The 72,089-nt window shown below is 44.5% G+C and overlaps 2 protein-coding genes across 2 annotated transcripts; both read right to left on the bottom strand.

Moving 5' to 3' along the window:
• Positions 1-26,173: 26,173 nt before the first annotated feature.
• On the bottom strand, positions 26,174-28,859 carry gbx2 (gastrulation brain homeobox 2). The gene is made up of 2 exons (XM_033024471.1): positions 28,087-28,859; positions 26,174-27,378 (listed from the first exon to the last, which is right to left on the bottom strand). The coding sequence occupies exons 1-2, from the start codon at positions 28,610-28,612 to the stop codon at positions 26,852-26,854; spliced, it is 1,053 nt and encodes a 350-aa protein (XP_032880362.1). The 5' UTR covers positions 28,613-28,859; the 3' UTR covers positions 26,174-26,851.
• A 9,090-nt stretch (positions 28,860-37,949) lies between these two features.
• asb18 (ankyrin repeat and SOCS box containing 18) lies at positions 37,950-61,294 on the bottom strand. Its single transcript, XM_033024465.1, has 7 exons — positions 61,286-61,294; positions 58,262-58,429; positions 53,291-53,450; positions 44,761-45,028; positions 41,687-42,191; positions 40,426-40,539; positions 37,950-38,636 (listed from the first exon to the last, which is right to left on the bottom strand). The coding sequence occupies exons 1-7, from the start codon at positions 61,292-61,294 to the stop codon at positions 38,451-38,453; spliced, it is 1,410 nt and encodes a 469-aa protein (XP_032880356.1). The 3' UTR covers positions 37,950-38,450.
• Positions 61,295-72,089: the final 10,795 nt, after the last annotated feature.

The following is a 72,089-nucleotide window of genomic DNA, read 5'->3' as shown; positions in this document are numbered from 1 at the left end:
CTAGGGTCATCGCATGCAAACATGCCCTTCAGCCCAACTGAGTATCAACTACCTATTTACACTAACCTCGTTATTTATTCTCTCCACATTCCCATCATCTATCCCCAGGTTCTACCACTCCCCAGGGGTGATCTGCCAATTAACTGACCAGAGGATCCAGAGTAAACCCACAGAGTCACAGGGAAAAAACATGCAAGCTCCACACAGTCAGCTGCCAGGTCAGGATTGACCTTGGAGGAAATGGCTCTACTAGCTGGGATGCCCCACATCAAAACATTTTCTTTAGAGTTACAGTGTGGAGACAGTCGTTCAGCCCACCGCACCAACCAGCAATCACACACTAGGGACAATTTACAGAAGCCAATTAACCTACAAACCTACACGTCTTTGGAGTGGGAGAAAACTCACACGGTCACAGGAAGGACATACAAACTCTGTACAGATGGCACCAGTAGTCAGGATAGGACCCAAGTTTCTGGCACTGTAAGTCAGTAACTCTACCGCTGCACCACTGGGCCGCCCTTAAAGTCTTGAATCAAATGCTCTACACCAAGAACAAGTCTAGAGTCAGTAAACAAGTTGCCCAGTAGGTGGTGAAAAATACCATGAAGTCCAAGAAAGTGGAGTCCAGAGCCTCAAGTGATTACCACAGGTTTCCTTACAGGCCGGCACAACTAAATGCAACTACATTCACAATTCAGTCAGCAGGAGTAGCAGTTCAGTGACTATTGCAAGAACATAGATGGTGCAAATGTTCCATCTAGAATGGCCTTTCCTCTGATCTTTCCTTCCAGCAGCGGGAACTGCCGATACCAGAAGGAGATTTGTGGAGAAGAGGATGAACTGAACAAAGAAGTGGAATCCTGAAAATACCTAAGAGTTTGGAATTGCTTCTGTTTTCCTTGGAGTGCAATCATCGTACCTGGACTGTGGCTGCATGCTAGGTATAGAATCAGGGTAGTCCCAAGCCCCACCTGCAATTGGTTTCAGATGGAGCAGGAGTGAGTGTATGCAACCGTTAGTCTCCATGCATCAAGGTTAATGAGAAGGAAACTTGCTTGAGTATTCAAAGTACTACAGTTATGTCATGAATAATGCATCTATGATGCAACCAAAATACCCATTTCTGAACTCAAGCTGAAATTTAAAAATTGGAGGTAAAAATGGGACCAAATGACCTGTTGCAACTCTTGCAGTCGTCTTTGATAGCATTCGCCAATCACGGCATCCATCTTGGAAAAGAGTACAGGCAGCAAACACATGGAAATACCAATAGAGTTTATGCTGTGGTTGATTTTATTGCCCCTGGTTCTTTGCAAAGTGCTAAGTGCTGTTGGTACATCTCTGGGTTTGTTGTGTGAGTCACTATTGGTCATCAATATTCCTGGACGTTTCAGTTCTTCCACCAAACAACCCCACAGACCAGACAAATTGGAGATTGACTCAAGACCTTAGTCTGAGCACAGTGCAAAAAATTATCAGCTGGCATTTGAGTCAAATCTTGACACAGGATGGGGCCATGGTGCAGCTGGTAGAACTGCTGCCTCACTGTGTCAGAGACCCGAGTCCTCAGGCGCTGACTGAGTGCAGTTTCCCCATTCTCCCTGTGCATGTCGGAATCCTCTGGTGCTCTGATTTCCAATTAGGAAACTGGTCCTTGAATGTATCTCGAGCCAGTTTGAAGTCTATTGAGAAGCTCACGATTTTTAACATTTTTATGACCCCTGATTTTTATTCTTCATTGATTTAATCCAAAACATTGACATTTTGTGATCATTATAGCAATCCTGGAATTCCCTTCCAATGGAACTCGTCATGGTCCACTTGAACACGGGGCTAGTGAGAACCCGAGTAAAAGCCATTCTCCATTTCAGTATGAGTGAGCAACTCGACACAGTCCAGGTAACAAACCTGGCAGTGAGACTCTTTTGTATGGGCTCCTCAGTAAGTCTGACCAGTATCTCACTATCCATACGTTCACAACTGAATCGCTTGAAGTATCACCTCTATCAAAAAATCAGCTTATTTCCAAGATGTAAGTTATATATATATCTATTTAACTGCCATACTACTATGAAAAGTGGTTTAAAAATAATACCATCAAAATGATCTGAAATAGGTGCCTGAGAAATATGTAAACAGGAAACGATATATTCCACATAAAGGAATAATTGTCATTTTAAATATCAATTTGGTGGATGACGATGCTGTGCATTTAATGCTCATGAAGAGTGTAATGATATATGTTTAGAATAATTACTGTTCTCATTAGATATTGAAGAAAGTGCGATTGTTTACTTCATATCTCCGGTCTCTGACACTAAATGAATATATGAAGAATTATGTGTCTGTGAAAGTTAGTAACAATTTCCATGAAATCCACGGGGCTCTAATTATAACTCATTGGGTAATTTTATTGTTAATCAGATTACCCTAAGGATGCTAATAGCAGACATGGAACCCTCGCCCTCCCGGAATCCTTATTATAACACGTCCCACTGGGATGGCACAATATCTTTCCTGAGACTTTTGTTCAGTGGGCAGCGCAGGTTTGCCGATAATCTGTAAATTAAGAGTTTCTTATCTAATCCGTTCCTCCCTGACCCGACCATGCATGCAGTTACATATGACAGGGCAATTGAACTCTTAGCTTTACAACACCCAGTCCTGGATTTAACTTTCGCTGGAACAAACTAAAGCCCAATCTATTGAAGAAAGCAGATATAAAGACTTGCATGTGAACAGCACTTGTGAACACGCTGAGGTTGTCACAACGCATTTGCAAATAATGAATGAATGACTGACTGACTCCCCGTGCACTCTGCGTGGTGGTCAAATAGTAGACAGCCAGTTCCACCGGCCGAAATGTGATTATAATGTGATGTTGTTTATTTTAGTGGTCATTAAGGAATAAAACTGGCCAAGCAGCAGGGATAACTATCGTGCTTTTCTTTGGGGTAAAGAGGTGGGATTTTCCTTTTGCATCTAGTCCGGAGTTGCATCTCAGGCCTCCAATGGCACGTCTAGTGCCAGAGCATTTCCTCGGTACTGGATGTCGGATGTGTTTTATCATGTATCTCTCCGGTTGTAGAGGGTGCTCTAGGTTCTTCAGTGCTCTGCAGTAACGCATTTTAAATCTTGGTTTGTTTGAAAAATCATGATAATAAAAGTTTAGAATGCAGCACAAATAAAGTTTACGTACTGTTGAAATATTCAGATCTGAAAAAATGAGATTACTGATCTGAATTAAGTGACCTCAAAGGATGGATACATTGCTGTTGGATTCAATCCTTGGAGCTAATGCCCCTGTCCCACTTAGGAAACCTGAACGGAAACCTCTGGAGACTTTGCGCCCCACCCAAGGTTTCTGTGCGGTTCCCGGAGGTTGCAGGTGGTTGCCGGAGATTGCAGGTAGTGGAAGCAGGTAGGGAGACTGACAAAAACCTCCGGGAACTCCGGGAACCGCACGGAAACCTTGGGTGGGGTACAAAGTCTCCAGAGGTTTCCGTTCTGGTTTCCTAAGTGGGACAGGAGCATAAAGCTTCCTCTCCCGATTGTCTTTCATTGACATGCGTTTACTTGAGTTGACCACCATTCTGTGGTGTGGTCTTGCCCTCTGGTCAACTGCCTCTTCGTAACAACAGTCTGCAACAAACGTCGGGGGGGGGGGGGGGGGGGGGGGGGAGAGAGAGAGAGAGAAAGAGAGGGGCCAATCCAGCGCTTCAAACTATAACCAGGTTAAAAGTGGTGTTTTCAAGGGAGGGCGGAGAATGATGTACGAGTGAGTAGTCCCTCAAGAGTTGCACACAGATCCTGCAAGCCATCTCCTCAGCCCGTGTTCCGACACTGCCCCTCTCATTATCATCAGATCTGCCGGAAGGCACTGTCTCATGGAGGAGTTAAAACTACTTAAGGAGTTTTGAGCAGCCTGTTCAGTCATCAGCAAAAATAGCGGAACTTTGTAACCACGATTAATAGGGCAAACATCCAAAGCTGTTGAAATCAGATAACACATTTGACAGCAAGCTACATAAGGCTGATCAAGTTTGTAGCTGTATCTTGGAGGAGGAGAGAAGTCAAAAGCCAGAGTTGAGGTTTCAGAGACTAGGACCTTGGCAAGTAGATAGATAGATAGATATAATTTAATTGCCACACAACCAAGGTCGGTGGTATTTGGGTTGCCAGCAGCGGTACAGTAATAAAGAACACAACCACAATAAAAAATTTACACAAACATCCACCACAGCATTCATCACTGTGGTGGAAGGCACAGAGCTTGGCCAGTCCTCCTCCATTTTCCCCCGTGGTCGGGACCACCACCCTCCACAGCCGTTGCTGCGGGCGTCCAGATGGTAAGGGACAAAGTCAAAGTCAAGGTGAGTCCAGGATCGGCTCTTCCCAACCAGAGACCGCGGCTTCAGGCTGGTGTAGGCCGCAGGCCGGCGGTCAAAGTTTTAAAGTACCTGCCGTGCCACAGCCGGAAGCACCGCAGACCGCAGGGCCGGCGGTCGAAGCTCCCCTCCAGGGGAGATGGTAAGTCCATGCCGCGCCCGCGGTAGAAGACGGCCGCGGGACGGCGGTGGAAGCTTCTTCTTCCCCCCGGGTCCTCCACGAGGGATCCCGGGCTGTAGACGCCGCACCAGCTGGAGTTCTGCAGACCGCGGCTTCAGGCTGCCGGCTGCCGGGCCAGCGAAACGGAGCGCTCCCCTCCAGCGAGGTCTCACCCGCTCCACGCCGAGAGTCCACGCTGCGCCCGCCGCTGAAGCTCCGGGCGCGTCTCCGGGAAAGTCCGCGCCGATCCTTGCTGTTAGGCCACGGGGGAGGCGACCTGAAAAAATCGCCTCTCCATGGAAGAGGCGGCCGAAACGGTTTCCCCCTTACCCCCCCACACCACCCCCCACACATAACACACAAAGAAACATTAAAAACAGACTTTTAAACATACTAAAAAAATTATAAAATTGGAAAAAAACGGACACGCTGCCGACAGGCTGCTGCCAGTGCAGCGCCCCCTCTCGCTGTAATGTCAGTGGTGGAGTAAGTGACAATTCACAAATACACTGTCCCTCCCCACCACCCCTCTTCCCGACTATCAATAACACAAGACCACAGCTCTGCAACATTGGCTCTGACAGTGGCAGCTTGGGTTAGACCAGACCTGTGCACTCAGTGATTGTTTCATGGCTTCATCACCACCCGCTAGACTCAGACCACAGCTGTGATGGGACAATGACCCAAGTGGTTGCAAACTCAGCAACACTCATGAGGCAGTCCATATTTAACTGGTAAAGCACCAAGAGATACAGATTGTAAGATACCAGAGGTGTCAATATTGATAATATAACTTGGTTTTAGTTGAATGAAGAAAGCATAAGGAGCCACGGTTCTTCAAAAAGTGTCAGAGACACATTCTGGTACAGTGTCTTTTGTCAACAGGTTACACAGGCCTGTGCGTGTATTTAGAGCCACTGTGCAATTCATTATCAGTTCATTTCACAAAGTGACAGAGGCGTAATGACAGGATTACATCAATTACAAGCAGACACACTCCAGGAGTTGTTAACGTCCCCTCCGTTGGCTGAAAGGGACAATATCCACTTTGCCAGGCTTCTAAATCACGTACCATTGGGTTTTACGTATCTCAACCTCCTGATAATGTTTCAGACATTTCGAGTAGTCAGAGCCATCCTTTGTAATTAAAATTAAAGATGATGCCTTACAATGAAGTGGATCATCAGAAGCCGTTTCCCCTGCTTAAGGATATAAGATCACTGGCAAAATAATCAGTGGGAAAAGGATCAGGATGTTTTCCTTATTAAGGCATGTTTTTTTTTAATTGATTCATTTTGTGGGCTTCTTTGATTCTTTCCTGGCACAACTGTCTGTTGGTAGTAAATTAAAATAGGCGAATGTGTCAGATCTCAGTTTCAATAACAAATTGCAACAACATTAGGTATAGCAATAAATAACATCTGGATGCTCCAGATGGCACATTGCTGCCCGTACTTTCAATGCCCGCTTCCCCTCTTTAGCCACCCAGTTACATCACTGCTAAACCTATTCTACCACCTATCCACAAATAGATGTGATTGGTGATTGATCAGTGGTCTATTTGCAAGATATTGTTTTGATGGCTGTAATCTTGTCCAAAATATCTGTTTGATCTCAATGTTTTATTTTCAACGAACAGGCTGATAGTGAGAAAAAAATTTAAAAATATGCATGTTTAAGTAAGTCTTCAGGATATATTCAGTGTATAAATAAATAATTCTCTAGTTATAATCAGACCATTGTTTGCTTTGGAAATCAGTCCAGTTGAAGCAGATTCAATAGTAACTTACAGCAGGGACAAGGATGTAATTTTCCCTGCAACTGCAGGAGATGCAACACCTGTTCCTATACCTCCCCCCTCGACTCCGTAGAAGGACAGTCTTTTCAGCCTCCTCCATTGTCAGTGAGGCCCAGCGCAAATTGGAGGAACTGCGCCTCATATTTTGTTTGGGCAGTTTATAACCCAGCGGTATGAGCATTGACTTCTCTAACTTCAAGTAACCCTTACTTTTCCTCTCTCTCCATCCCTCCCCCTTCCCAGTTCTCCGACCTATCTTACTGTATCCGACTACATTTTATCTCTGTTTTTCTTTGTTATTACTTTCTCCCAGCTAACAATGAGCAATTCTACATTTTCCTTCATCTCCATTCCCTTTGTCATATTTTCACACCTTATGCTTCCTTATCTATGTATCTCCCTCTCCCCTGACATTAGTCTGAAGAAGGGTCTCGACCAGAAACGTCACCCATTCCTTCTCTCCAGAGATGCAGCCTGTCCTGCTGTTACTCCAGCATTTTGGGTCTGTCTTCGGTTATTGATATACATGAGACTTTGTGGGAAAGAGCAGCAGAAACAAGGTGGTGCGGCTGGTAGTGCCGCTGCCACACAGCTCCAGGTTCCTGACAGGAGCTTGTTTTTTCCCCCGTGAACACATGGGTTTCCCCAGGGTGCTCTGTTTTCCTCCCGTATGTCAAAGATGTGTGTGCCGAAAGACCGCTGTAAATTACTCCTGGTGGAGTTTAATGTTATAATAGAGCGATTGTCCCTACTTTATTTTTCTTTCTTTTCTAGGGTCTACTTTCTTACTTTACTTCCTTCTCTAACTTCTTTTCTAAGGGGCTTTATTTTCCCAACACTCTCTTGCACTTCACGACTCTTGCGCACTTTCTTTACTTTCCTTACTTCTATCTTTTTCTTAAAGCTCAAAAAAATGAAGCGGTACAAAAAATGTATTAAGATATATGTGTTGTGTATTATTGTAATTTACCGTATTTCTAATTTTAAAAAAAATTAAAAATAAATAAATTACTCCTGGTGCTTGGGTGGGTGATAGAATCTGGGAGCTGGGGTGGGTGAAATTGATGGTAATTTTGGGAGTATAAAATAGGATTAGCCTAAGTGCATGCTTAATGGTTAGCATTAACAAATTGGGCTGAAGGGCCTGTTTCCATCCTGTATAATTCTAATTTGGGAAGCTGTCATAGAGACCCAATGCCTGATTCCAACAAGATCAACAGAATTCCCATTCTACAAACTAGAGGCTTCTATGCTGTTTATCTTCCTGAAGTGCATCATTACAAAACACTGACTGTCAACAACAATGTATTATTTTTGATACATTTTTCCATTAATTTAGCAAGGGACACAAGGATTGGGACTTTCATCATATTAGAACTTGCAGCACAGAAATAATTTAGGTTGCAATGAATTTCTTCTCACCCTACCTTGTTGCACACTATCAGTGTGCCCTTCTACTTCTTTCATCTATCTCTCTGTCCCTCTCTATCTCTATCTCTATCTCTATCTCTATCTCTATCTCTCTCCATCTCTCAACCTCTCCACCTCTCCCCCTCCCCTCACCCCCCTCACCCCCCCTCTCTGCCCCTCCCTCTCTCCCTCCCTCTTTTTTCTTGTTTGTTTGCCGGTTTGTATGTACCTATATTTGCACAAACAATGGTACATGATAGCGCTACAATTTTTGCACCACCTTACTCACCATTGTCATGTGATCTAAATTAAACAAGTTTCGTTCAGATTGATGGTATATGTTACTTTATTGATGTTTAAAACTAAAAAAAACCCGTTAAAACTTGGCCTGCCCGTCAGCAGTGTTCCACCCCACAATGACATCACAACGGGATCTCATTTACATAAACTGCCCGTCAGCTGTGTTCCACCCCACAATAACATCACAATGGGATCTCATTTACATAAACTGCCCGTCAGCTGTGTTCCACCCCACAATGACATCGCAATAGGATCTCATTTACATAAACTGCCCGTCAGCAGTGTTCCACCCCACAATGACATCACAGTGAGATCTCAAAACGCAGTTTCAAAATACACAGCAGCTTCCACCTCACAATGACGTCAAGGGGGGGGGGGGGTAGGGAGGGGAGAGGAGTTATGGAGGGAGGGAGGGAGTAACTGAGGGTAGGGCAAAGGAGAAGGAGGGGGAGGTAAGGGAGGGGAGGAGGAGAGGGCAAAGAAGAGGGAGGGTGAAGAGGAGGGGGAGGAAGTGCTGGGGATGAGGGAATGGAAAAGGATAAGGGTAGGAAGAGGGATGGCGAGGCACACTTGGGGAGGGTTGCCATGACACACGTCACAACAGGGATCTCTGGGATCACAACGGCAACCCGCCAGCCGCGCCTACACAGTTGGGGGTTATGGGTGAGTGGTGGAATAATGCGTTGGGGGACCAGCCCTCCCATGTGACAGGGACCAACGGGTCCCACTTGGTCTAGTAATTTTATAAATCACTCTTCGGTCATCCTTCAGACTTCTATATTCCAGTGAGAATAAACCCAGCCTATCCCAATCGTCCCTTATTTTCTGGACAATGCCACTGATCACAGATGTCCATTAAGTGAATAAGGAAGAAACTTCAATTTCTATCCTATTTCTCAGATGTCCCAAACCACTTTTCAGCTAGTAAATTGATTTTGAAGTGTGCCAACTGTTGTTGTTCAAGGAAACACAGCAACCAGCTTGCCCCACAGGATCCTACAATCAACAATACAGATGCTACCGACTAACGTAAGGGTTATGTCCCGTGGACCCTTGTGTGAGTTAGACCCTACGTAAGTCAGAAATGAAAGTGCCACTGCATACACGTAAATTTACTATTCGTACTGTCTATTACCAGTGGGAGACCATGTCGGAGCTGTGATGTGGAGACCATGTGGGAGCATCCAGGTGAACAGCTGACTAGCTTGCGGAAACTGCCACATGTGCAATAGCTCACTGCAACCATGATTACTGAAATGCATAACTAAAATAAAGCAGCGGTCTTAAAGAATTGCTTACGTAAGTGCAAGTTTACTTACCACATAAGCCAGGGAGTGCCTGTTCGAAAATAGCTAGATCATTTGCTTCTTATTGTTATTCTTAAATCCAGATGAAGTGTTCCAACCCAAAAATTCAGATGTCCATATCCCTCCACAGATGCTGTTTGACCCACCGAATCTCTCCCGCAGTTTGTTTTTTGCTCCATATTCCAGCATCTGCAATCCCTTGATTCCATGCTCCTTGTTGATATTGCTTGAGAGATACATATTGGTTAGGATAGCAGGACCAACTACCCTCCCTTCTCCAAACTAATGTTGTGGGATGTGTAGGCAATACAGTGATGGAGCTAGTAGAACTGCAATTTCGCCAGTCCAGTGAGCCAAATTTAATCCTGATTTCAGGCACTGTCCGTGTGGACTCTACACATTCTCCCTGTGACTGTGTGTGTTACCTCTGGGTTCCCTGGTTTCCTCCCAACTCCCAAAGACATAAGTAAGTTAACTGGCTACTGCCAATTGTGTATCCCTCTTGTGTTGGAATCTGTGAGGGATTGGATGGCAGCACAATAGTGAGTGCAGACTTAGTGCACCATGAAACCTTTTCTATTTTATTTGACTGATTCTATTTTCCACATCCTTCTGTGACATTGGCACAGTTTAACATATAATTTGCAATATTTAAACCTCTGATAACTCAGAATTCCCTCATGTACAGTAGTATATGAATAAATTACATCCTCAAATCTCTGAATTGGAACTTGAAACAGCAACTTTTTAATACATAGATGAAAGTGCAATGCCGTGAACATTTCTGTATTCATTTTGCACACCTAAGATATATTTAAGAGAACTCGTGCATCCGCTCACCTGCCTCAACAGACTGCTGGAAAACCTCAACAAACCCATAATTGACTATCCTCATTCCATTCTGAGAGTTCACTGCAAATGTAGAAACAGAAGAATAACATGGCAGTCACACTGCACATTAGACTTTGATGTTTTCATCAAAATGACTATTAAGTTCACAGATGCCTTTAATCAAAGACAATCGTGTCTCTTTGGCTTTGACACAATTGACCAAAACATATTTCTCTCCTCCAAAGTCAATGTGGGTGCAACTGTACTTGCTTGGTTGCATGCTTAAGCTCCAATTGTAACTATATGTGAGGACACCCTGGAATTTTGTTTTGTCACAACTTATGAACAAACCTTCAGTTTTCCAGGCCCCAACCACTGGAATTCCTTCCCTAAATCTCTCCCCATCTCCCCTGCTTTCTCATCTCCTTTAAGGTGTTTCCAAAAGCTAGAACTATGGCCAAACTTTTGGTTCCCTCTCCTCTATAACTCTGTATTAATTAGTATTTGATTTACGCTTCTGTGGAATGTCCTTGAATGTTTGCATTAAAATTGCTTTCCAGCCAATGGAGAAAACCATGGGAATTCAGCAGATAAATTTTAAAAAATGCGCAGGCATTCATAATGGGAATATGAGCTGAAAAGAAATAAGGCTGGTATTCGGGGCAACTGTTGCAATTATTGATCAATGCTTATTGTGTGCAAGGCCTATAAGTAACATATGAGACTTTGAATTGAATCTTGCCATCTACCATGCATGTAGTATTGCACACTATTAAGAAAGGACCAAAGAAGAGGCATTGAATCAAAACCATTGTTTTTTTTTTTTTTAAAGGCACTCTACGACAGTATTAGAACATTTATTTGAGAATATAATAGTTCAGGAAATAGAGCAAGCTTATCTTGAGTACACAAGTTAGTTGAAGATTGAATGTTTAAGAAGGAACTGCAGATGCTGGAAAATCGAAGGTACACAAAAATGCTGGAGAAACTCAGCAGGTGCAGCAGCATCTATGGAGCGAAGGAGATAGGCAACGTTTTGTGCCGAAACCCTTCTTCAGACTGAAGATTCAGTTGAAGATTGAATATCCCAAGACCTTCAGTGAAGAGGCTTGTAGTCTCTACTTTGTGCAGGTCTAATTTACTATAATAAAGTTGGTACACATGTTCCACGTGTATAGTCTTGACATTAACATATTATAGTCTTGATATGTGTTTTATTTCCCTTCTGAAATTCTGTTTCATTTAAGTTTACCTGCAGCTACGCTGCCTGCTACAAATGTGTCCCCAAAGATTTGTCCTGAGTGGTTCTAACCATATTTCCCACTCACCAACACACAAAATCAACACTAAGTTATTGCAGATCTTCTGACAACAACTTTCTCAACAAAGCCATCCGAAACACTACACAACACAAGGTCATCCAGGTATAAGTGATGTTAGATGACAGGACCAGGCAGTGCTGAAAATTGCCAAAAGCAATGCTGAAAATTCCACTTCTCAGAAGAATCTGACAATGCTTTTCTAAAGTTGTTCTTGGTTTCTTATTGCAGGATAAGCTGTATTTATAAAAGGTAATTTATTGGTGATTTAATGTTGAGTTCGTATTGTTCTTTTATCTTTCTAACCAGTTTTCATTGCAAGCTTGGTGGGAAATTGCTACCAGATTTTTACTGGTGATTTAATTAAGCGTTAGTATTGGGTTTTATTGGTGATTTAACAATGGACAAATTAATGATTAAGTTATATCAATTTTCTTTGAGTTGTGAATTGTTGCTGTTTTTAAAAGAGTTTATGGTGGGTAGTTCTATTGGTGTTTTGTTGGTTAAATTGATCTGAATTATTTAGCATTTGTTTTTGATGTTTCCACTTTTTTGGGTGATTTCCTATTCAGTTGGTATCTGATTTATTGAAAGTTTGTGGCATGATGGTATTGGGGATATTATTGGTTTGGGGTTGACATAGAATTGGTTTAATAATAATACATTTCACTTGAGTAGCTTACATCCCAATGTTATGAATATTAAATCCCCCAAATTAAGTAACCCCCTTTCTTTCCCCTTCTCCCAACATGCGCACCCATCTCCCCCACCACTCCAGACACCCGCCTCCTTTTCCCTCTGTATGCTCCTCTCTATCCCCTATATTTTCTCTTTTCCCCTTAATAGAAGAAACATAGAAACATAGAAAATAGGTGCAGGAGTAGGCCATTCGGCCCTTCGAGCCTGCACCGCTATTCAATATGTTCATGACTGATCATCCAACTCAGTATCCTGTACCTGCCTTCTCTCCATACCCTCTGATCCCTTTAGCCACAAGGGCCACATCTAACTCCCTCTTAAATATAGCCAATGAACTGGCCTCAATTACTTTCTGTGGCAGAGAATTCCAGAGATTCACCACTCTCTGTGTGAAAAATGTTTTCCTCATCTCGGTCCTAAAAGATTTCCCCCTTATCCTTAAACTGTGACCCACTTAATCATTCAGGACTGTCTGTTCTTCAAAACATCAATTCTTGGGCTGAAGGGCCTATTTCTATGCTGTATGACTCGATGACTTTATGACTCTATAACAAAGATTCTTTGATATGAAGCCCAGAAAGGAAAGGTGAAAACTGCTGAATCTAATTAAGGACTTTTAAAATGGAAATAATTATTGTGTTCTGGAAAACATACATCCAATTTGCACACTAGTTTGAGAAAACAGCAAAGGTATTAGGTCCAGATCCGTATTGAATATTAGGTGCTATAGGGAGGTTGCACGGCCCGTGACCCGTACTGTTGCTACGCTACGCCAACTGGAGGACACGCGATGAGCTGCAGGTAAGCACTGCCATTGTTTCCAGCGTCGCGGACCCGTTAAAACCCACCGAAATGGTCAATTTTTGCTCTGTAAATAATTATGGAATTCGGGATAAGCGTGAGAGACATTTATCCTACTTCAGAATTCCAAAAGTGAGGAGAAATGACAGTAGATAGAAGCGAGAGCTGAAGGGACAACAACAGCCAAAGTGCTTGGCGAACATTGGCCATTTGCTCACTGCATTTCAGATAGATAGATAGATAGATAGATAGATAGATAGATAGATAGATAGATAGATAGATAGATAGATAGATAGATAGATAGATAGATAGATAGATAGATAGATAGATAGATAGATAGATAGATAGATAGATAGATAGATAGATAGATAGATAGATAGATAGATAGATAGATAGATAGATAGATAGATAGATAGATAGATAGATAGATCCTTTATTGTCATTTGAACGAAATTATGTTGCCTGCAGTCATACACAGAATCAATAATAACAAAACATACAATAAACACAAATTAAACATCCACCACAGTGAGTTCACCAAGCACATCCTCACTGTGATGGAGGCAACGTCTTAGTCTCCGTCTCTTCCCTCCTTGTTCTCCCTCTGCGCTGAGGCGATCGATCCAGGCCGAAGCTGCCGCTCTCCAGTCCAGCGGACCTCCGTGGTGATGTCGTCGCCGCCGAAAGCCGAAACGCCATCTCCGCTCCGAGACGGCCCGCCACAGCATCAGCTCCGGGCAGCCGCCCCCGCTCCAGGCCGCGGGGCACTAAGGCATTATTTGTGTTTTTTCTTGATTCCTTTGGCATCTAAAAAGTTTCAGAAGTGATAAATCTGGATGTAAATATTTTTAATCGCCCATGGTTCTCAAGTGGGTTTTCGCATACAAAAAGAAATCGCCTCTGAAGCAAAATTTATCATTAAATAAATGGGACCCTTATTCAGACTCAAGAAGGGTCTCGACCCAAAACGTTCCCCATTCCTTCTCTCTGGAGATCCTGCCTGTCCCGCTGAGTTACTCCAGCATGTTGTGTCTATCTGCACGTATCACTTACCAGCTCTTGCCCCTTACCTCTTCCTAACAGCTACCTCTCTTTGTCTGTCTAAAGGATTCCGGCCCCAAATGTCGCCTATACACCTCCCACCCCCACCTCATAGATGCTACCTGACCCGCTTAGTTCTTCCAGCACCTTGTTTTGCTCGCGATTCCACTCGCTTGTATCTCTTCGTTTAGCAGAGAATGGGATTTCTCTCTCGCCCCTCTCTTCCTCTCCCTCTCTGTTCTCTCCCACTTCTTCCCCCTCCTTTTCTTCCCCTCGCCCCCGCCCTGGAAACCTTCAATATTCAAGAACGGGGTTGAGGGTAGCAAAGGAATAGTTCAGGAAACCCGGGGTGCATCACTAATATCCTTATTGAATAACGGAATAGGGTTCCTGCGTTAATGTTGCATCTCCAACCGCCATCACATGTATCTGCAACAAGTGCTCCACAACGGGAGATATCTGACATGAAAGGGTGAAGGGCAGAGATGGGACCGAGCCAGCTTTGCTCTCCAACAGTTTGCGGGGAGAACTTTTCCAGAGGTCCTCCAGGCAATTACAATACTGATGCGGCTGGTAACATTTACTGGGGCAATTCCGCTGCAGACTTCCTGAACTTCATACCCTTATAAGCGTCACGCCGAGGCCCCCTGATCCGATTCATTGAAGCGCAATGTTTGAATCAACAATAAAGCGATGGGTTTTTAAAGTGAGTCTGCAGATCGGGCGTGGAACATCATGCAAATTGATCGCAGCTATTAATGGGGATCAGTTTGGTGTAATCCCGCTTTATCCATTGTAATTCAGGCAACGGTTCGCATACTCGCAGCCGCAAACTAGAGAAGGGGAGGGGGTGGGGGGAGCTTAAACAAGTGGCGGTCACATCACAAAGGCGGGTTTGTCAGTGAGACAAAGGCGGCTGCATTGCATCAAGTGTCCTAAAGCCGATTAGGGTGATCCATGGCCAATGCACTACCGGGAGGGGCGGGTGCGAGGAGCAAAGGAGAGAGAGATCAGTCCTGACACCGGCCGGTAGCCCTGGGCGTGCTGTGTGTTTTGCATTAGATTAGAAGTCGGTCACTTCCAAAGTGATAGAGCGGCTCCGCGGTCCAACCGAGAGGCTGTACTGAGGGGGCGCTTCATAACTACATCTCATTTTGTTGTGGGAACATTCCGGAAATTAGACCGATATGCACAGACTCGAGAAGCGGTGAAGAGCCGGTGCGAATGATGTGTTGAGGCCCTGGACCCATCATCTCAGCACCCACTGCAAACCATCTATCCATCTCCATCACAGCTGTGCGATCAGCCAGCGCCTACTTCTGTTGACACAAGACATAGAAACATAGGAAAGGGTGCATGAGTAGGCCATTCGGCCCTACGAGACAGCATCGCCATTCAATATGATCATGGCTGATCATCCAAAATCAGTACCCCGTTCCTGCTTTTTTCGTTAGCCCCAATAGCTAAATCTAACCCTCTCTTGAAAACATTAACATTAGATACACGTGTTTAGGAAGGAACTTCAGATTCTGGAAAATCGAAGGTACACAAAAATGCTGGAGAAACTCAGCGGGTGCAGCAGCATCTATGGAGCGAAGGAAATGGGCAACGTTTCGGGCCGAATTAGATACATGGTCTCCCGAGTAAAACTGCTGCTGGAGTTAACTCAGCGACATTTCGGTTCAGGACAGTCGCAACAAGAAACGTCGTCTGTCGCTTCCCTCCACAGATGCTGCCCTCTTCTTCTTCTTCCGTATGGCGTGCGCAGCCTAAAGTTGTAGGTCAACTTGTTCTATTTCATCTTTTGTTTGTGCACGTCGGGTTGATTGCATTAGTCGAAACAGTGTGGACTACGTGAAGGTTGCAATCTTCCACCTCAGATGCTGCCTGACCTGCTGAGTTACTTGTCATCTACATCTGCTGGTGTGCTACAGTGACTTTAGTGTAGCTGACCATGTACACGATTAGCAGCCAGTGTGGTCACGCTTTGTGGTCAGACCCGTAACAGTGTCCATCAATAACGTTATATATACCTGTAAAGAAATGGCCACTTGCCGAAGTTTTCATGGGCGACGTGATGTGCAACTGTAACGCCGTGCACCTACAACTACTCGCGTACACAAACACCGGTCAGTGTGTTGATTATTGTACAGATGTAACAAACAGTGTACATTTGCATCAGTCAAGGCCCACCTGTGCCCATCGATGCCCGCCTCTACCAGTCAGTGCCCACCTGTTATATTGCACCAGTGCCAATCAGTGTCCACCTATACTGATCAGAGCACACCTGTACAGTCAGGATCCATCCGGATCGCTCAGAGTCCACCCCATCAGCTATGGTACACCTGCCCTACTCACTGCCTACCTATACCAGCCATGTCTACTTGTGCCAGTCAGGGTCCATCTGTTCCAGTCAGGGTCCATCTGTACTAGTTAGGGTACACCGGTTCCAATAGATGTCCAGCTGTACCATTCAGGGTCTACCTGTACTGGTTAGGTACTAGTCAGGGTGTACTTGTTTCAGGCAGTGTGCAGAAGGAACTGCAGATGCTGGTTTACACCGAAGATAGACACAACTCAGTGGGACAGGCAACATCTCTGGAGAGAAGGAATAAGTCTTGAAGAAGGGTCTCGACCCGAAACCACATCCATTCTTTCTCTCCAGAGATGCTGCTTGTCCCGCTGAGTTGCTCCATCATTTTGTGTCTATCTTCGGTGTAAACCAGCATATACAGTTCCTTCTGCACACTGCCTGAAACAAGTACACCCTGACTAGTACCTAACCAGTACAGGTAGACCCTGAATGGTACAGCATTTGTGTTTATTTCCAGTCAGTCTGCATTCATATCAACGTACACTTAAAATAATTTACAACAAAGTGCACGTCTGTCTGAATGTACCATTGAGTGCCAAGGGACGTCCATACCTGCCGATGTATATCTAAACAGTATCTATAACAGTAAATCGCGTTTGTAACAATTTATGCTCATCAATAATAATTGTTGCACACACGTTACTGTCTATCATAACATTGTTCATTCACAACTGTGCATCGGTAACGCTCAGCGTCTAATAAGTGTCAAAGTATATTCGTAACACTTAGTATGAGGCAGATTCAGAGTGATCATTAACTGCGCATCAGCTGTAGTCAGTGAAACACTGGGTACAATTCAATAATAATTTCAACATATTGGTAGCAGTGTACATCTGTGACTGCCAATCTCGACAACTCTGCGCATCTGCAGCAGTCGATATGTGTTACAGTTAAAATACATCTGTGGTGATTACAATCACAGTGAGCCAGTGATCATCTGCACTCGTACTCTCAATCTTTAACAATTAGGAAAGACACAGCACGTGTTGGAGGAAGACAAAAAAATGCTGGAGAAACTCAGAGAAGGAATTGGCGACGTTTCGGGTTGAGACCCTCCAGCATTTTTTGTCTACCTTCGATTTTCCAGCATCTGCAGTTCTTTCTTAAACTTGTTGGAGGATCTTAGCGGGCCAGGCAGCATCTGTGAAGGGAAATAGACAGATGAGGGGATTTTTCTTCAGACAATTTTTCTTCAGGGGGGGGGAGGGTGGAATAAAGAGGGCGGGACAATGCCGGCAAGTCATAGATGGATACAGGTAAGGGGGTGAATGGCAGATGGGTAGAGTAAATGACAAAGGTGAGAGTTGAAAAGGAGACAAAAATGTGTCCGATAAGGAAAGAGGAGTTAAACGTGAAGCCAGAGGGAGGGATAGGGATGGAATGGGAAAGAGAGGGATTAAAGGGAAACGTGGGAAGGGGATGGGAGATGGGAGAAGGGGGAAGAAGCAGGATGACTCGGGTGGTGGGATATAGTTTGGGAATTGTGTGCCCACCAAGGTGGGGTTGGGGATGTGGGGGTAGGCGGGAGGCAAAGGAAGGATTACTTTAAGCGAATTCAATATTCTGGTGAGGGTGGGTCAAAGCCTGGCAAGGATACGTGTGAAGGGGTCGACGCGATTGGGAAATGGTGCACGCCTCATCAGAAAGGCTGCTGGCATATTTGAATGGAAGTGAGAGAGGAGTTGTAGAAACAGGAGTTACACCTCGTGCAGTTGCAGGAGAAAGTACTTGGGGAGGGGTCAGGTCAGGTGGGAAGAGGCGAGCGAACCAAGGAGTTTCGGAGGGAACGGTTTCTAGCGGATGTGGAAAGTGTGGATACTTCCATCCAGGTGAGACAGAGGTTCGCGTCTTCTCAGACCACGTCTTCTGCAAAGATCCTAGCTCCGCTATAGGATCTTTGGTCTTCTGCATTCGGTGCTCCTGATCTGGCCGCTTTTACTGGCTCGGGCGAGACCAAGCATGGGCGAGGCGGCCGTTTCACAAGACACTTGTTCTGTCCACCAAGACCTGCTGGATCTCTCGGTTGCGAAACATTTTAGCTCCTCTCCCCATTCCCACACTGACCCTTCTGCCCTTGGCTTCCTGCATTGCCATAGTGAGGCATCACGAGAGTAGAACAGCTGACCTCGATCAATTCCCATTCCCAGGCACGCCCATCACTTATCCGCGAGTCCCTGATTTTTCATATAAATCCCACCCCAACTGCATTTGTCTCCCTACACTTATGTCGCCCCCCTCCCCCCCTCCCCCGGCTATTCACTCTTCCTGTTCTTTCCCAGTCTGACACCTTGTTGTCTCCTTTTCACCGTTGACGTTTGTCATTTACTACCATCATGTGCCCATCTCCCCTCTCCTTCACCTGTATCCACCTATCACTCGCAAGGCTTTGTCCCCTCTTTCCTCTCCAGCTCCCCCACGTCCCCACCACCACCACCGCCACCATCCCCAGCAGTTTGAAGAAGGGTGCCGACCCGAACTGCCCATTCCCTCCACTGGTGATACAACACCCGCTGAGTTCCTCCAGCGGTTTTATGTTTTGCTCAGCATTTGCAGTTCCATGTGTCTCTCGGACCGGCCACTGCACAAGTGAAAGAGTCACTCATTGTCCGTAATAGAGGATATCTGCCACAGGCGGTGTGAGTGCTGTAACATGCAGAAATAGTCACTGGCATCCTGCGTCAGTCACCGGCACAGCCCATCTCTATTTGTTCCCCCACCCCCAGGATCTTTAGTCTCCCCGCCTGCATCAGCACAACCCTGCATTTCCGTAGGTTGCATACAGCACGCAAACCGGCCACTCGGCCCCACTAATCCATGCTTGTGGTCATGTTCCACCGCCTTCTCTCCATCTCACCCCACCAGCATTTTCCTACAGTTCTGAATATTCCCATTTAAGTCGTTCTGTCCTTTCCACCTCGATTACTTCTCGTGTCAGTCAGCTCTATATTCTCAACACTCCCGGGGAAAGCTGATAATTTCCTGTTGCCACATTCCAGCCGAATGCCCAGACCAGAACTGACTTGGGTCTTCATGGCGAGGGCGACAGCTCTATGTCAAGCCCTTTAGCGATGCCTCATAGTGTTCAGCGTGTTCGATAAGTCGCTCTACTAATGTTTATCGTTATGTTTCGTACACTCTGTATCTACACCCTAAAATGTATCTGCACACAAAGTCCTGGGTTCTTGAGCAAGAGTCTCGGCCAGTTCCTCATGAGAGCTCACCTCCCAGTATATAGCGGTCCTTGTGAATTGTGGCGAATACCTTTATAGACCTGTAACGAGAGCTTTGGACTATTGATCCAGACACATGAGTTCAAATCTTACCAGGGCAGCTGGATAATTCAAATTAGAGCGATGATTTTAAAAAAAATATATAGAAATGCTAGAATCAACAAATACAGTCAAGAAACGACCAGATTGTTGTACCACCTGGTTCAATAATCTCCCGAGGGGAAAGGAAACCTTCCATCCTTACTGGGCCAATATGACTTCATACCGAGCGATTCTGTTGACTCTTAATTGCTCCTCAGTTCGAGGGATGGTCTGCGTATGCCGGACACATCCGGGAACGAACAAACTAAAATAATCTGTAATTTGCACTTTCAGTGGCTCCACCTTACCTTTGATAATAAGGATACATTTCTAAGTGTGGTCTGAACATAACTTCCTTTGGAAACAACTCACAATGTTCATTTTGTTTTATGTGGCTTTATTAACGCTTGTCGTTCTATTTCGTGCCTTGCGTACCTGTACTCTAAGATGTATTTGCTCACCGGCATCATTAAATTCTTGGTATTAAAGCTACACACGACTCTACTTTTATTACGAAAATGTAGTATTTCAGGATGATCACTGAGATGAACGTACAGTGCCCTCCATAATGTTTGGGACATAGACCCATCATTTATTTATTTGCCTCTGTACTCCACAGTTTGAGATTTGTAATATAAAAAATCACATGTGGTTAAAGTGCACATTGTCAAATTTTATTAAAGGCCATTTTTATACATTTTGGTTTCACCATGTAGAAATTACAGCAGTGTTTATATATAGTCCCCCCATTTCAGGGCACCATAACATTTGGGACACATGGTTTCACAGGCGTTTGTAATTGCTCAGGTGTGTTTAATTGCCTCCTTAATGCAGGTATAAGAGAGCTCTCAGCACCTAGTCTTTCCTCCAGTCTTTCCATCACCTTTGGAAACTTTTATTGCTGTTTATCGACATGAGGACCAAAGTTGTGCCAATGAAAGTCAAAGAAGCCATTATGAGACTGAGAAACAAGAATAAAACTGTTAGAGATATCAGCCAAAACCTTATGCTTATCAAAATCAACTGTTAGGAACATCATTAAAAAGAAAGTGAGCGCTAGTGAGCTTATTAATCACAAAGGGACTGGCAGGCCAAGGAAGACCTCCACAGCTGATGACAGAAGAAATCTCTCTATAATAAAGAACAATCCCCAAACACCTGTCTGACAGATCAGAAACACTCTTCAGGAGTCAGGTGTGGATTTGTCAATGACCACTGTCCACAGAAGACTTCATGAACAGAAATACAGAGGCTACACTGCAAGATGACCAGGTTACAGTTTGCCAAGAAGTACTTAAAAGAGCAACCACAGTTCTGGAAAAAGGTCTTATGGACAGATGAGATGAAGATTAACTATCAGAGTGATGGCAAGAGCAAAGTATGGAGGAGAAAAGGAACTGCCCAAGATTCAAAGCATACCACCTCAGTTGTGAAACATGGTGGTGGGGGTGTTATGGCCTGGGCATGTATGGCTGCTGAAGGGCTCACTTATCTTCATTGATGATACAACTGCTGATGGTAATAGCATAATGAATTCCGAAGTGTATAGACACATCCTATCTGCTCAAGTTCAAAAACATGCCTCAAAACTCAATGGCCGGCAGTTCATTCTACAGCAAGACAATGATCCCAAACATACTGCTAAAGCAACAAAGGAGTTTTTCAAAGCTAAAAAATGGTCAATTATTGAGTGGCCAAATCAATCACCTGATCTGAATCCAATTGAGCATGCCTTTTATATGCTGAAGAGAAAACTGAATGGGACTAGCCCCCAAAACAAGATGCTGCAATGCAGGCCTGGCAGAGCATCACCAGAGAAGACACCCAGCAACTGGTGATGTCCATGAATCGCAGACTCCAAGCAGTCATTGTATGCAAAGGATCTGAAACAAAATACTAAACATGACCACTTTCATTTACATGACGTTGCTGTGTACCAAACATTATGGTGCCTTGAAATGTGGGGACTATGTATAAACACTGCTGTAATTTCTACATGGTGAAACCAACATGTATAAAAATGGCCTTTATTAAAATCTGACAACGTGCACTTTAACCACATGGTTTTTTTTCTATTACAAATCTCAAATTGTGGAGTACAGAGGCAAATAAATAAACGATGGGTCTTCGTCCCAAACATTATGGAGGGCACTGTAGCCGTCTGCAACGATTTATATCCGAACGCCTCATGCCCTGCTCTTCAGCCGTTTGAATAGGTAGTAATTTCAAATTAAATGATTTCAAAGAATTGCATTTAGTTTTGAACAGAGCAAAAATAAAAAAATGTTAATATGCGCCCCATCCGTGCAGCTGCCAATATTGGACGGGTGATATTCAGTTCAGGCGCGGTGCCCTTTGCTATAGACACCAATATATTAACCAGCAGTTAACTGATGTGTTTACACTTCGGGTATAAAAGGAATTATAACTCCACTCAATGAGCTTGTCAGCCTACCTAATAATAAGGCCCGGTACCAAGAGAGTTTTACAAATGGTCTATTTATCTCACCTCTGCCTCTGTGGCCTTATCTGCTCTGGTATTACGCGTCTTTGACTATGTTGAAATAAATACTTTTCGATATCGAGCGTAAATGCAAACCGTTTTGTTATCTCCAAATTGTTCCCTAGATACCTCGAACATTACGGTTTGGCAGACGCCAAGTTTACAAATTGACAATGTCTTCTGGCTAAGCAAATCTTTTAAAAACTAGCGATTACCCGGTGTGAGGGATCGGTGAGAAATTCCGCACTTAAATGAGCACTTTTGTTCATTTTGCTACAAGGGCTGTGAACAGTGAGCGGGTTCTGTAGTTCAACGTCTGTAAAGTTAGCTTGTCAGAGGATAACATTGTTCAGGATTGGTTTCAAGTCCCTCTCGGTTAAGTCTCGATATACAGAAAGACAGCTTCAGTTTTATGAGCATCCGAGGGTAGTGCAGTCATTTAGTGCACAGTGCAGGCGCGAAAAGCAGATCTCCATTATTATCCTTCTAATGGGTTTTTATTAGGTTCTATCTCTCTTCATTTTAGCAGCGGATATCACCCGCACATATATTAAAACTCCATTGCAACGCACCCGGCTTATGCAAAGTCAGAGCTAGACATCTTCTATTAACCCCTGGCCATATTGCATGGGCATTTTCAATTAACTCTAGAGATTTGTTAATGAACGGAGATCAAACTGTACATGATATCCAATTATTAAGACCGTGTTGTATTTTGAGAAAGTTATATTTTGTAAAAATATTAAACAACTCTTTCCTTAGTCCATTGTGTAATATTATCAACTGGAGAACTTGGACATTTCTTCGCAATGTTTAATGTCTGTAATCACCTTTTCTCCGTGATATTTGCCGATTTAACGCCGCAGCGATTACAGGCGGTATGTTACAGTGTGTATATTGCAAGAGGAGAGAGCGTCGCCTGGTTAATTGGAGAATGAATATCCCTCAAGTTAGTTTCCGCTCCTTCTGCCATTGACAATTTTGGAAATGCAGGGTCAACTTGCCTGTTGGGGGAGGGGGAGGGGGAGAGACAGAAAGAGGAGAGACAAAGTTTCCACACAGTATATTCCTGGCGTTATCAAACCAGGGAACGCAACACAAACATCACGGCATGCTCGATAAAATGACGCCACTTCCAAATATTGGATAAAATACTTCTCGGCAGTTGTGATGTGAATAGAATTGCTTTCCTTTGAAGGGTGTGCTGTTTGCTGGCAGCGTTGAGTTCCCCACTGACATCAAGCATTCTTGGGCATTGTCATGCGGTTTAACCACACTCTATTTCTTCTCTTTATATTCAGAGAAGGGACGCATTTTTCTCTTTAGATTATGCAAATCGTTTGACTTTTACATTTTAAGTCTTTGTTAGCATCCCTCTCAACACAAACGGGAGCAATTTTAAATATTAAATAACAAGGGAGTTTGGGAGCTCGCTTTCGACCATTGCAAGCACTCCATGCCATTTCGCAAATGAAGGTTATATGATTTGAATGAAGTATGAATTTGCAGTCCCCAACTTACGGTTGCAGATGGATGTTCTATACCATATTCAATTTCTAATTATTGCTTCCTCCGGTTAACGAGGCAATTGCAATATAAATGAAGATTAATAAACCCTTAAACTGATCAATGAATCTGTGTTCGGATGCTAACGCATATTATGGAAAGTAAGTATTGATTTACCCCCAAAATGTCAGAGAAGCCGAATGTATTCTGTTAAGATGCGGACAGAACAGGCGTTGAATTTGTTCGCCTATTAATTATGTATTATATATTAATCTATACCCCATCAGAATAGTTCAGTTACCAGGTACATTATCATGTTGTCATATTGTTCTGCACTGTCTCTGACTTTAACACGAAAGAAAAACGATCCTCGCCGTCCTTTGCCCGATTTCTTCGATGTGAATGTGCAAGTTATTCAAGGGGGAGGTGAAATATTCAGCTCGGAGCTCTGCTCATTTGAAAAAGCATCGCGGGCCAGTAACTATTAGGACGAGCTATTCTTTAGACTCCCCATCAAAATTAATCATTGGGACTTAATTTTAAGCGCAGACAAGTTGCTGTTAATTTAGTGCAGCGTGTATGAGATGTAATGAAAAGCGAGGTGCTAGCCATCTCTCCTGGGACCCATTAATCATTGAGCTGCGACGTTCGGGGTTGATTACAATTTGCAAAAAAATTCATTAAAAGCCATGGCGATTGACAATTTTTATCTCTCCCTGCGATCTGACTCATTAGGCAGCCAAATTAAAGCGCTGATGATGGCAATGGTGACAGCGATCAAATGCCCAGTTGTTTATCTTGTACTCGCTACATCCTGTCGTGTATCGTTTATTTGAGGTCAGGGTCAGCCACAATACAACACTGTCACAGTCGCCACTAACATTTTGGAGGGAGGTGGCGTTGGGGGTGGGGTGTAGAGGCGACTTTGTTTTTTTTTGGTGGTGTGTGTGCGCAGGGGGGAGAGGGGGGGGGGGGGGGGATGGAATTAGATGATATGTGGCCAGGGTAAATTATCTGTCATCAATCGTTTTGACCTTCTGCAAGGGATGGTTTGGTTACAGGGAGGGGGAGGGGGGGGGGGGGGGGGGGGGGGGGGGGGGCATCGGGAACACCGGCGGATCCTTGCCAAGAGATCGCTGGAGGTTTTTGTGGGTCCTATTATAGGATCGATTTGTAAATGATATTTTATCTCTGGAAAACAAAAAGTGAGCAGGATCAACTTCCCAAGGGAATATTTACATCAGCGCAGTTCCAACACTTGGCTAATGTCCCCCCCCCCCCCTCATTCGCAAGCTCTTGTGAACTGAACTCGTTGTAAAGTGCCAACCTTAAATTGCATTGTAAATCAGCATAATGTGGCTTCCTGTGTAGAAATTGCTCGGACAGAGCAGTTTAGTTCGAACTACCGTTATAATTCCTTTAGCCAAATCGCCGGCAGTCTGAACTCAGTGACTATGCGCCCACGTTATTCTGAAATACCCATTCATTGTACACAAGTGTGGCTTTATGTTAATGACGGAATTATTATAACTGCCCCTCATTTCCGCCGAATTTTATTTTAACGCTGTACGAAATGTTCATCTGATAAATCGTTTCGAGTTTAGTTTGGGGATTAAATCGATTGACATTCCGCAGAGATTCATTCCATATTGATATATCCTTGAGTGTGTTAAAAGTATGTTAGTTCTTATCTTATTTACTCCATCTCTGGAAGCCAGGCGTTGTCGGAGGAGTTGTAAGTGCCCGCAGAATAGGTTTTGGGTCTGAAGAAGGGTCTCGACCCGAAACGTCTCCCATTCCTTCTCTCCAGAGATGCTGCCTGTCCCTTTGAGTTATTGCAGCTTTTTGTGTCTCTCTTCGGTTTAAACCAGCATCTGCAGTTCCTTCTTACAGGTTTAGGGTCTACTTGTATATTAATTATGGATTATATATTAATTGATATTAACATTAAAATAGTCCAGTTGACTATTGTATTTTCAAGAGTAGTCAATTATTTGTACCTTTGCAAAGTTTACATTGTAAACTTAAACCTACGTGATTTAAGTTCTTGACGAGGTTGTGCTTGAAAAAGGTGTGTTTTTTTTATACAAACTGGTGCGGGTTGTTATTGGGCAAAGGCTCTGCGGCTAATTTACACCCGTATCAGATCGATTTGGTCACCAGCACGTCAACAAACCGTGAATCCGGTGAAACTTTGTGTTGTCGAGAGATCAGTAAAGTCATCTCTGGCGAGTCGCAGTGTTCACATTTGTTGTTCTTTTTTAGCTTCACAAATTCAGATCAAATTAGTATCTTACAAGAATTCCCAGGTAACCACCTCACCCTCCGTTTCGCAAACCCCCCCCACCCCCCCCTAACCAAATATACCAACAATTTTGTTCTAGTACGCAACATTTAGCAGAAACTGCAAGCGGCGACTGCGTTATTTGTGTAACCGACGCTCGGTTTTATTCACAAGGCATTTTATGAATGTTTTTGGATAATTTTCATAATTTATAAGAAATATGCTACGTATTTTCCAAAAAGAAAATGTAAAATAAATTAACACCATTATTTTTATATAAGCCATACTTCGTTTTTTCTCCCCCTTCCCCTTTAAAAAGGAACCGCAATTTGAAAAGTGAATTACGCCGAGAAAATATATTAAAAAAACGAAATCTATCACAATGACAGTGTCCGCGTGTACGTTCAAAAAATGGACATTAAATAGCAATACTTTACGGAATTTACCTTGTGGGATACGATGAAACAATGCAAAGTGGTCAAAACACCAATGTCAGATGTTTTAAATGTAACCCTCAGTATCGCGTTCCTTTTCTCTCCAGGAATGTAGAAGTTCGCGCAATTCCCAGTGGATATGTTTTGGTCCACAAAACAGTCAAACACTGTACAGGGCTGATGCATTTTCTCTCAGTTTTTATATACAAACAAAGTATAATTATTCATTTATAATAAATAGGGGTCTGTCCGTTGCAAGTCTCGGCTTTTCGTTCTGGAAGTTAGTCTTTGTGTAAGAGTGTGTGTGTGTGTAAGTGTATGTGTAAGTGTGTGTGCGCGCGCTCTCTCTGCCCCTAATCTTGCCGCGTTGGAAAGTTTTGCCTCACGGCCTGGGTTGCTCCAATTGTTGGTGCTGGCTTCTGATCGCGAATCTACTGACGTGCACTGGGATTGGCACCACGATTTTGGGATTCCTGGACGGCTCTCCAGATTTGGAGTTAGCGTTGCCCGCCTTCACCCGTTTCCATTTGGCCCTTCTGTTCTGAAACCAGATTTTGACTTGTACTTCGCTAAGTTTGAGGGCATGGGCTATCTGGGATCTCTCGGTCAGCGACAGGTATTTCTTGCAGTGAAATTCCTTCTCCAGTTCCAGCAGTTGTTCGCTGGTGAAAGCTGTTCTCCTCCTTCTGTTTTTGCCCGTCGCTGTACTGGTTGCGGTGGTTTTGTGGTGGAGATTCTCCTCCAGGCCCGCGCCGGTATCCTCTCCCTTGTGAGTGGCCTGCGATGTGATGTTATCATCAGAACTGTAATCGAGGTCACTGTCCATGGAAAAACTCTCATCTTTGCTTTTGGGATCTTCGTCTACATGCGACTCCACTTTGTCGTGTCCTCTGTTAGTCGTGACAGCACCTGGGCGAGAAAGAGAGGGAGGGCGGAAAACACAACAGAACTTGAAATTTCAAACTAATCAATAATACACGCGCCTAATTAGATGGCAACTAATTATTTAAACTTAATTTTTCTAAAGTTCAGAAAACTCTGTTTTGTTATTCGTCATTTTCACTTACCCGTTTGCTTTTTGTTTAAATGGAGGGCTATTTGCGACTACATTTTAAACATTTTATTGAAATTAATTAAAGACAAACTAATGAAATGGTTCAAAATAATTGCGTGAATTTTCAGAGATCGGCCCAATTCAAACACGCACATCCGAAATCCGCGCTTCATATGTTAATAAACACGGCCTCAACTACAGCGAGGCAAGATGAAAGATTTACAAAGGCTATTGATCCCTTACATCCATTTAATTTTGCGAATACCTCTTGAGACAGCGTGTCCGCTCTCTTTCAATTGTAAACTTGTGTTAGTGCGCATAACAATGTGTAACTTTTTTCAAAGATCGCTCTGTTTTAATGGTGAAACGCAAGACATGAGAACGCTGTCGGCACGTTTTGTAATGCGCAGGATTGAACTTAAAATAAGTGGAACTCTCCGAACGCGCAAAGACTTTCCACCCCTGCTGTTTTTGTTAATACGTGTCGACTGTAAACAATTTTGTGCATTTTAACCTGCTCATTGGCACTGACAGTATTGTTTTTGAAGGAATAATTCTCTTACCAATAACTGCGTGCACCGCTTCAGAGACTGGAAAAGACAGAGTCGGGGCGTCTTTGCACAGGAATGCCTTGGTCTCTTCGCCCTCCTGTTGGACCCCGCCTTCAGTCTTGTCCAGAGTCACCAGAGCCTGCATGAACTTCCTGGCCGGCTCCCGGTTGGGGGAAGGCGGGAAGCTTCGGCTGCCTTCGCCGGTGCCCGGCAAAGTGGCCATGAGGGCAGTGACGGCCATCCCTTGGCCGAGGCTGGTGCAGAAGCCGTTGGAGAGAGAGCCGGCCAGGTTGCTCACTTGGTGGTGGTGGTGGTGAGGGTTGGGCACGGCGTGGAGGTTATGCTGCATTGACGGCTGTGGAAGGGCCGGCGGAGGCAGGACAACCGGCCGGTAGGGCATAAACATAGGGTAGCCGGTGTAGACGAAGTGACCAGGACTGGGTTGTGGACTGGTGCCTATCAGGGAGTCTATGCTGAAGGCGGTCCCGCTTCCCAGTGGTCGCTGCATCACAGTCAATGGGCTAAAGTCGGCGCACATACAAGCGAAGGGTGGCCAGAAGGGTGGACAGGAGAACAGGCAAGGTTTGAGCAAGTCCAAGGTGCAAGGCTCAAGTCAGTTGCCCGATGGTACGAGGCTCCGCTTTCCCCTGGATATCATCGCTCTCCGGGATCCGGGGGCTCCTTCGAAATCCGAGTGTGACACAGGCTGTGGTTGGGGGGTTTTCGCAGCCAGGGTTCACATCCATCAAGCTTCAAATTACGCTCGGCTTTTTCTCATTCACATTTCCCTGAAACTTGCAACCTTCCCTCCGTCACGTGGCGCGGCCGCACCCCTGCCGATTGGCCGAGGCTGCACGGGGAGTGAGTGCTCCAGGCCCCGCCCACAGCAGCATCCCCGGCCGCTGCATTTATTGTGACATTTACCCCCCCCCCCCCCCACACACACACACACACACACTCTCCTGTGAATGTCTCTGTACAGCTAACGAAAACCCACGCCTTTAGCCAGCAGATGCAAACACGCAATTGTACAGAAAACTCGAATTTAATGCAACAACAGACCCGGTGATAAGTGCACCGAATGAGGCCAATCAGCCCATCTTCGCATGCCAGCTCTTTGAAACATCTTTCCACTTAAACCTCGTTTGCCCTTCTTCCCCAGGGGATGTTTCCTGAGTCGGCATTCAATTGCAAGTTGCTTACGTGTCCGAAATAAGGGTTAGCTGATCTGTGACATTATTTTTTTTATAGGATCTTGCCCTCTTCCCAACAATTTAGTGCCCCCACCTACATCAAAAGTCTGCTTACCCACCATACCACTTCCAGGTCCCTCAGATCGGCCGACTTTGGGTTACTGAACATCCCGCGGTCTAGGCATAAGCTCAGGGGCGACCGCGCCTTTGCGGTTGCAGCTCCTAGACTGTGGAACAGCATCCCTCTTCCCATCAGAACTGCCCCCTCCATCGACTCCTTTAAGTCGAGACTTAAAACTCATCTCAAGCCTTTCTTGACGCCCTTTGAGGGAGGGTTATATGTATGTATTTATGTATGTACTTAATCTATGAACCAATGTTGTATAACGTTAGTACCTCCACCAATGTAAAGCACTTTGGTCAACGAGAGTTGTTTTTTAAATGTGTTATAGAAATAAAAGTGACTTGACTTGACTTGACTTGATTTCAGAATATGCCAGGTGAAAATTCTAAACAATGCTACAGGAAAGCGACAGGGTGATTTAAACACAGTCTCGAAGCAAACTTCCACGCAATCTTTGTGATAAAATTGTTGGCAGCATGCTCTTCCTGAAGATATACCTAAGTTGTGGAAGAAGTTACAGGCTTGTGAGAGGGGAAGCCGAAGAGCATCTTGGGAATTGGAGTTCTAATGTGAACGCATTTTGGCCTTCAGAGCGCTTTACAACTAACTCCTAGATGCCCCGTGATGGAGCTACCAACGGCCCAAGCAATAGCGCCAGATTGTTCCAAATAGGGATTGATACATTTCTTTATGTACTAATCTAATTGCTTCAGCAAAAAAAAAAACCTTAATTCATTATGTATACATATGTCCCCCAGAAACAAGTCATAAAAACTAATTAAAACACAGCAACTAGAGATTTGCATTAGTTAAGTGGACAATTATCGTAAATTGCCAAGAAAGGGAAAGATCGATCCTGAGCAATTCCGCCTGTGCGTTGAATAGTTTTGAATCCTTTGGACATTGCTGTGGCACTAAATTCCCACCTGGGTCTGGGACACGTGAAGAATAGATATTTCAATCCCTCATGTGTCGGGAGGAATTGCAGATGCTGGTTTACACCGAAGCTAGACACAAAATGCTGGTGTAACTCAACGGGACAGGCAGCATCTCAGGAGGAAAGGAATATGTGACGTTTCGGATCGAGACCCTTCTTCAGGCTGAGAATCAGAGGATATAGAAGCTGGGGCATGAAAAAGGTATATTAATAAATGCTAATTTTTGGCTTGTACCGGGTACATGTCAATAAATCCAAGGCTCCTCACTGTCAGCTTCCGAGAGATGCATTTCATTCAATCTCTGAAACCACGCGGAGTGCGACACAAAGGTACTCAGCTGCTGAAGCCGGCTTGTGCATTTATCACAGGTTAAACCCAGTCCTGGGGATTGGGAGAGAGGTAGTCTCCTGCCTTATTGCGGCTATTTATAACCTGTCCGTAGCGATCTTCATTGCATTATCGCGGCTTTGGTGGCAGCCGTTTACGAAGGAATAGATGTATTGGGATGATTTTACTTAGGGGAGAGAAGAATTGGTCGTCTCCGGGAACATTGGGATTACAAAGAGCTTTACAAAGAGCTTGTTGCGTCTGTAGTAGAGGCATCGGACACACTAATTCTCACTTAGGTCTGAGTTAAACTTGTATTCATTGAGTTTGAAACTGAAAGATAGAAAGAGCTCCACGTGGTTCTAAATCAGCCGCTGACCAACTCTGAGAACAGTGTCCAGCAATTATGTAAACGAGTTATTCACAACATGATGGCGTTAAATCAATCTGGGCTGCTCTGTACAATGTGGATCTCTCGAGGCTCCCAGAGTTAGAAGATGTTTATTCCTGGATTAAGAAGACACACGCAAAACAAAACACACTACCCCAGAGAATGAATGCCCGTTGTCATTTAGCTTTACGCAATCAAATTCCGATTACAGAGATGTAACACATGGCAAATAGAAGGATATACGACTTCTCAGAACCTCTGTGGGGGAAAAAACACGAATGCAGAGAATAAATAAGAAAACGTGAACGATGAAAATAAGGCAGCGTTGATAAAAGCACGAGTGGTGTAGGTCAAGATGAGAATAAAAATCCGGGAAAAAATCGGAGAGGAGAAAGAACAATTAAGGGCGATGACTAAAAAGAGATTGATGGAAGAACGGCGAGAACGGGCTGTCGGGGACAGGAAGGGAGGGGGAAGGAGGAAGGCAGATTCTAACACAAGAGAGCAAGTGTACTTTAGCTATTGGTGCATTTGGCGGTAAGTCAGTTGTCAGTTCGGGCTCTCAGATCCTTCCAGCGTGAAATTCGCTGTTATTACATTCCCCGAAATGCTGGACAAAATCAGGACATTTCAGAAAACACATTTGTCCCGTCACTTGATTATTGAATTGATTCAGTCCTCCACTTTAACAAGTTCCACAGAGCCAGGAGCCCATTGTGAATTGTGATAAAGAAAGTAAACATTTGGCTGCAAACTGGGGCCCGGGTGAAATGCCAGACTAATTCGAAAACGCACATCAGTATAACTGCGAAAAGTCTTTGCAAACAGTGGATGGTCGCAAACTGAAATATGGCACATTTACGTGGGATCGTTTAAAAATGAGCCGGAGTCTCACAATGGATACAAACTAAATGTCTTTCACCCAATCTCTCTTGGGACAGCTCCCTCAGTCCCGGCCGGTGATCCAGCGGGTGTGATCGAGGCACAAGGCCGCTAATGACGGAGGTGGAGTCTCTCGGTAATTCAGATCACGGACTGATCAGGCAGAAATGGGAAAACGAGTCTGTCAACGTGTGGGATTCAGGGGTTTGACAGTATACTTATGGCCTCTCATTATTTTGTCACTAACTATTCTTACAAGTGCGCTAGCGTGTAAAAAAAACGGCAACGCAGCTTTTTTTCTCGCCCCCTCACCAGACGATGGGAATTGTTTCATCTGCGATCAGGCATTTTCTTTATTCATTGCCTTTGGATGAATGTTTTGTCTTTCTTGCTTTTGTGCGCATTAGTCGCGACTGCAGCGCGGAGGGAGCGTGTCCCTTTGTAGATTGTTCCATTTTTAGTGACTTCCGAATGGTTTGAATGAATTGGGCAACCATGTATCTTACTCGCTTATACACAGAAGTCACATTTTTCTGTTTTGTTTAAGAGACCGGTCGGGCCATCTTTGTGGTGCTTCTTTAAAACTTCTTCTCGGCCTGAAAAACCTTCCTCTCCAAATATGTAAACCAGTGGCCTTTTGAAAGCTATCACTGACTTTGCCTCCAACGTAGACAGAGGAAGTGATTTATATGATACTTTTATCCAATGACTTTAAATGATCGAATTAATAATTCTGAATTTACCCCACACTCCTCCCTTCAAAACGTATCGCGTTTACCAGAAATAAAGGAACCGATTATCGACGGAAGTTGGAGGCGAACGCGTGGAAAATTGCGGAAGGGCAATTGACCCCTTTAATAAACGGACAATTGTAGTTTGGGACACGGGGCGCTTGTGGCATTATTTAGGGAAGGGGAGGGGGAGAGGTGGCGCCTCAAAGGTGAAAATGATTGGGGGGGAAATCAAAACAGGAAATGTCCCCGAGGGGTTAGGGTGAGCCTTGGCGAGATCAAATATCGAGCTCATCTCCGCTCGGAGAGCCGCGATCACCCCGCCATTCTCTCCTTTCCTCAGGGTGGACGAGGGGGATGATATTGAAATTTCCCTCCGTGATCTCTGAATGACCATCCAAACCTGTCTCTGTAAATAAAAACCTCGGGCGGTTGTTGAAATCGTGGCCATACGCTTCTTTTTATGAAGTAAAATTACGAAGGAAACTTAGGTGTGTGTTTTGGAGATATCTTGCGAAGTGACCCATTCGCCTGTTTCAGGTCAATTAGAAAACGCAACAGTCGAACTAATTAGCGATCTCTGCCGATTGGGAGGAAGAAGTCATTAAATTGATTATTCCAAATCAAGTAGACTCTGATTTAACTGAGAAATTGGTGCGATTACATAACCAGCAAACCATAAAATAGGGAGAGGGAGAGCGAGAAGAGAGAAAAATAAATGCTTTTTTTCCTGTGACGTTTTTATTCTCTACTTCGAACAATCGTCCAACTTTAAGCGAGATCGCCTGACAAACACAGCACTATAAAAGTTGCCGTTATCGGAAAGTGGGATGGCTCAGTTTGTCTCCCGGCAGTCTGGCGTTTCATGTATCCATTGAAACCTTTAATCTAAGTTTGAAATTGTGGGTTGTCTTTATCTCATTTGTACAGTTCATTGTTTGCAAAGATCAGAGCTATGCTAATGCTACAAACAGCTGCGTAGGGACAATTGCCAGGTGAAATGGGGGCATGCCGAGAATCTGGAGCCAGTAGCGTGTTCAGCTCCATTCACAACAAGACATTCAGAACGCCTCAGAAAGCGATGCATTGCACACTTGTTGAAACGATCTATTTATCTATTTTACAAGCCTGTTCTCGATGTAATCGGCTTTGGTCCACAATCTGATTTTTTAATATAATCATGTCCACATTCAGAACACCCCCAGCTTAACCGGAGACCCTACCCTTAATTGATTTAATGACATAATGAGTATAAGCAAAAGGCATGCGTTGATTGTATTGCATTATTTGTATATATATTTAGGAATAACGCATATTTATGAAATAATAAGTAAAATTCCCTTAACATTCATCGGTGTTTGAAAGGTCAAAGCGAATGTTAAATGATTCTCCTACAATGATATCGAGTAACATTAAATTCTATCAAAGTATTGAGAACTCTTAACAAAGGGCTAATATGTTACATTCAGATTGTTCCTGCTTAAATCACAACTCCGATGTTTTTACCGGTTTTTAAGTGAGTGTCGTGCCTGAGGACAGATGTTATGAACAGATGTGCCGTCTGCACACACCGAGTTACAGATGTTTTCTTCTTAGTGAGGAGCCTTTTCCGTGGGATTAATGCACCCATCCATTTACCAGTGATACATGTAATAAAGCATAAAATAGTCCCCGCCAGCATTATAAAGGAAAATATATATTTACATTTAAAAATAAAACTTATAAAGAAAATCCTAAGGCTATTGTTGACATGTAACGAAGTTGGTCGGGACGGTGCCGCTGCTGTGAATTCAACACATCTGCAAGAACCGGGCCGAGCCCTGATCAAACAAATTCCACCCGACCCCCTGTAATCAGGGAATTGCAAAGCAATTACATCTGTTATGATCCGAAAGGGTCCCGCGTAAACATGTCCCGCATTCAGGTATAAAGAGGGGGGAATGGAACGAGGAATAAAACCCATGTCAATCGATCAAACATCCCATAAAATACATGCAGTTTGGAAACATTAGTGCTTCCACTAATTGTTCACTTCTCCACCGAGCATAGGGCCTTTTCCCAGTACGCTCGAACCCTGCCACTGATCGCCGATGTTTGATGATATGCAATGTTCAGCAAATGTATTTCATTTTCAGTGTCAATATTTCCGGATTAGCCTTTATCATAAATCGATGGAGTGGATTGGGTGAGGGGGGAGGGGGGGGGGGGGGGGGGAGGTAGTGTTTAAAAACACGTGGAGCCCTGGCTGAAAGAAGTTACAAGCAGCTTCAAACACACTCTCCCATAAAGTGACTGCACCGTGAACAAACTACCCGCCTGTTCTCCCGCAACTCCTGCGATTCCTCCACTGTTGTCATCTGTCACCCCGCATCTGGGGTGAAAGCAAGTCACCCTCTATCCTGATGGACCGACAATCATCCTGGGATATTGAACCCCAACACCGCCGTCTCCAAGTGTCTAATAACCAACTGCACTCGTCTTTGCACAATAGCGTGAACCCCAACAGGGGTGAGGACTCCGCCTGCCTTACAACTGGCTTCTTCATTTTATACAAAACACTATAATTGTCAAGATGCTTTCTTTATTAAAATATCTCCCATCAACGGAACACGGTAGCAGTTCGCTGTGAGGCTACGAACCAGGGGTGTAACAATCCTCCAACTCCTAGTGAGAATGGGAGTGGTGGAGAGGACTGCGAGTCGGCAATAACAGGGACCTGTAGCTGAGGACCGAAGGAACACGTTGGAAATAAGGCAGAAGGCGTTATATGTGAGGAGTGGGCGAGAACGGAAATTGCTGTGGCTGTTCTCCAGAGTTGGAGAACGTGAAAACGATAAAAGTGTGGTTTTGGCGGGCGAAGGGTAGGGTCTGAAGGATTTTTCCCATTTATGATAATCCGGTTCCCAAACGGCAGCTCCGAAATGTGTGCAGATCAGGTTAAAGATTTCACCTTCACAAGGGCAAAGAATGAACACACATCATGGGCTCCTGGCCTTTGTTTTAACAGCTAAATGACATATTGCTCATGATTTGGACGGGCTCATGATTGCTCGTTATCTGCCGGACTGTTCGTGCATCATTGACCGGGAACGCCGGTCCACGCTTATAATGATGCCCCACCCACTCCCCGTCTCCCCACTGCCTCCCATCTCCCATCACCAAAGGCCATTGTCCCATTAGTTACCGATGCGTGCAGTGTTGTAACTGCTTCACCCGCCGCCGTCACACTCCACATCGTCGATTTATATCACATGCGAATTAATTCAAGTTTTCAGCAGAATATAGTACAAACTCCCAAGTTGAGCATTACCTTTTTAAAAGCTGTGGCACAATCAGGCTGAGACATTTTAAATGCAGTGTTATTCAATTACATTTGACGGATTGAAACACATAGACTCGATATATTACCATGAAATGAGTCATGGGTCATTTAAAAAGTGAATTTAATCGCACAGTCATTAGACAAATAGTATACCAGACACTATGAAATTGTAAATCATTACCCCAAACGCATCAATATAGGAACTGTAGTCTTAATGATTTATGATAACATTATAAAATGTTCAAGGAGAATATGCTTTTTTTCTCATCAAAATTTCTCTCTCAAAATATTTGTAATTTGCTGCATTCCGTGAAATACGAAAATGTTATATTAATGCTAATGCATTTTAAATTAACAACGTGTTTTGCCCCTTGCTTGGTATGTTAAATGTTATTAACAGGACGAGATTGTGATGACAAAAGAGATTTTTAAAAAATATATAAAACAGCCCATCGATTCGTATCATTAGCAAATCCATGTACCAATTAAACATGTTTCTTGTTAATGTTTTGTTTTTTGACGGTCTGGTTTTTTTTTTAGGCTTGTTTTGGGGAGTGCGGTTACGCTCTTTACCAGAAGTGTCTGCGTGAAATCGAGGGGAAAAGTAAGGGCAAGTCGTAAAAGTGATGGCAAAGCAAATACGGAGAGATGCAAGGAGGACTTCTTCTCGAGCCACGCATTCAGCGGACAGCAAATGCGGGTGTCATTTCAGACGTGAAAACAAGGGAAGCCGATGGAAATTTAGCAAAACGATCGTATGCTTGTCATGGGCCTTAAAGCAGAATACATTACAATTGTCAGGAGACAACCAGGTAGTGTGATGTCGGTTTCACGACTGCCCTCATCCCCTGTGTATATGCGAGCCAAGTTTGTTGTACCCGTGCTTGACATATACAAACCGGCGATGCAAGCAGCAACTTGGACTTCTCGTTGCTGCATTCTCTTTGCAGTAACGTTCTGTCATTAATGTTTGAATTCCATTGAAGTGAAATAGCATTGGTAATTTCTGGTTGTGAGACACACAACAACCTCTGAATCTTTCAATATGCACATCTCACTGGAAGCACTTTCGTTCCATCTGTTCCCAAGCAGTACAGTCTGCATGTGTGGTACAGACATAGGTTGAATTTGAATTTGATTTGAATTTGATTCCTTTATTGTCATTCAGACCTTTCGTTACGTTGCCTGCAGTCATACACAGTAACAATAAATAACAAAACATACAATAAACACAAATTAACATCCACCACAGTGAGTTCACCAAGCACCTCCTCACTGTGATGGAGGCAAAAGTCTTAGTCTCTGTCTCTGGTAGCATGTACAGTGACAATCTCTGCCATGCTCCAAGGAATCTGGTCAGATCATTGCACTGTGACAAGAATGAAAGCACTCTCCATTTCTTGCAGAAAGGTAACAAAGGTGTTTTTTTTTTAATGCTGTGGATTACTCTGGCGCTGTTGGGCGAGTCCCACTGACGGTGGAGCTCTCCCTCAGGATACCTGCCAATGGTCATGGTCATCGGGCATTGAGTATTAATCCTGTGGCACTATCGCCCCCTGCCGAACGCTCAGCACCGAGGCAACTGAACGAGCAACACGATGGCAATTGGGAAGAGAGCAATCCCTCATGTTCAGGGCAACGATGAAAGCATCAGCGGAACTCAGAAACAAGGAGGCAACATATGATTCGTCCAAAACACGTTAAAATCTTACGGTATTTGCAATCACACAATACAATGTTCCACATTTCTAGAGATGTGTAGTTCGATCTTTGGAAGTCCTTGGCGTCAGTGCAGTGTGGAAACAGGCCCTTCGGCCCAACGTGCCCACACCGGCCAACATGTCCCAGCTACACTAGTCGCACCTGCCTGCGCTTGGTCCATATCCCTCCAAACCTGTCCTATCCATGTACCTGTCTAACTGTTTCTTAAACGTTGTGGTGGTCCCAGCCTCAACTACCTCCTCTGGAAAAGTACACGCTTAGAAATTACTTTTAATACTGATGTCTTGATTGATCATAACGCACATGCGTGATTACAGAAAGATGCGCATATTGCATACAATCCATTCACTACTTAGATTCCCATCTACTTCACTGTTGTTTAACGCAGTTCAATCATGTTTGTTAAAGTGACACAAAGCTAGCCCCTTTCCGGCAAGTGAGCAGAGCGAACATCCTATGCCAGATACGAGGCAGAACTTAGGAGATACCTCTCACACACACATATTTGTCCCAAAGTTTAATTTCTGAATTCAGCCACTGGAGGAAATAATTGCTTTCCATCAACACTTTTCCTATTATCACTGGACACTCTTATATATGAGCACCCCATAATCTTCAAGGTCCAGACACCGCAAGTCTTATCTGATGAAATAATTGTACAGGGTTGCAGATTCCACAAGGTCTTTAAACTTCATGCAATATTTGTTTTTCAGGGAATGGGAAGATGAGAGAATGTGAGCAAGGGATTAATATATCACACCTTCTGGCTCCAGGAGTAGGTATCCATGCAGACATTTTGGGATCGATAGCCGGGAAATGAGAGTGGAGCATTGGTTTCCAAACAGCTTCCGGACAGCAGAGCGGCACAGGTGTTGCAAGGAGCGTGGAGCAGAAGTTAAAGCAAAGAGGGACTCGTAGAATGGCCGATGCATCTAGGGGACAGAGGAAAGTTCATGCTTAGTTTTATAGATCAGCATACACTGTAAGAATGTCTTGATCCATCAGTTTCTTGCAAACCAGACTTAGCTACAGTTCAGATTGTGATGTTAGAATTCAATAACCAAAAGGCCAACAAAAAGGCAATGCTTCTCGGACTGGAGCCTGTGACTAGTGGTGTGCCACAGGATTCTGTGCTGAGCCCATTACCAGTTTGTCACCAATGATTTGGATGAGGAAATACAGGGCAAGATTAGCAAGTTTGCTGATGATACAAAAGTTAGTGGTTTTGCAGACAGTGAAGATGGTTGTGAACGATTGCAGCAGGATCTGGATTGATTGGCCAGGTGGGCAGAGGAATGGTTGATGGAATTTAATACAGAGAAGTGTGAGGTGGTGCATTTTAGGATGTTGAACACGGGCAGGATCTATACAGTAAATGGTAGGCCTCTAGGTAGTGTTGGAGAGCAGATGGATCTAGGAGTACAAGATCATGGTTCCTTGAAGGTCGAGTCACAGGTAGATAAGGTGGTCAAAAAGGCTTTCATCAGTTAGAGTATTGAGTATAGAAGTTGGGAGGTCATGTTGCAGTTGTGTAAGACGTTGGTGAGACCGCATTTAGAATATTGTGTTCAGTTCTGGGCACAATGTTATAGGAAAGATATTGTCAAGCTTGAAAGGGTTCAGAAAAGATTTATGAGGATGTTGCCAGGACTAGAGGGTGTAGGTTAAGTAGGCTGGGTCTCTATTCCATGGAGCGTAGGAGGATGAAGGGAGATCTTATAGTGTACAAAATCATGACAGGAATTGATCAGGTAGATGCACAGAGTCTTTTACCCAGAGTTGGGGAATCAAGGACCAGAGGGCATACAGTAGGTTCAAGGTGAAGGGGAAAAGATTTAATGGAAATCCGAGGGGTAACTTTTTCACACAGAGGGTGGTGGATGTATAGAACCAGCTGCCAGAGGTGGTAGTTGAGGCTGGGACTATCCCATTGTTTAAGAAAAAGTTGGACAGGTACATGGGTAGGACAGGTTTGGAGGGTTATGGACCAAGCACAGGCAAGTGGGACTAGGATAGCTGAGACATTGTTGGCCGGTGTGGGCGAGTTGGGCTGAAGGGCCTGTTTCCACACTGTATCACTCTATGACTCTAAATGACTCACTGCAACAGGGTTCTTGTCAATTGCAAGAATCCATGAAAGTGGCAGCACACTGGTGCTTACTTTTATCAGTTGTGGTATGAAGTATAAGAGTGTTATAACTATTAAAGATATTCCAAAGAGACCTGACAAAGACCCATAACAGTACAAAGGGCTTGATATGAGGTTAAACATAGAGATGTTTCCACTTGTAAAGTAATCGGAAACTAATGGTTTTAACTATAAGGTACTCCCTAATTAATCCATTACTGTAATCAGTAGAAACCTCTTTACCCTGACAGTGATGAGATGCAAGATTGATGTTCACAAACACTGGCTGAAGCGAATTGTCTCAATAGATTTAAGGGAAAATTGGGTGGATATATAAAGTTCAAATGAAGTTGGGTGATATAAAGTGTGTGTGTGTGTGTGTGTGTGTGTGTGAGTGTGAGGGCTAGTTTATAACATAAACTGCCTTAACTAAAGTTGAGAGAGCCATTTGGTGTAGTATATTCTAAGTAATGTTATGGATTAACATTGCTTTGTACGTGTACAATTCTTGTAGACTCTTGACTCAAACATAAAGAGATGATTTCCCTGTTTTGCACTGAAATGTTCTGTGCTTTTTTACCAGGACTGTATACCTGAAATATTTCGTCAGGTATAGCTTCTATCCACTCCTCTGTGACCTGAATGTGTTGATAGGAGTTAAACAAGACTTCGACGGTCTTGGGAGAAGCAGCACAACATTTCAACACCTGGAAATGAAACAATCTCTTGTGATAATTAACCAACGAGCTCAGATGCTGTTCTTCAAACCTCTGTTGACGTGTGCGACTACAAGGGTTGCATTTTGCCAGGGAGGTATCTCTTTCTTCCTTCCACACGGATATGGTTCCCATGGGCACCATTCATAATTCATTTCCTTGTGGAAGGAGGCAGAGGATTGATCAACTCTTTGACCATGGTATGTGGTTCTGCTGTGCCTGCTGTTGTCCTCACGGACCCTTGGCAGACTTTGAGCCAGATGGCTGGTGGTTCAGATTCATTATTTGGTCATGTGCCTTGCAAACAGTGGAATCAAGAAAACTCCTATATCCAGCTCTCCTACTCTTTGGAAATCCCAACATTTTTGCATCTGGCTCACTGTTCATCTTTCTAATTTGCTCGGCTCCCGTTCCCCTTCATTCCCTTTCCACTCACCATGTCCCCATTCTCCCTCTAAATTTACCAGGACCCCTTTCTCTGTGCTCCCTTTAAATTTACTGGGTTCAATTGAAGATTTATTACAAGCCCATGCAATGTCCAATTACATTAAGAATTACATCTAATAGTCTAGTAAACCAGCCAGTGATTATCGGAATTATGGTGCATTGGAAATTTTGCAGTCAGGCCCTCTATACCTCTTTTGTCACCTGTCTGGCTATATAATCTGTTTGCCAGTTTCCCCAGTGACCACCTTGAGATGTTTTATCACATTAATGGTTATGTGAGTTGTTGAGAAGTTGCTAGTTAAGGGGATGTTGGTTTAGAATGTTCTTTGCCTATCGGTGGGCTGCACAGAAGCCACTGCCCCAGAGTTCGGGTTCGATCCTAACTTTGTGGCGCTTACACATTCCCTGTGTGAATAGAGTGGGTTTCCTCTGGGTGCGGGTTTGTCCCACACCGCAAGATGTTCCAGCAGGTATCTGGGATGCTACGAATTGCTGTGGGGGTGGTAAAAACTGGGGGGAGTTGATAAGAATGTGGGAAGAATGGGATTAATGTAGCATTTATGTAAATGGGTGGTTGCTGCTTGGCATGGGTACATGGGCTGAAGAGATTGTTTCCGAGCTGAATCACTCTAAGACTCTATATCTCAGAGTAGATACAATTCTGCCTCTGGCGCACTGGCATTAATGTTACCTTCAGAAAGGCCGCTGGCCACACCCTGTGGGATCCGTGATTGAGTAAGGCTTGTACGGTGCAATGGGGATCAAGCTCTTCCTTAAAAGGCGCAGTCTGTATTGCATTGGCTAAGGGTGAGGACCCGTTGTAGTCGATGGGGTTTGCATCTGCTCCATTCTTCAGCAGCATCTGGACCAGCTGGAGGCTGGCGTTTCTGGAGGCCTTGTGCAGTGGGGTCCTATTCTCATTGTCCACGGAGTTCATGCTGGCACCGTATGCAATGAGGATCTTGCACACTTGGAGATAGTCATTCTGTTTCTCTGCTTCCACCGCGCTGGCACAGGCGCTGCTCAGTGGAGAAACCCAGTCGACATTCATTGCATCCACAGTGGCCCCGTATCTTAGATAGAGGTGGGCATGATTGTGAAGGCCATGCTTGGCTGCCACATGCAAAGGGGTCTCACGGTCCCCTTCGGTCAACTGGTTGACATCTGCACGGAACGTCAGGAGTAATTTTGCACACCTAAGCAAGCGAAGGAAAGCGGGAAAGCATTATCATTTTGTAAAATCAAGGAACTGCAGATGCTGGTTTACAAAAAAAAGCACACAAGGTTCTGGACTAACTGAGCAGGTCAGGCAGCATCCCTGGAAAAAATGGATAGGTGATGTTTTGGGTTGGGACCCGTCTTTAGACTGAATTCAGGTATTGTCTTCCTTTTCAATCATTAGTAATCCCTGTAATTTCCTCTGCTAATCTCTGACTCAAATTTTAGATTTAATTGTACTTTTTCTTCCATCTCATTTGTGGTCAGTGTCAAATCTCATGCACATGTCTCTCTGTAAAACGCGCTCGGACATTTTATTAAGTTCACTACATAATGATGGTTCCCAAGTGTCAATACTAGCCATTAGCTCCCATTGCTATCCAGACAGATGGAGGCTAAAACATTGTTTTCACCCTGAGACTTGACTGCTATGGTGCGATAAAAACCTTTTTCCATCTCGTGCCTTAGCCAAATCTCTTCCCCCGGGGCATTTGGTTCCAAATGAGAAAGGATTTATGTAGTCACATGTTCTCCATGAAGGAATTCTTTTCTGCATCTAAGATTGGACACAATGTGTTAAATTTTCCCCACTTCGGCTGAGAGAGCTGATAAATCTCCCGGGGCCTGCAATTTGCATCCAGGAGAACACAAGAAAATAACAGAAAACAGGAGCAGGAGTAGGACACTCGGCCGGTCCTTCCATCATGACCATTAGCTGAGGTGACCCAGGACTCGACATCACGTCTGTGCCAGTTTCCCTCAATTCCTTAATCTTCCAATAAATGGTCTACTTTCTCTTTAACTACCCCACTGTTCCTGAATCCACACCCTCTGGGGCAAGGATCCTGGATATTCACCATCCCCTCCGAAATGTTCCACACCATCCCAGTTTTAAATGTTTGTCCGCTAATCTACTAACTATGTCCCCTGACATTCTTCCACTTGTGGAGATGTTTTGACATCTACCTGTCATAGTCACTGTAAGCTCACCCCTCATTCTCCCTTCTTGGACGCATTCTTGGACGGTTATCTGTTTCCAGAACTTCATGGATTACAGAATAACTTCCGCAGAATGGAGAGAGGAACTATAACCCCACTGTTTGAAAACAAGGGAGAGAGGAAGAAGGACAAGTGAACGTACCATCAGCAGTGGGTAAAATGCTGGAGGCTATTGTAAAGGATGATATAACGGGACATCAGAAAATGTCAATGGGATTGAATAAAGTCAGTATGGATTTCTGGATGGGAAATCATGTTTGACAAACTTACAGAAGTTTATTTTCAGATTGTAACCAGTCTAATATAAAAGGGAAAACCTGTGGTGAATGTTGATTTTCAGAAAACCTTTAATAAAGTCCCAAATATTAGTGTCCAACATTAATGTGCATGGCATAGAAAGCCATGTGTTGGAATGGACTGAAAATTGGACTGATGGGCAGACTGGAAACGCACAGTTGGATAAAATGGTTATTATCTGGGTGGAGCTAGTAGGATACCACAGAGATCAGTGTGTGTGTGTGTCTCTGATACTCATAATATCAATGATTTAGATGAGGAAATAGAATATGATTGAGTGAAAGTTTGTTGATGACTATAAACTGTGCAATTAAGAGGATGAACAGGCTGCAAAGTGACTGTGATGAATTGAGTTGGGCAGAATCACAGCTCTGCAATGTAGCTGCATGCGTAGATATCTGCTTTCATTGGAAAAACTGAAAAAACTGTGTTGGGGACATATTGGGAAATATTGATTTACAGAGACTTAGATAATCTTGTAAACCCAGTCATTGAAAGCAAGCTTGCAGGTGCAGTAAGCAATTGGACTTAATTGCAAGAGGATCTGAGTGCAGGAGCAAGAACAGCTTTTCATCTCTGATTCCTGGGAAGGCAGGTCTGCCTTATGAAGACAGGTTGATTAATAACGTGTCCATTCACTGGTGTTTGGAGGAACGGATGGGGATCCCATTGATACCTACAGAATTCTGACACCGCACAACAGGCTGGTGGCAGTGTAGCCTTTCCCTTGGGATGATTTATCCTCAATCAAATGTCACAGTCTCCACCTACAGGGCAAGAGGTGTAGGACAGATGAGGACACTTGCCTGCACTCAGGGAATGAAGACAAGGAACGGGGACCCAATGAATTCTCTACTTCAGGGGACTGGAAAGTCACTGAATACATTTAAGAAGGAGAGAGGTAAACGTCCAGATGCAGAAGGCATCAAGGGCCATGGAGAGTGTGGGAATATGATATTGAGGCAGAGGAGCAGCCACAATGGGTGATGTAGCAGGTTCGAAGGGCTGAATGGTGTATTCCTTCTTTTTTTATGTTTCTATGTGGGATCCAGGAGGCACAATTAGTAGTAGCTGCCTTTCCCTTTTTATGATAGTAGCTACATTTCAAGAGTATCCCAAGAAAAAAGGCATCTCTGGGCATCTGGGCTTGTGAAAGTTACCACGTGAGTACAAGTCCGTGTCCGGTTGAGCCATTTTGTGTCGCCACATTGCAAGTTGCCGTTGTCCTGAGCCCTGCCTGAGAGCACTCACCGATAGGTAGGGTGGGTGTTGCAGAGGTGCAGGCTGGTCATTCCCTCCTCGGTCAGCAGCCTAGGGTTGGCGCCGTACTTCAGCAGCAGTTCTGCGCAGTCGGTGTGGCCATTGGTGCAGGCTGTGTGCAGGGCACTCCTGTTTCCTGGAATCAGATTGGGCTTGGCCCCGCACTGGAGCAGGTACTGCAGGCAGTTGGTGTAGCCATGACTGGCCGCGATGCACAGGGGGCTGCTCAGCTCTCGTTTGTACTCCAGAGACCAGAGTCCTGTGGTGTAAGGAAAGAGCAGGACTGTCAGTGTCACTGCGTCAGGACCCACAAAGCTTTCATTGTGTCTCGGTACAAGTGCAATAACAAACTAATACCAGTACCAACTCTACATTACACCATCTCTGTCCTTCCATAAAGCAAGGGTTGGGATTTCTCCAGTTCTGTTCACTATGGCATATGTTGCGGTTCTCTCTTTGATAGAGTCTTCGAGTCACTGAATTATACAGCACGGAAGCAGGCACTTGGGAAAACTTGTCCATGCTGACTAATGTGGCATTTGCCTGCATTTGGCCTATATCCCTCTAAATCCTTATTATCTATAGACCTGTCTAAATGTACAGTCACATTGATTTATCTAAGTTCATCTCCAAGTCATAAAGTTTCTGAACTTAAGGATCAACTGTATCACTGTTCCATCATCATTACCTGTCTAAATCCTGGAAAAGTCTTCCCTATAACAGCATCTACACCAGAAGGACTGCAGCAGTTCATGAAGGTGGCTCACCAATACCTGGTCTTACGAGCAATCCTCATATCTCATTACTAAAAACCAGGCTTCCATGTAAATGGAGGCCAGTTCAAATGGATGTTTTCAAGAGAGAGTTAGATTTAGCTCTTACGGCTAATGGAATCTGAAGGGATATGGGGAAAAAACAGGAACGGGGTACTAATTTTGGAAGATCAGCCATGATCACATTGAATGGTGATGTTGGCTCGAAGGGCCGAATGGCCTACTCCTGCACCTATTTTCTATGTTTCTATGTAAACTGCTGGATTAATCAATTCAGGTCATCATGACTGGTTCAGATCATTCTCTGGATGTGAAGCTCCTTTGACCTCATCTCCTTTCCATTTGGACCAAGAGCTGGTAAATGGGATATGTTTAGATGGAGACATAGTCATACAGTACGGACACTGGCCCTTTGGCCCACTCATCCATGCTGAACAAGATGCCCCATCTAAGCTAGTCCCACTTGCCCACGTTTGACCCATATCCCTCTAAACATTTCTTATCCATGCACCTACCCAAGAGTGCAGCACGGTAACGTTGCAGCCTTACAGCACCAGAGTCCCGGGTTCGATCCTGACTACGGGTGCTGTCTGTATGGAGTTTGTATGTTCTCCCTGTGACCTGCATGGGTTTTCTCCGTGAAGCTCTGGTTTCCTCCCACACTCCAAAGATGTAGAGGTTTGTAGGCTAATTGGCTTGGTATAAATGTAAATTGTCCCCAGTGTGTGTGGGATAGTGTTAGTGTGCATGGATCGCTGGTCGGCACTCACTTGGTGGGATGAAGGACCTGTTTCCGCACTGTATCTCTAAACTAAACTAAACAAAACTAAAATGGTACTATAGCACCATCCTCATCTGCCTCCTCTGACAGCTCGTTCTATATACCCACCATTCTCCGAGTGAAAAGGTTGCCCCTCAGGATTGTTTTAAATCTTGTTCCTCTCACCTTCAACAAATCTCTTGTTGTTGATTCCCCTACCCTAAGTAAGATACTCTCGACATTCACCCTATCTATTCTCCTTTTAAATGTTTTGATTGAATCTGCCTCAACTCCTTCCTCTTGCAGCTTGTTCTATATGCATACCATCCACGGTGTGAAAAAAATGCCACTCAGGTTCCTATTAAATCTTTCATCGCTCACCTTAAACCTATGCCCTCTTATTCTTGATCCGCATACCCTGAGAAAAATACTGTGAATTCACCCTATTTATTCCCCTCATGATTTTGGACACTTTTATAAGATCACTCCTCAGTCTCCTGCGCTACGAGGAATACAATCCTAGCCTGCCCAACCTCTCACTGCTGCTGCTGCCCGCTAGTCCTATCCTACTTAGCACAGAAAGGAGAATTATCTCAGACCTCTGCAACTCAGTGCCTAGTAGCTGCCCAACCGAATGTGCATAGAGCAACAGGGATTGGAAATTCGGTTTCTCTCCCAACACTGGCTTGCATCTTAACTCCACCTCCTGTGTTTGGTCCCATAAAGCTAAATATACTGAGCAAAATAAGTCTTCCAATCTTGTTTTCAAAGTCTTCAATTCCACTCACCCCTACCTTCGCCTCAATTCCTTGGAGAGGGGTTCGGTCCCCTGGTGGGATTGGGGAGTCACCATCTATTGTGTGTGAAACAGTAATTGCTGGACATTTAAACACTTTTCCTGCTCTATGGTAATGTATATGCTTCTATGGCTGGCATTTCCCTATAAAATCAGACTGCTCTCCTGCTCAACGGCAAGGTTTCTGAATGGAAGGATCTGCTGATATAGATGGGAGAGTGAGCACTAATGTAATTAAATACACCCAGATTAGTGTAAATGTCTGCTTCAAATAAGCCTCCAGCTCATTATATCAAGAACACTTTTTAATTATTATGATGTGGAGCCCTAGGGCACTTGCTAATTTTAAGTAAATTAATTATGGCGTAATTTAACACGACAATAGCTCCTTGCTGTAAAATATTGTGGTATGAATTGTGGAAAGAAGATATATTTTTACATTGGACAATGGAAACAATGCATATTATCTGGTATACCAGCAAGTCACGGTGGTACAACAGTTCCCCTCTCTACAACCTTCCCTCATTTAATCACTTATCACCTTGCAGCTCTTCAACATCTCTGCACTTCTTCAATTCTGGCCTGTTGATTGATGCAAATGGGAATCATGCCACCATTAGAGGGAGTTTATAGCTGCCCTGGACTTAAACTGGAACATCCTTCCTGAAGCAGCCCATCTCTTGTCTTCTCTCCTTTCCTTAATCACCATCCGTAAACATTCTCCACTTTAGCCAATATGTTGGGTGGCCATCCTAATGATCACCTCATGGGGTGATGGATGTTTTGGATGTTTTACTAATTTGTACTAAATATGCAAATACAGGAGACCCTCCCACACTGCTCCTCTCTCCCACTCTCCCGTGCTTCGACCACACTCACACAAAATCACTACCACAGCCACGTGACCTTCCTGAGCCCTTGTCTACCACAGCCACATTTCTTTCCTGGACACTTTGCCACCATCCTGTCTCATGTGGCTTCCAGCTCCATATCCAGGCATCCCAGTTTATTCCCAGCCAGGATCTCATTTACCTACAGTCCATTCCTTGTTTCTCCCAAAGATTTTCCCTCTGCATCCTACTTGCGACCCTCTCCGTCAAGCACCAGTATGTTCTGGTCCTTTCTCTCTATCTCCCGCAGCTCCGGGCCTCATTGTCCCACAGAAGGGAATTATCTTTGCCTTCCGGCGGGTCCATTCTTTCAACTGACAGTTTTTTGTGTTCCTGACCCAGATTCTGCCGTCTGCAGTCTCTTGAGCTTCCACATGCACATGTTTGTTCTCGCTAAGGTAATAAAACCCAGCACATGTGCAGAGACTTTAAGCATGAATTAGAGTCTGTTGGAAATTATATTTTGCTTTGGAGTTTTGTTGATTGAGTAAAAGTTTGTTTGATAAACATAGAAACATTGAAACATAGAAAATAGGTGCAGGAGTAGGCCATTCGGCCCTTCGAGCCTGCACCGCCATTCAATATGATCATGGCTGATCATCCAACTCAGTATCCTGTACCAGCCTTCTCTCCATACCCCCTGATCCCTTTAGCCACAAGGGCCACATCTAACTCCCTCTTAAATATAGCCAATGAACTGGCCTCAACTACCTTCTGTGGCAGAGACTTCCAGAGATTTACCACTCTCTGTGTGAAAAATGTTTTTCTCATCTTGGTCCTAAAGGATTTCCCCTTTATCTTTAAACTGTGGCCCCTCGTCCTGGACTTCCCCAACATCGGGAACAATCTTCATGCATCTAGCCTGTCCAACCCCTCAAGAATTTTGTAAGTTTCTATAAGATCCCCCCTCAATCTTCTAAATTCTAGCGAGTACAAGCCGAGTCTAACCAGTCTTTCTTCATATGAAAGTCCTGACATCCCAGGAATCAGTCTGGTGAACCTTCTCTGTAGTCCCTCTATGGCAAGAATGTCTTTCCTCAGATTTGGAGACCAAAACTGTACGCAATACTCCAAGTGCGGTCTCACCAATACCCTGTACAACTGCAGTAGAACATCCCTGCTCCTATACTCAAATCCTAAATGTAATGCATGGGATGCACATTTTTAAGAGAGTTATTAAAACAAAAAAAAGATGAATGCCCATGCAAACCATAGAATGAGTAAGAATATAGCGAGAGTCAAACAGGAATTCTCTGGTGAGTGATTGTCCCTGGAATAGGGTCTCATCAGGATCAGGATTATGAACTATTTCGATTTTGAGGGTTAGGCTGGGCTTGTTTTCTTTGCGCTAGAGGAAGCAGAGGGGAGAGCTGATAGCAGTGTACACAATTATGGGATACCTAGATAGGGTAGAAACAGAATGAATTGGTAGGTTTGTAGTAGATTGACAAAGCCTGGTGATGCAGGTGAGGGTTTTTTTTGACATGCAGATGGTTGGACAAAGGTCAGTGTGGCAAAAAGCTTGACAAGTGACCACCCTTCTCTTTGCTGGATGTGCAGCCATTTCTCCCCCTCCCTCTCCCTCTCCCATTCCACTTCTATTTCTTCCTTTAGCTTCACAATTGGAACCTCTTCTATCCTTATCTCACACCTTTTGTCTTTTTATCTCTGGCCTTTGTTCAACCACTTGTCTATCAAACCTGCCCCCCCCCCCCCCACCCCACCATCTAACTACCTATCACTTGTCAGCTGTTGTCCTGCCCCTCCTCTCCTCTATCTTTCTCTCCCCCCACCACATTCAGTCTGAAGAAGGGTGCAACCCGAAACCTCACCTAACCATGTCCTCCAGAGATGCTGAGTTACGCTGTGTCCAGTGTTCACTGTATATCAATACATGTGACAATCATAAATCAAGACCAATAGTTAGAAGCTGAACTCTATGACAAAGCTATCTAAGATCAGAGGACACAAGTGTAAGGTCATGAGTAAGGAGTAATTAAAGAGGATTTCAGGAATATTATTTTTACCCAGAGGGTGGTTGCAATCCAGAACACAGTGCTGGAGAAGGTGGTGTTAGCTGCAATTCTCACAATACTTCAGGATGAGCCCTTGAATCAACAAGGCACAATGAGCTACAGATCAAATAATGGTGAATGGGATAGGTATGGGTAGGTAGTTGATGACTAGTAAGGTTACAGTGGGCCGAAGGGCCTGTTTCGTTCACTATTTCTCCATGATTTCTGTGAGTTTACAACATGCTGTGTAGCCAATAAGATACTTCACTGGCACTTTATGCCATAGAAAACACAGTAACCAACACACTGACAAAACAGGATGATCACAAATTGGAAAATGGACTCAGCAGTGCATGTAAGAATATGGTAAACAGCCCTGGGTATCACTTACAATAAATGTAGCTTTGCCAGATTAAGGATTAGGTGTTGACCATCACCACTTGGGCAGCATAATAATAATAATAATATATTTTATTGTCATTGCACGTCAGTGCAACGAGATTTAGTATGCAGCTCCACTGATGTACAAGAAAGGTAAATAAATACAATACATAAATAAGCAAGCTGAATTGATTGATGTGATCATCTGAGGGAGACTGTCCAAAGGGGGTGGGTGGGGGGGCACTCATTAGGGCCGGTTCAGAGCCGCTATAGCTCTTGGGATAAAACTGTTCCTGAGTCTGGAGGTTCGGGCGTAGAAGGCCTTGTAACGTCTGCCGGAGGGAAGTAGTTGCATGGTCTGTCAGCTGCATGGTGGTGCAGCTGACAGAGCCATTTCCCCACATCTCCAGCAACCTGTGCTGTGCTGTCTCTGTGGAGTTTACATATTCACCCCATCGCTGTGTGGGTTTTCCCCACCTTGTCTGGTTTCCTTTCACTTCTCCAAAATGTGTATGTTATTTGGTTGATTGGCTGTTGTAAATTGTCTTTAGTATGTAGGTATGTGGTGGAATTGGGGTGATAAGTGGGAGGTGGAAGTGAGGGGGAGCTGATGAGAAGGTGGGGAGAATAAATTGGGATTATCATAAATAAGTGGTTAATGATAGGCAACAATTCAGTGAGCTGAGGGGTTTGTTTCCCTCCTGTATGTCTCTATGGCTTAATAACCTGTTTGCAACTAATATCTTTGCTCCACTCCATTCGTGCTGATTTCACGTGCTGTGTGCTCCCTCTAGTGCAAGCACATTGAACTTCAAAAACATTGCCAGTGCCTGAAATTACCTTTGGCATTTCATATCTGCAGAGATAACCTATAAATGTTGGATACTTGGGCTGAAGAGTTTTTCACATTGACACAGCTACTGAGAATGACAAGCATTGGTTCATCCTGTTTCACGTACCCATATAAAAAGTAGCGCTCGCTTGTACGAGGAAGTTGCGGAAGCAAAGAGGAAAAGAGAATCTTGTCAATCAAGAGGCATTGATGCTACAACATGCTTACACTCTGTCATCTCTGTGCAAGGAACTTTCAAACCCAGATTGGTCTAATCTGCCTCCGCGATGTACATTGCAGCACTATCGACTAGAAGTCGTGGTCTTACTTGAGAACAAGTGACAAACAGACAAAAAGATGTTTAAAAATGCTTCTCTACGGCTAAACCAACCCATTTTCAGCCACGCATAGTAAGTGACCTCCAGATCTGACTGCTGTCAAAGGCCTTTGCAATATTTTTAAATGTTTATGATTATCGAAGACCTGAAAAGAAACAGTTCAAATCTATTTAACAGTTAAAATATTAAAATAAGGAAAAGTATTGACAACCCTTGAAGTTTGTGAAATTATTTACACACATGCTGTTAAAGTAAAATTAAGAAAAAATTAACAAGCCACGTGCCTGCATTAACCTTTTAATTCAGGGTCACTGACCTTATTTAAATCATTGGTGTCCATCTACATACACCAGTCAACACTGCTTTACATAGAGGGAGTATTGGTGTCCATCTACATACACCAGTCAACACTGCTTTACATAGAGGGAGTATTGGTGTCCATCTACATACACCAGCAAACACTGCTTTACATAGAGGGAGTATTGGTGTCCATCTACATACACCAGCCAACACTGCTTTACATAGAGGGAGTATTGGTGTCCATCTACATACACCAGCCAACACTGCTTTACATAGAGGGAGTAGCCCTAAGCTTTGTGTGTTCATACTTTGCTGTTACTCAGGTAAACATGATGCATATTCTATCTGTGAGGTTGCACATGTGTGCAGGGTCAACTTGGGCCACTGCATTACTGCATCACGGGGCTTCCATGCTGGGATCAGCGGTGGGGCCAGAGTTTGCACAATCCCAGCTTGCTATTCACTCCCATGTTGCAATGAGCAGACATGATCACTGGGAATGAGCAGTCCTGTGAGAAGATCTTTGCATGGAAACCACTGTCCACAAATGAACAAAGTCCCCCATTGCATACAGCCAGGTTTTACTGTTGCTAATTAGCAGCAGGCCTTTAGATGTGAATCTGCTCCACGCTAATTGCCAACTTTTGCTGAAACATCCCAACTTTTTATATTCCACTGTCAGGCGTATTCAAACGCTGGCCTCAATCAAAATAAACACAATAATCTTAAATCAAACCCCTGGTTCTGCTTAACTGCACGTTTACTAGACAATTGAGGAGACTTTTCACAGGAATGTTTTAACATCTCACAGTACCTATCTGATCCTTGCACTGGGGAGCTCAGTGAGGGAGGTGCCTGGGTGCAGAGTTTATAGACCACAGCAGGGGTGGCAACAGTAAAGTGACCTGGGGAGAGGAGCAATTGCAGCTCATGTACTGATCATCAGATTGCAGTAATTACACAATCATAGGGAACAGACATTTATCTTCCTCTCCTTAAATCTGTGACCCTGTGTTTCAGACTCACCTACCCTGGGAAAAAACTCAGACTCTCTGCTCCATCTATTCCCCTCATAATTTTATAAACCTCAGTATGGCCATCTCTCTGCCTCCTATGTTCCAGTGAGAATAGACCCAGACAGCCCAATCTCTCCTTGTACTTCCAGGCAACATCTTGGTGAATCTCTTCTGCAAACTCTGTATTGCTACCACATCCTTCCTGCAACCTGCAGCACGGTCTACACAACGTAACCAATCTGGTCTTTGCACCCGACAGTGAAACTGGCCTCGCTGATTGCCCATTCAATCCCACAATGGGTGGTCAATCAACGAGTCCAACAACATGCCCCTATGTGCCAAAGCTGGCAACCGTCTCCCCTTTCCCCTCGTACGGTTGACTAGCATGCCAACACCAAGAAAGCCGTGCGCAGTGGATACCTGAGATGCCCATTGCCAAGGGTTTGGCCTGCCACTCCATTTCATCATGGCAGATGTCGAAGAGCAAGTTCACATCTTCGTGATACTCGCTGACCATTGCTCGGATCAGCGCCAGATCTCCCACCACCAGGGCGTGGTGGAATGTCTCTGGGCCACGGCGCTTCACAGTTTGAGAAGGCATGGTGTGCTGCTTCTGTTCAAAATGCAGGAATATCTGTGTCCGATGCAGAGGGTCTCTGTCCATTGCCTGAAGAGCAGTGTCTGGAGTTTATTTTAACCCTGACTGTATCCCCACTATTATATACACAAGGACACAGGCTATTGTTATGCTATAAATATCCTAGCATTTCTGAGCTTATCATCCATTGTGTCGCTATTAATAATCTGCTGTCATGTAACAATCTCAATATTGACAGAGTTGGGGATGGGTGGTGGACTTGTTTCATATACTTACACACAATAATCAAGTGGATTTTCAAGTGTTCTGTCTGCTTGTTGGCAATTATTCTGTTCACAAATATGGACTGGGACTTGCTGATTTGAGTTCAGTCCATTGTGGACTGGCTGTTCTTAAAGCTATCCAGTGATTCTAGTTTTCAGAACCTTGACTTTTGTCTGGTGACTTTTTGATGGTTAAAGCTGGAGTCAGTATTGGCAGAGTACCCACCGCTTGAGTTAGAGTAGCCAACTGACCACGATCCAGGCTTCTGTATTAAAAGCTTAGATTTTTCAAGGAATAGTCATAAAGCCATAGAACTATACAGTATGGAAACATGCCCTTTGTCCCAACTTGAGCCAACTTGGCATTCAGGGCTAGTCCCATTTGCTAACATTTGGCCCATATCCCTCTAAACCATTCCTTTTCTTCTATCTATCCAAATGTCGTTTGAAAATCATAATTGTATCCACTTCTCTAACTTCCTCCAGCAGCTTGTTCCAGCTATGGACTGTCCTCTGAATGGAAAAAGTTGCCCCTGAGGTCCCTCTTAAATCTCGCTCCTCTTCCCATCGGAGCCATGCCGTCTGGTTTTAGAGATTTTAAAATGCACCTGATGATCCCTGAACAGAGTCATAGATACAGAGTGATACAGTGCGGAAACAGGCTCCTCGGCTCAACTCGCTGACACCGCCAACAATGTCCCACTTGCCTGTGCTTGGTCCATATCCCTCCAAACCTGTCCTATCTATGTACCTGTCTAACTGTTTCTTAAACGATGGGATAGTCCCAGCCTCAACTACTTCCTCAGGCAGCTTGTTCCATACACCCACCACCCTTTTTTGTGAAAAAGTTACGCTTCGGATTCCTATTAAATCTTTTCCCCTTCACCTTGAACCTATGTCCTTTGGTCCTCGATTTCCCTACTCTGGGCAAAAGAGTGTGCATCTATTCCTCTCATGATCTTATACACCTCTATAAGATCACCCCTTATCCTCCTGCACTCCATGGAACAGAGACCTAGCCTACTCAACGTCTCCCTATAGCACACACCCTCTAGTCCTGGCAATATCCTTGTAAATCTTTTCTGAACCCTTTCAAGCTTGACAAAATCTTTCCTATAACATGTTGCCCAGAACGGAACACAGTATTCTAAATGCAGTTTCACTAACGTTTGAAACAACTGCAACATGACCTCCCAACTTCTATACTCAATACTCTAACTGATGAAGGACAAAGTGCCAAAAGCCTTTTTGACTTGGAGGAAACTGGTGGGACAAATTTCAAGCTCCAGGGTTAAAAAACCATGGTTGGGTGGCACTGGAGAGATTATAATTAATCTTAACATCTTTTGGATACCATTCCGGGATGTACCATTGGGATATAGCACAGCAAAACAATAACCTGGGTAACAGGACCCGAAAACAGCAGCAGGGCATGATCCCCAGAAATAATAACTGAAGACATTACCCGGTGGAAAAGCCAGTTAATGGAACCCATGCAGCACCTGGATACAGTAACTGTAAATATCATCAGAATATTGTACTAAAGAAGGTGACCCCCGATGTAGTACCAGTGTATAATACCCCAAAACAATGTCAGGGTGTAATATTAGTTGCGGTATCAGTCAAGATACTGATGTGGCACAACTGGGAGAGGTGCTGCCTCATTGAAACATAGAAGCATAGAAAAATAGGTGCAGGAGTAGGCCATTCGGCCCTTCGAGCCAGCACCATTCAATATGATCATGGCTGATCATCTAAAATCAGTGCTCTGTTCTTGCTTTTTCCCTATATTCATTGATTCCTTTAGCCTTAAGAGCTAAATCTAACTCTCTTGAAGAGCTCCAGAGACCAGGGTTTGATCCTGACCTCTGGTGCTGTCTGTGTGGAGATTGCACGTTCTCTCTGTGACTGCATGAGTTTCCTCCAGGTGCTCTGTTTCCTCCCACATCCTAAAGATTGCAGATATGTAAGGTTAATTGACCTCTATAAAATTGCTCCTAATGTGCAGAGTAGATCGAAAAGTGAGATAACACAGAATTAGCATGCATGGTTTATCGATGTAAGGCATGGACCTCGTATGCTGAAGGGCCTGCTTCCATGTAGTATTACTAAACTAAAGAGCCAAAAGTGCTTAATTGTCCTATACACTGGGGCTGGAACAATGAAATGTTTACTTGCTGCAGCTTTACAGGCACATTAAACACATAAAACACAACGTCAATATACAATAAATTATCAGTTATTCTAGGTAAACCATGATACTGCAAGTCAAAGTATGCAATGCAGGGCATGGTACCTGGATATACCAGCAGTGTATAAAGCTCAGAGACAGTAACTGATGCAAGAATGGATGTAAAACCTTGATATTGTACCAGGCTCTACAAGCACGATATTGTACACAGGGAGAGGAACACAATACATCATCTGGATAAAGTACCCAGAAATAATGCTGGGATATAGCACCCAGAAATAGTAACTAGATATAGTACTGGCTATAACACTAGGATATACTGTATATAGTGTTGAGAACCCTGCATTGAAATACTCAAACGTTGACTCCCAGTAACCTCTATAAGGTGCAGTTACTGGATTGTGGTATATAAGGATAGGGCCGGGTTTAAATGCTATGGCCTCCTCCATCTCTTGCTGACCTTACTTGCATGCATTAGGACTTGGAAAAATGTGCTGGGACACAAGCACTTTTAGCTTCATGGTGATTTGTCTCATTCGGATGTTTGTGTTTCTTTTCCTATGTAAACCATTCCAACATTCTGATCAGTCTTTGGCAACTGAGCATAAATATATTTCTAGCTCCGTGACTTCAGTGTTGTAAGAGGCTGAGAATAGCAGGCTGTATGTGAGCTTTCCACACATTCTCAGCTAGACTCCAGCCAGTTCAAAGCACGGGTCAAAGAAGAGGTAGGAGAATCAAGGATCCAGGATAACATTATGAGGAATTAAGGGTGGGAGGGGATGTGTGACCAAGGAGTTGGTCTCTGCAGATGGTAACAGGGGTGGGGATGGGAATATGAGACTAGTGGCTGGATCACGTTGGAGGCGCTGGAAATGTCGGTGGATGATGCATTGTATGCAGAGGCTGGTGGGGTGAAAGGGAGGAGCAGGGGAACTCTATCCTGGTTCTGTCCAAGGGAGGGGGAGGGAGAGCTGAACTTTGGGACACAGAGGAGGTGCGAGTGAAGGATCTATCTACGACAGCTGGAGGCAAACCATGTTTACTAAAGAAAGAGGACATCTGGGATGCTCTAAAGTGGAAAGCCACCTATTGGGAGTAGATGCAGTGGAGACGGGGAGATTGGGAGTAGAGGGTAGCATCTTCACAAGGGGAGGAGTGGGAGGAAGACCAGATAACTGTGTCTGGTGATAAGCAGTTGGTAGGTTTGTAGTAGATGTTAGTTGATAGTCTGTCCCCTGTGATGGAAACAGAGAGATCAAGAAAGGGGAGATAGCTATCAGAGATAAAACATGTGAATTTAGGGGCAGGGTAGAAGATAATGGTACAATTAATGAAATCACCAAGTTCTGCTTGGGTGCAATAGGCAGCCCTGACGCAGTTGTCAATGCAGCAAAGAAAGAAGGTTGACAAAAATTCTGGAGAAACTCAGCGGGTGAGGCAGCATCTATGGAGCGAAGGAAGTAGGCAACGTTTCGGGTTGAAACCCTTCTTCAGACTGAAGTTCCTTCTTAAGCAGCAAAGAAAGAGTTGGGGGGATGGTGCCAGTGTATGTTTGGAACAAGGATGTAACTGACGAATAGGCAGGCATAGTTGTGGCTCATTCGAGTGCCCATGACTACATCTTTACCTTGGTGAAAGTGAGAAGAGTGTACTGAGGGTGAAGACAAGTTTTGCAAATTCTCGTTCAGCAATGCATACATTTTAAGGCACATTCAAAGTCACATTAGACACAAAGTGACAAAGGATGACTGAGCATCGCAAACATGATTGATCAATGGCCTAATTTTGCATGGGAAATCAATGTAAAGGCAACTGAACCATCCTATCACCAACTAGAGAATGGTTCTGACCTACCATCTACCTCATTGGAGACCCTTGGGCTGTCTTTAATTGGACTTTACTGGACTTTATGTTGCACAAAACGTTATTCCCTTTATTCAGTATCTGTGCACTGTGGAGGCCTTGATTGCAATCATGTATAGAATTTCCGCTGACTGGAAAGCACGCAACAAAAAAGCTTTTCACTGCCCCTTGGTACATGTAATAATAAACTCAACTACAACTTAAAAAAAACATTCATGCAACAAAATGTATTAAAGTGTTGTTTCCCCATAGTCAATATTATTGCTGACATAGTGTTCAATTGATATTTTTAAAAATGATTTTTCATTGTAGTCTTTGGAGAGGCAGTTGCAGTTTGGTTAAAGCTAAACAAATTGAGCTCTTTACATTAATAGATAAGGAAGTTGTCAAAAGTGCCCCGTTAACAAGAGTAAAGTCTAATTCGAATGAAGTATGAATGTCTGACTGAGCAACACGAGAGGGTCCAGCTGAACAGATGGATCTTTCATCCAGTCATCATTGGAGAGCTCGATGATGGCGTTGACACAGTGAGCCCGCTGCTGGAGGAGGAAGCTCACTCTTTCCGAGTCTTTCTGACCCAAAGCATCCTTCAGTTCCTGGACAAACCTCGAGGCAACAGGGTGATCGGGAACCAGGTTAAACTTTATCTCTGTTTTAATCTTCTGCATGGCCGTGCTCACTGGGCATTGGAGAGGGGCAGTGAGTTGCTCAGATTAGCTCAGAGGCTGCTGAAAGTCTAGGAACGTGCAGCTCAGGTTACAGTGGGTCAGGTATCACTTGGCAACAGGAAACGGCAACACATTCATGTTTGACAATCGTCTCTTTTGGTTTGGTTAAATCATTGGATTTATCATAAATCCTGTGGTGCCTTGCAGTTAAAATTCTTGATTAATCCTTGATTAATCCAATTTTGTTTAAAAGTGAGAAGAAATTGGATTATAGTTTCATTCCATCCAATTAAAATGATCCAAAACTCCCACCACACTTTGTTTACCCAACATCTCAATGTTAAAATTCTAATTCTTTTTTATTCCGAATCATTTTGGACATAGAGTCATAGAATCAGAGAGTAATACAGCATGGGAAAAGGCCTTTCAGCCCAACTCTTCCATGTAGATCAAGATGCCCCAGCCAAACTCGTTGCATTTGCCTGTGCATGGCCCATATCCCTCTAAATCTTTCCAATCCATGTACTGATCCAAATGTCTTTTAAATGTTGTTACTGCACCTACCTCAACTACTTAATCTGACAGCTTGTTCCATGCTGTCTATCTTCGGTTTAAACCAGCATCTGCAGTTCCTACCAGCACAGCTTCTACCATGTACCCACCACACTCTGTGTGAAAAAATTGCCCCTCAGGTTGCTTTAGTTTAGTTTAGAGATACAGCATGAAACAGGCTCTTTGGTCCATCGAGTCCATATTGACCATTGATCAACTATTGGAGTAGTTCTACTAATCCCACAGAGTTCCGATTAAATCCCTTCCCTCTTGCCTTAAACCAATGCTTCTACTTCTTGAATTTTCTGCGCTGGGAAACAGACTCTCTGCATTCACCCCACCTATTCCCCTCGTGATTTTTCATGCCTTTATAAGATCACCCCTCTGTCTCTTGTATGCCAAGAAATAATGTCGTAACTTTCCCAACCTCTCCCTAAAGCTCAAACCCTCGAGTACTGTCAATAATCTCGTAAATCATCTCCGCACTCTTTTTGGCTTAGTGGCATCTTTCCGGTAGGAGGGTGATTGTAGTACAATGCTGCAAGTGTGGCAACTCTAACATCATGTACAACTGTAATATAATGTCTCATAGCTCAATACTCAATTCCCTAACTGATGAAGGCCAGCATGACAAAAGCATTCTTCACCACCCTAACTACCTGCAACCTCTCTCTCCCCCTCTCCCCCTCCCCCTCCCACCCCCCCCCCCCCCCCCCCCCCCCCCCCCCCTCCCCCCCCCCCTCACCCCCTCTCTCCCACCCCCACCCACCCCCTCTCCCTCTCCCTCTCCCTCTCCCTCTCCCTCTCCCTCTCCCTCTCCCTCTCCCTCTCCCTCTCCCTCTCCCTCTCCCTCTCCCTCTCCCTCTCCCTCTCCCTCTCCCTCTCCCTCTCCCTCTCCCTCTCCCTCTCCCTCCCCCTCTCCCTCCCCCTCCCCCTCCCCCTCCCCCTCCCCCTCCCCCTCCCCCTCCCCCTCCCCCTCCCCCTCCCCCTCCCCTCCCCTCCCCTCCCCCTCCCCCTCCCCCTCCCCCTCCCCCTCCCCTCCCCCTCCCCCTCCCCCTCCCCCTCCCCCTCCCCCTCCCCCTCCCTCTCCCTCTCCCTCTCCCTCTCCCTCTCCCTCTCCCTCTCCCTCTCCCTCTCCCTCCCTCTCTCTCATTTGGATAGGCACATAGATATACTGGGAATGGAGGGATATGAATAATGTGCAGGCAGCTAGTAGTTTGGCTTGGCATCACGGGCCTGTTCCTGTACTGTTCTATGTTCTATGTTCTATATTCTATGTTTATGCACCACTGTGCCAACATGGATACGACATGATATGTTAATGTACTAATGAGAGCACAGCATTGTTGCCTGGAGACTCCACCTGCTAGCTAGAACTTGTGTTGCCTCCTAGAACTTACACCAGGACTCCAGGACTACATCTAACTTGAGTTGTCAACCCAAGAGTGAACAAAGCCCAAGTCTTCTCCACAGATGTTGCTTGCTAACTCGAGCACAGCTTCAAAGATGAGACTGCAATCAGTACTCAACAGGTGTCCACAAAACACATCCGCACAATACCTGGCCCGATGACTTCTGCTCACTGAAGGAGACAAGCAGCACTTGTGTGAAAGCTATTCCCGGCTGGTGATATAACAGACAAACGTGACACCAACTCCACCCCCACTACTTCTTAATTTTATTCAACAATATTACCACTGAGAGCTTTTCACATTTAAATCTTCCCTTTGCTTTGTTGCTCAGCCAACAAAAACTTCCAAGGAAGTCCATTCCTCAGTCTCCCGCCACCTTCTCTTGCAGCACACTCTGTCATATGCTGCCACTGAAATTTCTCTGGAATTTTAAGTCATATTAAGTCATGAACATTGAACTGTTTGATTTCAGGTAACCCACACCCCTCTTTTTCTATCCTTTGCCCCCACCACACTTCTCCTTTCACTCTCCCTACCCCCATAACCCAGTTTCTTTCTCTTTCCTCCATCCCTATTTCCCCAACCATCCATTCGGCCCTTTGAGCCAGCACCACCGTTCAATGTGATCATGGCTGATCATCCCCAATCAGTACCCCGTTCCTGCCTTCTCCCCAGGAGGATGCTAGGAGACTGCAAGGTGACTTGGATAGGCTGGGTGAGTGGGCAAATGTTTGGCAGATGCAGTATAATGTGGATAAATGTGAGGTTATCCATTTTGGTGGCAAAAACAGGAAAGCAGACTATTATCTAAATGGTGGCCGACTAGGAAAAGGGGAGATGCAGCGAGACCTGGGTGTCATGGTACACCAGTCATTGAAAGTAGGCATGCAGGTGCAGCAGGCAGTGAAGAAAGCGAATGGTATGTTAGCTTTCATAGCAAAAGGATTTGATTATAGGAGCAGGGAGGTTCTACTGCAGTTGTACAGGGTCTTGGTGAGACCACACCTGGAGTATTGCGCACAGTTTTGGTCTCCAAATCTGAGGAAGGACATTATTGCCATAGAGGGAGTGCAGAGAAGGTTCACCAGACTGATTCCTGGGATGTCAGGACTGTCTTATGAAGAAAGTGGATAGACTTAGTTTATACGCTCTAGAATTTAGGAGATTGTGAGGGGATCTTATAGAAACTTATAAAATTCTTAAGGGGTTGGACAGGCTAGATGCAGGAAGATTGCTCCCGATGTTGGGGAAGTCCAGGACAAGGGGTCACAGCTTAAGGATAAGGGGGAAATCCTTTAAAACCGAGATGAGAAGAACTTTTTTCACACAGAGAGTGGTGAATCTCTGGAACTCTCTGCCACAGAGGGTAGTCGAGGCCAGTTCATTGGCTATATTTAAGAGGGAGTTAGATGTGGCCCTTGTGGCTAAGGGGATCAGAGTGTATGGAGAGAAGGCAGGTACGGGATACTGAGTTGGATGATCAGCCATGATCATATTGAATGGCGGTGCAGGCTCGAAGGGCCGAATGGCCTACTCCTGCACCTAATTTCTATGTTTCTATCCCCTGACTCCGCTATCTTTAAGAGCCCTATCTGGCTCTCTCTTGAAAGTATCCAGACTACCGGCCTCCACCGCCCTCTGAGGCAGAGAATTCCACAGACTCACAACTCTCTGTGAGAAAAAGTGTTTCCTCGTCTCCGTTCTAAATGGCTTACCCCTTATTCTTAAACTGTGGCCCCTGGTTCTGGACTCCCTCAACATCGGGAACATTTTTCCTGCCTCTAGCGTGTCCAAACCCTTAACAATCTTATATGTTTCAATAAGATTCCCTCTCATCCTTCTAAACTCCAGAGTGTACAAGCCCAGCCGCTCCATTCTCTCAGCATATGACAATCCCGCCATCCCGGGAATTAACCTTGTAACCTATGCTGCACTCCCTCAATAGCAAGAATGTCCTTCCTCAAATTAGGGGACCAAAATGCACACAATACTCCAGGTGTGGTCTCACTAGGGCCCTGTACAACTGCAGAAGGACCTCTTTGCTCCTATACTCGACTCCTCTTATTATTAAGGCCAATATGCCATTTGTTTTCTTCACTGCCTGCTGTACCTGCATGCTTACTTTCATAGATTGATGAACAAGGACCCCCAGATCCCATTGTACTTCCCCTTTTCCCAACTTGACACCATTTAGATAATAATCTGCCTTCCTGTTTTTTATACCAACGTGGATAACCTCACATTTATCCACATAAAATTTCATCTGCCATGCATCTGTCTACTCCCCCAACCTGCCCAAGCCACCCTGCATTCTCATAGCATCCTCCTCACAGTTCACACTGCCACCCAGCTTTGTGTCATCTGCAAATTTGCTAATGTTACTTTGAATCCTTTCATCTAAATCATTGATGTATATTGTAAATAGCTGCGGTCCCAGCACCGAGCCTTGCGGTACCCCACTAATCACTGCCTTCCATTCTGAAAGGGACCCATTAATCCCTACTCTTTGTTTCCTGTCTGCCAATCCATTTTCTATCCATGTCAGTACCCTACCCCCAATGTGCTCTAATTTTGCCCACTAATCTCCTATGTGGGACCTTATCAAATGCTTTCTGAAAGTCCAGGTACACTACATCCACTGGCTCTCCCTTGTCCATTTTCCTAGTTACATCCTCAAAAAATTCCAGAAGATTAGTCAAGCATGATTTCCCCTTCGTAAATCCATGCTGACTCGGACCGATCCTGTTACTGCTATCCAAATGTGCCGCTATTTCATCTTTTATAATTGACTCCAGCATCTTCCCCACCACCGATGTCAGGCTAACTGGTCTATAATTCCCTGTTTTCTCTTAAAAACCTTTCTTAAAAAGTGTGTTATCATTAGCTACCCTCCAATCCACAGGAACTGATCCTGAGTCTATAGAACATTGGAAAATTATCACCAATGCATCCACGATTTCTCGCGCCACTTCCTTACGGACCCTGGGATGCAGACCCTCAGGACCTGGGGATTTATCAGCCTTCAGTCCCATCAGTCTACCCAACACCATTTCCTGCCTAATGTGGATTTCCTTCAGTTCCTCCGTCACCCTAGATCCTCTGACCACTACTATATCAGGAAGATTGTTTGTGTCCTCCTTAGTGAAGACGGATCCAAAGTATCTGTTCAACTCATCTGCCATTTCCTTGTTCCCCATAATAAATCCACCTTTTTCAGTCTTCAAGGGTCCAACTGGTAGAGCTGCTTCCTCACAGCGCCAGATACCTAGGTTGATTCCTGACTTTAGGTGCTGTCTGTGTGAAGTTTCTCTCCCTGTGAACACATGGGTTTCCTCTGGGTGCTCTCGTTTCCTCCCTAATCCCAAGGATGCGTGAGCTTGTAAATTGCCCTCAGTGTGAAGGGAGTGGATCGAAAGTGGGATATTTATAGGGTTCAAAGAGTTTAAAGATATTTATAGAGTTTGCACTGTAAACAAATGGAACATGGTTGAATGAATGTGAATGGGTGATTGATGTGTGGCAAGGACTCGATGGTCCAAAGGGCCAGTTTGGATAAATTAGTGTATTATTATTTATTTTTGAATCAATGAATGATCGCAATGCACAAAGGAAACTGTGGGTTATGTGAATTGTTTTAAGTTTACGTATGTCACACTACGTGGGCGAGTTGAGGAGCTGGGAAAAGGATTCATTGTTTTGGAATAACTCAATAAAAAAATCCAAATGTTCCATATATTTACAGTTTAAACTCTATATAATATACAGATCAAGAAACGGGTTCTGCTCCCCCAACCTATCAGAATAAGCTCTCATAATACAGTGCCTGTAAAATCATTAAAGAAGGTATCTTTGTGATGATATTACAAGCAGCATGCATTAAATACTAACATAAAGTGGTGGTGCTCTCATTGTAACTATATTTACACTTGCTGGCAGCAACCATAATTTAGTGATGATGGGTATTCAGGCCAACTGTCAGCTTTTCAATGGCTAATTTATTGAAGTGCTCGTTGATAAAGAGCACATGATCTGTTTGGTAATCTACTAAATTGAAATACTGTAACTGGGAAGAACTCAGGGCAGAAATAATCAAATGGTGCCTGTCAGCAGGGAAATAAATCCGTGTTATAGTGATTGAGGACTGAAAGTTGGTCATTACGTGAGCAAAATCACGGCGATTCAACTTTTGTGACCGGTGCCTCTAATCGTGATTTCACATGATGGCCTGGTAGTTGTTGTTACATCTGGTTTCTTTCAGTTTTCCAAGATTAATATTATATACAAGCCCTACATACTTCTGCTCCACTATTATGGTATAATTACTTGGCATAGCTGATAAATTAGTGTATTATTATTTATTGTATAGTTAATTGTTATATTGTTGCATTGACATGCCTGTAAAGCTGCAGCAAATAAGAATTCCATTTCTTATCCGGAATTCTGTTCTAGATACGACATTAAACTCTCTCGACTTTTGCTATTTTATAGGTTATTAGATGATAGAGAGAGAGTGTTTAAGAAAGAACTGCAGATGCTGGAAAAATCGAAGGTCGGCAAATATGCTGGAGAAACTCAGCGGGTGAAGCAGCATCTATGGAGGAATAGGTGACATTTCGGGTCGAGACCCTTCTTCAGAATAAAGTAGGGGTGGGTGGGGCGGGAAGAAGAAAGGAAGAGGCAGAGACAGTGGGCTGTGGGAGAGCTGGGAAGGGGAGGGGAAGGAGTGAGAAAGCAAGGACTACCTGAAATTGGAGGTCAATTTTCATACCGCTGGGGTGTAAACTACCCAAGCGAAATATATGCGGCCGAGACCAGAGACTCGGCCGCTCCGGCGGCAGCGACTCAAAACACAATTACATTTACTGAGGAATGTGGATCAGAGCATTGATGACACATTGTATAACTACTTGTTAACTACTGGCTGATAACAAGTGCTACAATAGTAGTTAACACATCATTTGTGTCTGATGGCCATGTTCGTTTTGTAAAAAAATCCGTATGGCGAATGTTTAAAATTTTTTTTTTTATTTATCAAAACGAATTTGTATTTCCAAATGAAATACGGAAAATTAACGTGGGACCCCCAGAATTTGGAAAAATCGGTCAAATTGGCCTAAGGCCGGCCCTGCGAACAAGGTTTGTTCAACGTACCCTACAAAGAGGTAGGCATAGCTGGGGCCCATGCGCGTGCCCATAGCTACACCTTGGAGTTGGAGGAAATGGGAGGAGTCAAAGGAAAAGTTGTTGAGGGTAAGGACCAGCTAGGCGGAGGAGAGTACTGTATGGTAGACGGGGATTGTTTGGTTCTGCGGTCGTGAGAGAGTGGGAATGTTGAAGAGAGGGGTGGCACATACATTGCATCCAGCACCTAAAAGTCATGCAGGATGAGCTGAGGTAGGAACCAGGAGCCCATTCATTTGAATGGGGCCACTAACACAGAAAAAAGATAAGCAATGGTAAATGGTTGATTTATTTAACTCAACTAAGAACATTAAAACAAAGCAAAACAATTCGCTGGCATCTCAAGGTTTATTTAAGTTTTCGCATTGCTCTTTAAAATTCTGTCATCTTTTAAAAAATCTATTTGGACAGCTTTGAATTTTCAGAGATTTAAAAACAGTTTTCTCAACCATCGACAGTAATCGATGAGCAGGGCATGAACGTTGGACTTGTGAAGCCTGCTTGTGTCCAGGGATGCGCTCAGCCCTGCAGAGGCTTTTATCATCCATCTGTGGTGATTTGATTTAATCAAAGCCATTGTCTGTAATTTCCCGTTCAAGTCACTGACAAACATCAGTGCATGTGAAATAAGCAGTAGGCCATTAGGCCCTTCAAGCCATGATCAAGAACATGACTGATCACCTACTGCCAGTGTTATCACCATATTGTTTAATCACCAATCCCTTAAGAAATGAGTGTGCATCCAGGGAAGGGAGGGGGGGGGGAAATGGGGGAAGAAAGAGAGGATGGTTGTTTACCTAAAATTAGAGAATTAGGTTCATACTGTCAGGTTGTAGTCTACCAAGCCATAATTTCTTGAGTCTTCCCTGCACTCATTCTATGGCAAGCACACTTTCTCAGATAACGAGGCCACAAATGTGCACAATACTTCCTCTGCAGTCTCATCAAGGTCCTATATATGACTTTGTTTAGTTTAGTTGAGAGAAACAGCATGGGAACAGACCCTTCAGCCAGCGAGTCCACGCCGAACATTGATGATAAAATGATTCCTTATAATCCAAGCTGTGCTTCTAAATTTAATTCAGGGGATATCATCCCATTTCCTCTGCATTGAGTTAACTGACTAGTAAGTAAAGTTATCACCCAATGCAGCATGAATAAAGGGCTTGTGTCCCAAGCCTCAGCTAGTTTGGCCCATGTTAAGGGGAATGGGGAGGAAGGGGTTAACCAGAACTGATAGTGAAAAGTATCATGTGAAAGTGCCTTTGTACTGAAGCCTGATTACTAAGAGGCTTGGATTAGACTGAGTTGCCCAGTGTGCTGAACAGTTAATGCCAGTGCTGTCTGCCTTAAACTATGAAATATAGTCTCTGGATGAGTTACAAGAAAACTCTCAGTGACTGTCGAATTTGATCCTGAGATGGAACTAAGGAGGGAGGGGACATTGTTGCTTTATGATAGGGCTGCTTTGAAGAGACACAGACCAGATATATCAAGAGCTTGCCAGTGGGTTGGCAGTACTTGTGATTTACAATGCAGCAGATAGGAACCTGACTTTTGTGTCAGCACTAACTATCATTTGCTGGCATTCCGGCACATCTGTGCTGAAATAACCCAGTCACCTGGTCCATTTGACTTTATTTGTTACAAGTCCAGCAGCTTTTTTTTTCTCAATTGTGGTATTCACTTTGGAGTTGGTTTTGTACCTGCCATGGTAATGGAGAGAAGTGGTACAATGGGCCTGATTGACTAACAGATGATACGTTGTTTGCTAAATTATAGGTTGTGCTTTCTAAATTTCAAGAACCATTGACTGGATTGTCGAGGTGGGGCTGTTGTGAGGGGGTGGGAATGGAGAGGGGGCAGGGGACCACGAATGATATGAAAGCCAAACCAGGCCTGACTATAAAGTATTATAGTTCTGACAGAGACATGGCTAAACTCATCTGTACCTGATGCGGCTGTTAGCTTAGGGGGGCTAACAACATTCCGGCTCGACAGGGACACTGTTTTGACTGGTAAATCCCGGGGTGGGGGTGTGTGCATCTACACAAACAACAGCTGGTGTAATAATGCTACCGCTGTTTCCAGCCACTGCTCTTCGGACATAGAGTTTTTGACTGTGAAATGCAGGCCATTCTATCTGCCACGGGAGTTTACTGTGGTTAGCATTACTGCTGTATACATCCCCCCCGCGGCCAACACTAAGGAGGCTCTGCGTATTCTCTACCGTTCCATCAGTGAGCTGCAAAGAAATCATCCAGAGGGCGTTGTCATTGTTGCTGGGGACTTTAACCAGGCCAACATGAAGACTGTCCTCCCTCATTTCCATCAATATGTGGACTTTGCTACACGTGGAGAGAATACGCTGGACCGGGCCTACAGCAACATCAAGCAGGCTTTCAGAGCAGCACCCCGGCCTCACCTCGGCTCCTCTGACCACCTCTCCGTAATGCTCATCCCAGCCTATAAGCCCCTGCTGATCAGAGAGAACCCCACTGTGAAGCAGGTTAGAGTCTGGTCTGAGGGAGCTATAGAAGCACTCCAGGACTGCTTTGAGTGCACGGACTGGGACATGTTCAGGACAGCAGCCACTTACAACCAAAACATCAATGTGGATGAGTATGCCATGTCTGTGTCGGGATACATACAGAAGTGCATGGAGGACGTCACTGTCATCAGGAACATCACAACCCGGGCCAACCACAAACCTTGGATTACTGCAGAGGTGCGTGCCATGCTGAAAGCACGGAATGCGGCTTTTAAATCTGGTGATTTGGGGGCTCTGAGAGCAGCGAGAGCCAACCTCAACCGTGAAATAAGGAAAGCAAAGCGCGCCCACGGACAGAAAATCCAGGGTTTCTTCCAGGATGATACCAACACCAGGAACATGTGGAAAGGCATCCGGGCCATAACAAACTACAAGGCCCCTCAGATGTCTTGTAAGGATGACACAGACTTTCTCAATGAACTCAATAACTTTCCGTTGCAACCGCAAGAAATGCAACACCTGTCCCTTCACCTCCCCCCTCGACTCCATTCAAGGTCCCAAGCAGTCGTTCCAGGTGCGACAAAGGTTCACCTGTATCTACTCCAACCTCATCTACTGCATCCACTGCTCTAGATGTCAGCTGATTTACATCGGTGAGACCAAGCGTAGGTTGGGCGATCGTTTCGCCGAACACCTCCGCTCAGTCCGCAATAACCTACTTGACCTCCCGGTGGCTCAGCACTTCAACTCCCCCTCCCATTCCAATCCGACCTCTCTGTCCTGGGTCTCCTCCATTGCCAGAGTGAGCAACAGCGGAAATTGGAGGAACAGCACCTCATATTCCGTCTGGGGACCTTGCGTCCTTATGGCATTAACATTGAATTCTCCCAATTTGGCTAGCCCTTGCTGTCTCCTCCCCTTCCTTAACCCTCTAGCTGTCTCCTCCCACCCTCCCATCCGCCCGCCCTCGGGCTCCTCCTCCTCCTCCCCTTTTCCTTCTTTCTTTCCCCCCCCACCCCCCATCAGTCTGAAGAAGGGTTTCGGCCCGAAACGTCGCCTATTTCCTTCGCTCCATAGATGCTGCTGCACCCGCTGAGTTTCCCCAGCAATTTTGTGTACCTTCGATATTCCAGCATCTGCAGTCCCCTTTTGAACTCAATAATCATTTCGGCAGGTTTGAGGCACTGAACACCACTACAGTGAGGAAATTAGAGCCTCAACCAGGAGAACAGACACTGTCTTTTGAAACTGCTGAAGTCCGCAGAATCCTGGAGGGCATTGACAAGCGAAAGGCAGCCGGACCGGATAACATACTAAGCGTCTGCTTAGGGGATGTGCCGACCAGCTGGCCCTGGTTCTGACAGACATTTTTAACACCTCCCTGAACCAGGCCATTGTTCCATCATGTTTCAAGACAGCCACCATCATACCAGTTCCCAAAAAGTCCACAATAACCTGCCTGAATGATTACCGCCCCGTAGCACTCACACCAATAATAATGAAGTGCTTTGAGAGGCTTATTAAGCAGCACATGGTCTCTAAACTCCTCTCCAGTTTTGACCCGTTCCAGTTGCTTATCGCCCGAACCGCTCCACAGAGGATGCTATCTCCTCTGCAGTCCACCTGAGCCTACAACACCTGGAGGAGAAGAACACCCACGTGCGGATGCTGTTTGTTGATTTCAGCTCAGCATTCAATACGATAATGCCCCAGCATCTGGTGAGCAAACTGGCACCCCTAGGATTCAATACCACACTATGCAACTGGATCCTGGATTTCCTTTCTGAAAGACCCCAGTCTGGCTGGGTGAGGAAGAACACCTCCTCGGTCATCACACTGAGCACCGGCTCCCCTCAGGGCTGTGTCCTGAGTCCGCTGCTCTTCACATTGATGACACATGACTGTGTCGCCAGGTCCACTACTAATCATATCATCAAATACGCGGATGACACAACAGTAGTGGGCCTCATCCGCAACAACGAGGACCAGGCATACAGAGAGGAGGTGGAGCAGCTGGTGAGCTGGTGCAGCAGGAACAACCTTCTCCTAAATGTGGACAAAACCAAGGAGATTGTCGTCGATTTCAGAAAGAAAAATCAGCCCAGTCACACTCCGCTGTGCATCAACAACTTAGCAGTGGAGCAGGTGAAAAACATCAAGTTCCTGGGAGTGCATATAACGGATACCTTAACTTGGTCTACAAACATCACATCTCTGGTAAAACGGCACAGCAGCGTTTGTACTTCCTCCGCAGGATGAGAAGATCACACCTCCACCCTCCCATCCTCACCACATTCTACAGAAGCACCATTGAATCAGTCATGACCAGCTGCATCTCTATGTGGTGCGGCGGCTGTACAGCTGCGGACTGGAAGTGCCTTCAGAGAGTGGTGAGGACAGCGGAAAAAATAATTGGGACTTCTCTTCCCTCCATCATGGACATTGGTTACAAACGCTGTCTGACAAGAGCTAAGGGCATTACCAGAGCCCCCACACACCCACAATATGGACTGTTTACACTGCTGAACTCTGGGAGGAGGTACCGCAGCATGAAGAGCGGGACAACCAGGTTCTGCAACAGCTTCATCCCCCAGGCCATAAGACTATTGAACTCACAATCAAACCGATGCCAGAATTTTCTTATACATTGCCACTTTTAAAAACTTTCCTACATATCTATTTTACAGAACTACGCACATGAAGCACTTTTTATGGACACACTAAGCACTTTTACTGATCGCTTGATATAAATGTTATATTCTGCTGCTACTTTGAAGAATCAATGCAACGAAATTTTGTTCAATGTGCACTGTGTCTATGTGTATACCTGAATGACAATTAAAGTTAATCTATCTATCTATCTATCTATCATTGACTGCATTGCTTCTCAGTTAGGATGGGTGAGGGTTTCCAAGAGAAGATATTCTTGTGAAGCATGATGCCCATGTGTGTATAGCAAGGTCTCACTAAACATCAACCAGCATGTTGCAGGATGGATACTGACTAGAATTTGGCTGTTTCTTGAACAACTGCTACCAAGTGGCCCAGCTGGTAAAGACGCAGCCTCAAGGTGCTAGAGTCTTTGTCAGCTCTGTTCCTGACCTTAAGTGTAGGAAGGAACTAGGGATGGCGGATTATACTGAAGATAGACACAAAGTGCTGAAGGTAATCAGCAGGCCCAGAATCATCTGTGGAGAAAAGGAACAGGTGACGTTTCGGGTCAGACCCCTTCCTCAGACTGGAAAGGAACAGGTGACGTTTCGGGTCGAAACCCTCCCACAGACCAGGTTGATGCTTAGTGAGAACTTGCTGCATTGGCAGTTGAGTTGAACGATCGCATATAATCTCCTCAGGCCTGGCCTGGCATGCGCTGTGTGTGTGGAGCTTGCATATTCTCCCTGTGATCATTGTTTCCAAATTAGAACAACATGCAGGTTGGTGGGTTTATTGGCATCATCCTCCTTTCTTACTCAGTTTTCATTTCCCTCTCTCACTCTCTGTGTGATGCATTCTACTTATCAGATTCCACATACTCTGAGGATGAGGGGAGACCTGATAGAAATAACAGTTTAAGGATAAAGGGGAAGTCTTTTAGGACTGAGATGAGAAAAACATTTTTTACACAGAGAGTGGTGAATCTCTGGAATTCTCTGCCACAGAATGTAGTTGAGGGCCAGTTCATTGGCTATATTTAAGAGGGAGTTAGATGTGGCCCTTGTGGCTAAAGGGATCAGGGGTACGGAGAGAAGGCAGGTACAGGATACTCAGTTGGATGATCAGCCATGATCATATTGAATGGCGGTGCAGGTTTGAAGGGCTGAATGGCCTACTCCTGCATCTATGATCTATGTTTCTATGTTTCTATGCAAGCTCACCCTATTACGACTGGGGCATGCGGTGCGGGACAGGTTACGAGCACCCTTGAATGAACAAAATAACGACTGATTTGAGTCAGGTGTCAGAGATGATCAAGGATGGGAGATCCTCTGGTGGTAAT

Source organism: Amblyraja radiata, chromosome 7 (genome assembly GCF_010909765.2).
Source record: "Amblyraja radiata isolate CabotCenter1 chromosome 7, sAmbRad1.1.pri, whole genome shotgun sequence".
Classification (NCBI taxonomy): Eukaryota; Metazoa; Chordata; class Chondrichthyes; order Rajiformes; family Rajidae; genus Amblyraja; species Amblyraja radiata.
The sequence above is the reverse complement of the archived record's forward strand: the minus strand, read 5'-3'. Positions and strand labels throughout refer to the sequence as shown.

Excerpts from the sequence above, each read along its gene's own strand:
- gbx2 (XM_033024471.1), bottom strand. The coding sequence starts at position 28,612 with ATGTGCGCCGACTTTAGCCCATTGACTGTGATGCAGCGACCACTGGGA. Across the intron at positions 27,379-28,086 it reads AGCGGTGCACGCAGTTATTG|GTGCTGTCACGACTAACAGA; the intron begins GTAAGAGAATTA and ends TTTCTCGCCCAG.
- asb18 (XM_033024465.1), bottom strand. Across the intron at positions 45,029-53,290 it reads CTTGGCAATGGGCATCTCAG|GACTCTGGTCTCTGGAGTAC; the intron begins GTATCCACTGCG and ends CTTACACCACAG. Across the intron at positions 40,540-41,686 it reads GGCCAGCGGCCTTTCTGAAG|GTGTTGAAATGTTGTGCTGC; the intron begins GTAACATTAATG and ends TTTCATTTCCAG.